We start from the raw sequence: 70,292 nt of genomic DNA on the forward strand, positions 1-70,292 counted from the left end.
AAGTCTGCTTCTCCCTCTCCCACTCCCCTTGCTTGTATTCCCTCTTTCGCTGTGTCTCTCTCTGTCAAATAAATAAATAAAATCTTTAAAAAAAAAAAAGTAGAACCCTTAAAAAAAAAAAAAAGAGTAGGTGCCTGGGTGGCTGGGTGCTCAGGTCTTGATTTCAGGGTCCTGGGATCAAGCCCCGCATTGGGCTCTCTGTTCAGCTGCAAGTCTGCTTCTCCCTCTGCCTCCGTGATGTCTCTCGCTCTCGCTCTCTCTCAAATAAATAAATAAAATCTTAAAAAAAAAAAAGAGTGGGACGCTTACATGACTGAGCCACCCAGACGCCCCTCAAGACTTATTTTAAAGCTAGAATAATCAAGACAGGATGTATTGGCATAAGAATAGAGAAAGAGAGCAATGGGATAGAAGAGGAGGGCCAGAAACAGACCTTCATGTATAGTCACTTGGCTTTCAACAAAACTGTCCATGCATTTTTTAAAAAGACTTTATTTATTTGAGAGACAGAGAGAGCTTGAGCACACTCATGCATGCAAGTTGGGGGAGGGGGAGGGACAAGCAGACTCCACGCTGAGCTAGGAGCCCAACACAGGGCTCTATCTCATGACCCTGAGATCATGACCTGAGACGAAATCCAGAGTCAGACATTCAACACTCAGCCCACCGAGCCACCCAGCTGCCTCTGTCCATGCATTTTAATAGGGAAACCTTACTTCCCTCAAAAATGAGTTTGAGATGGATCGTATGCCTAAACATACAACAAAACCTCTACATCTTTTTTCAAAATCTATGTCTTAAAGTATTTTGTTTTTAAGATTTATTTACTTATGTCTTAAAGTTTTAAAACATAGGTGAATATCTTCATGACCTTGGGGTTGGCAACGATTTCTTTTTTTTTTTTTTTTAAGATTTTATTTATTTATTTGAGAGGGAGAGAGTGAGAGAGAGCACATGAGAGGGGGGAGGGTCAGAGGGAGAAGCAGACTCCCTGCTGAGCAGGGAACCCGATGCGGGACTCCATCCAGGGACTCCAGGATCATGACCTGAGCCGAAGGCAGTCGCTTAACCAACTGAGCCACCCAGGTGCCCATTGGCAATGATTTCTTAGCCAGGACATAAAAAGCACTACCCATAAAAGACATAGGCACAAACCCATGGACCCGGCAATGGCTCCTAACCAGGGAGAAGAGCAAGCCCCACAAGCCCAGGAACTGGGGACCAGGGAGGCAGAGCAGGGACTCCCCAGTACAGTTTCTGAGCTCTAGGCCCAGAGAATTATTTGGAGATCAACACTGCAGTCCACAGATCCTAATTCTGAATTGTGCAACCTGTCCCCTGACAGTTATCTAACTTTGTTTTCAGCTCCCTTCACCCAGTTCTTCAATTCTGAAAGCCTTCTGGATCATTCACCAAAGCTGCCTTCCAGATGTCTTGTGGAGCCGGCATCAGGGCTGGGCAGCAGAGGGATTTCACACATTCTATGTGGCACATAGTGGGAGTCACAGGGAGGCCTCTACCAGCTCCAGCTCCATACAAGGAATACTTTTGAACTGTTAAAAATAACCAGTACAGAAATGCATGGCTTCTGGAAGGAGTAAGCTTCCCATTATCAGAGGTATACAAGCACTGTTCTGTAGAGGCATGAGCTCAAGAAATGGTGGCTTTTTATTATTTTTTTATTATTTATTATTTATTATTTTATTATTTTTATTATGATTAATTTAGGGTGTTTTTTTTAAAGTTTATTTTTAGTAATCTCTACACCTAATGTGGAGCCTGAACTCATGACCGCTAGATCAAGAGACACATCCTCTTCTGACTGAGCCACCCAGGTGCCCCTAATTTAGGGGTTTTAAGCCTTAGAGCAGTCAGAGGGGGAGGCCTAGATGAGAGAAGGAAGTGAACAGAAGCAAGCAACCATGATGGGCTCCAATAAAGTATTCTCTTTTTAAACTGAAATAAGAGGTGCCTGGCTGGCTCAGCTGGTAGAGCACATGTCTTTCAATCTCAGGGTTGTGAGTTCAGGCCCCACATTGGACATTGAGCCTACTTAATAAATAAATAAACAAACAAACTGAAATGAAAGTGGACAATTCTTTGAAGCCTTATTGGACAAGAAGGGGCAGGAGGGTTCCTCTTCAGCTGGGCATCAGATTTATCCCTCAAAAACCTGCCTGTGAGGTGTCCAAATTCAGGGTCCATGAATAGGTATTTGTAATATCTCCATTTTTGCTAAGAGGATTGGGGGCTCAGAGAGGTTAAGTAATTTGCCCAAGGTCACACTGCAACTGGGTGACCAAGGGAACATTGGTAAAACCAATTGTAAAACCCTTAAAGTACTTAAAAACTAAGGCCCATCTAGTTCAGTGGTTCTCAAACTTTGCCTGAAGAACTTGCTAAGCCTAAACTGCTGGGTGGGTCTTAGTAACTTGCATTTTAACAAAATAGCTCCAGAGATGCAGGGGCAGGTGTGACTTTGGTGGTGGTTAAGCCCCAGATTCCGGAGACTCACTAACTGGGTTTAATGTCCTACTTACTGGTTTTCTGCACGTTTCCATCTGTAAAATGGTGATATTAATACCATGGGTTGTTGTAAGAAATTCCGGAGTTGTGGGCGCCTGGGTGGCTCAGTTGGTTAAGCGACTGCCTTCGGCTCAGGTCATGATCCTGGAGTCCCGGGATCGAGTCCCGCATCGGGCTCCCTGCTCAGCAGGGAGCCTGCTTCTCCCTCTGACCCTCCCCCCTCTCGTGTGCTCTCTCTCTTTCTCTCTGTCTCAAATAAATAAATAAAATCTTTAAAAAAAAAAAAAGAAAGAAACCCCGGAGTTGAGTATAATATATTCAATATAATAAAAGCTCCCTCTGCTTGTGTGCACTCTCTCTAGATTAAAAAAAAAGAAAAGATTTTATTTATTTATTTGAGAGAGAGATCGGGAGCACGAGCAGGCAGGGTGGAAGGCAGAGGGAGAAGCAGACTCCCCACTGAACAGGGAGCCCAATGCGGGGCTCCATCCCAGGACTCTGGGATCATGACCTGAGCGGAAGGCAGACGCTTAACCCACTGAGCCCCCCAGATTCCCCAGGTAAGTACTACTTAAGTGTCAAATTTTTTCGCCCTATGTTACGGGACGCTTGCTACCCATCTCCAAAGGCATCTTTGTTCAGCCCTGGGCTGTGCTCACTAGCCCCAGTGATGGGGCGGGTTGCAGCAGCCCTTTCAGTTGGATCTCTATACACTCATGCACAGAATTGATTGAAAAATTCTATTTGGGTTTTTTGGATATAAACCCCCAAAGGCTGAGAGCACACCTCCCTGGCCACTAGAGGGAGCCATATATGGTGTTTGGAGGCCCTGCGGGGATGGGCAGCTGGGGTTCCAAACCTGATTCTCCAATGGTTAGTTTGGGATGGAGTTGGTGCATCTCAGGTCCCAGCTGTTTCTAGCAAGGGTGGGGAAAGGTTACTAACCACAGGCCCTTTCCAGGCTCTAGGGCCAAGGGCTGGAAGCAGGAATTGCCCAGATGCCTCCCCTCCAAGTCTGGATAATATTTTTATTTTTTCTGCTCTGTGCATATGGTAGGATTCAAAGCCCAGAGTATTAGAAGGAGAGGGGGGAGGGGCATGATGGAGGAGTTGGAGAAAGGAAACTTGGCTTCTTCCCAGCCCCAAAGCCCCCTGCTGAGCTGCCACTCCCAGATCCCATTGTTCCTTCTAAATCAGCAAATCTCTCCTTCCAGCTTCCAGCCTCTTCCCCTTTCAGACCTGGCCTCCCTCAGGCCCCATCAGCTTCCAAATGTTGTGTATACCCAATTCTGTCTGAGCAAGGATTCCTCAGACCCAAGCACTTTCATTATCTTATTCATTGAACATGCTTCTTTGGGGAGTTTCCGGTGTGTCTAACCCCGTGAGAGTCCATGGCGGTGTTGGAGAAGTGATTTAAAAGGGTAAGAATTTTGATCTCAGGGTGCTCATCGGCTGGGGTGGGGGGACATGGACAAACAGGTCAATACATAAATAAACTAGGTGATTTCAGATACTGTAGTAATCAGAACTACAAAAGAAATAAAATAGGGTGAGGTGATAGAACGTGAAATGGGGGACACTTTAGACAGAAAGGGAAGGTCTCTCTTTGGAGGTGTTTTTTGTTTTTTAAGATTTTTTTAAATTTATTTATTTGACAGAGAAAGACACAGCGAGAGAGGGATCACAAGCAGGGGGAGTGGGAGAGGGAGAAGCAGGCTCCCCGCGGAGCAGGGAGCCCGATGCGGGACTCGATCCCAGCACCCTGGGATCATGACCTGAGCTGAAGGCGGACGCTTGACAACTGAGCCACCCAGGCGCCCTGGAGGTGGTTTTTGAACACAGTTGGTTAAGTAGGAGCAGTGATAAGAAAAGGCCATCCAAGAAACAAGCCCAGTGAGGGGAGATTTCAAATTCCAATTTTCCTAGTGTTCATGAAAACTTCCAGAATGGCCTCGGAGGAATCTCTGAGACTTTGGGGAGGAAGGGGCCTTCAGGTTTATCCCATAATGTGGGGGAGTGGAGGGGCGCTCTCTAGTGGTGACGAGTTAAATTTCACAATCGCTGACCTGGAATGCCTCCTGCTTGTGATTTGACTGGGCTAATTATGAGCTTCCCTCATCCCTGTCTCTCCCACACTTATTCATTCAACAGATGCTTACTGAACGCTGCCTATGTGCCTATGTGCCACATAGAATAGCCTATGTGCTATTCTAGATACTGGTAGAGTTTTGAAACCGACAGTAAATGTCCCTGCCCCCCTGGAGCTCATATCCTAAGGGACAGTCTTAAGGCTAGGACTCTAACCCCACCTCACCTCTGCCCTTCACTATTCCCCAGCTAAATCGCCATCCTAATGCTCCAGCAGCCAGATATTGCTCTTCAGGGTCTCTGCACTTACTGTTCCCTTCCCCGGGAAGGCAGGTTCCTGGCTCTTTGCATCGCTGGTTCAGGCCTCATCTCAAATGTGACCAAGTCAGAAAAGTGTAAACTTACTTATTTATTACCTATTGTCCCCACTAAAATATAAGAGTCCATGAAGTTTACCACTTTCCCGGAATCCCTTAGCCTCGCACTTAATAGATGCTCAGTAAACACTTGCTGAATGGGTTTGAGCATTCATTCATTCAAAAAAATACTGGGTGCAAGCCGGACTATTACACAGCAGACGCTGATGAACCATTAAGTGAACAAATTGAGCAAAACAGACCAAAAAAAAAAAAAAAAAATCCCTGCCCAGAGCATTCTAAAATTAAAATTACAACCCCCACGGGGCGCCTGGGTGGCCCAGGAGATCAGGCATCTGACTCTTGGTTTTCATAGGGTGGTGAACTCAGGGTCGTGAGATCATGTCCCCTGTCAGGTTCCATGCTCAGCTCAGTTGAGTCCCCTTGGGACGCTCTCCCTCTGCCCCTCCCCCCCACGCTCGCGCTCTCTCAAATAAATAATCTTTACAAATTGCAACCCCTGCACTACTCACCCCCTTTACCCTGCTTTATTTTTTCTGCACATTTATCACCTAGACTATTATAATTTACTCCTGGTGTTTGTGTGTCTCCCCTCTCGAATGTAAGCTCCACGAAGGCAGGGGATTTTGTCCTGGGCATCCTGATCACCACGCCCCCCTCAGCGATCAGAACAGTGTTGGCATCAGGTAGTTGCTCGGAAAGCACAGACTGAACGAACTCTATCTCAGCCTGCTTTTTTCCCCCCACACCTTGAGCCACATAGCTCCAAGGGGGAATGGGCCTCAGGAGGCACCAAGAGGTGACCTCAGGCAGCCCAACTAAGGAGTCCGAGCTCCGGGCGAAGGGCCATCGGAGCAGCTGAGGAGATGGGAAGCGCGGGCAGCAACAGCGCCGCGAGGCCCCAAAGGCCTAGAGAGCTTTCAGGAAGAGGCGCGAGCGTTCACAGAGCGTCGCCAGAGACGGTGGGCGGTGCCGTCCGAGGATATGAGTCACATGACTCGCTCCTGCACCGCCCACCTCTTCGTGGGCGGGGTGTCAGGAATGGGCCGGGGGCGCATGCTAATCAACCCGAGGCGGCGGCCAATCGTAGCGCGCGCCGAGGCCGGGCCAGGGATCTTGGACGCTGGCTAGCGCGCAGGCTCGCATCGGGGCGGCCCCGGGCTTTTGCAAGCGGTGCGGCGGGCCTGCGAGCTGGTGCAGCAGCCGCTTCGTCGAGGTCCTTATCGTTGTCGGCGGCCGGCCGGGTCAGGCCCGGCCCGCGCGGGGGGCAGGCGGCGGCTGCCTCAGGCGGAGGCGGAGGTGCGGCGGAGGGTGGGGGCCGCTGCCTTCGCAGGAGCCCGGGCCGGCCCGCGCCTTTGCACGGTGCTCCATGCATCCGGAGCCCGCCCCGCCCCCGAACAGCAACAGCCCCGAGCTTCCCCTCAGCGGCGGCAGCACCACCAGCGGCAGCCGCCGGAGCCGCCGCCGCAGCGGGGACGGAGAGCCCCCGGGGTCGCCGCCGCCGCCAGCCGCCGTCGCCTACCCGGACTGGATCGGTCAGAGTTACTCCGAGGTGATGAGCCTCAACGAGCACTCGATGCAGGCGCTGTCCTGGCGCAAGCTCTACTTGAGCCGCGCCAAGCTCAAAGCCTCCAGCCGGACCTCTGCTCTGCTCTCCGGCTTCGCCATGGTGAGCTCGGCCGCCCTACCCTGCCCCCTCTCCTGTCCTGGACGCTCCCGCCCGCAGCCCCGACGGGGCCCACAGGGAGCAGGCCAGGCGGGCCGGGCGGGCTGGGGGTGCGGGGAAGATCTGGGAGAAAGGTGTCGTGGACGCTGAAGGGGGCCAGAGGTACTGGACCCGAGGAGAGGTGGGCGACAAGCGACACGTGGTGTGGGAGATTGGGTGTCAGACAAATGTCCAGGGTTGGGGGGCTCAGATGCCTTCAGATGGGCAACTTTGATGCAGCAAGTGGAGAGAAACAGCGGGATCTTTGAAGTAGATCTGTAAGAAGACAGTCCCACATATGTTCGGGGGCAAAGGAAGGACATAAAGGGTCTGATCTCCGTGGGAGCAGATGTCAGGAGGTGGGGAGGAGGAGTCGGACCCCTGAGCTGTTTTTCTTGTGACCCCACACTTGAGGCTAAAAGGTATTGGGCATGTCCTTTTATCACCTAGTAGAGGGGATTTCCTGACACTTTCTCCCACTGCATTTTCCGAGAGCCTCACCCTAGGGTTTTGACAACCACTCTCCGCCCTCAGTTTCTTCTCCAGAAACTTGCCACTGAGTCACGGGGTGTGGGGGAGGAGGGTGGGACATGTTCCCCTTGAATGGGCTTTCAACTGATGGGAGTGGGGGCAGACATCCTTTCCTCTTCCCATGCCAGGCTGGGCTGGAGTGAGAAACAGGCCTCTGAGGGGTGGGGTGCGTGAGGCTGCAGGTTGGTCAGAGAATTGCTCCTAAGGGTGCCTTCAGGCCTGGAGTCTTCCCCAGCAGGGCCTGCAGAACAATTCATGATGATCACTGTGTGACACCAGCCTGTGTGAGTGGGGTCTGCCCTCCTCTTCTCCCAAGGTCTCTAGCCCAGAGTGCTCAAGTCTCCAGTGAGTGAGCTAAGCCCTTGGCCTTGAGGGAGGGAGTGGCTGCACCCTCGTGTTTTCTTGGGAGTGTGTCTGGTACTCTCCCTGTGTTCTACAAACAAGTGGACCAACGCAGCCTGAACTTTTTAGAAGGCCTGAGCGAGCCCAGAGCACACTGGGCCTCAGTGAAAAAGCCAGGTGATGGGGGTTGGGGAAGAGCTCTCCTAGCTTGCCCCTTGCAGCCTATGTGACCTCAGATGCATTTCTCTCTGGATCTTGATTTCTGAATCAGTAAATGAAGGCTGCTGCTTAGAAGTATCTCTGACTTTAAGAATTAAATTCAGGAGCCCTTGAGGGGATGAGAGAATCTGTGTTTGTGTAAAGGAGTGGCACAGTAGTTTTTGGTTTAGGTCATATGGTGGAATTCTGTTCTGTCAGTCCCAAATCCTTAGAGACTAGTCTCTGCCTTTGCCTGAAGAATCTCTAAGACTAGCTGACCGTTTACCAATCACTCACCCTGTACTAAGCATTGTTTAGGTCCCCTAAACTTTCACACTAACTCCTCAAGCATCCTTTGAGGTGGTTTTGCCACAGGACCTTCCCAAGGCCATACAGCTAGTCTGCTAGAGTGGGATTTGAACCTGAGTCTGCTGGCAGCCAGAACTGCCTTGGGCACTTATGCCTTTTGTGGCGTATGGAGTTCTGATCAGTGTCCAGCCAGGGACATGTTCGGACCACGTCTCCTAGGAAGTAAGAGAGCAGGAGAGCTCAGCAAAATAAAATGTTACAGTTTGGGGGCAGGGAGTGACACCATTAGCTTTTCACAGCTGTGCTCTGGGTTGAAGATGGTGGCACACCTGTTCCCCTTTTTCTTGGGGTCATAAATTCATAGCTGCCCAGGCCCCTTCCCACTCCACGAGAAGTGAGGATCTGATGGGTGGCACTTCCCTGCCCTCTGGAGTCCTCTTTGTCCTCGAGAAGCCAGCCTCCTAATCAGATGGCACCTTCCTCTTCCTCCTGCTAAAAAACACTGCAGGAAGTCAGGAAGCGGGGCTAGGCAGTGGCATCGGGTGGGCCTTGGCTCACCCAGAGTGTATCTTGGGGACCTTTATTTTCCCTGGCCAGGGTGGAGAAGGCTTCCTGACTCCGCAGATGAACTCCCCAAAGTTCCTCTGGCAGGGAGGGGCTGAACCCCATCACAGCTTCCATTCTGGGGAGGCAGTTATAAGAGGGTAACTGCATTTGCTGTGAGTGTAAATCTGTGGGAGAAAGGGAGTTGGGGGGGACAGACAGATCCGAGAGGCAGGCAGGTCTGCCTGTGCCCCACCCCCCAGGACAGACACCCATCCTTGCGAGTGAGCCTCTGAGAGGAAGGGGTGCCACACGACCCAGCACCGTGGAAACAGAGTGAGCGAGTTTCCTGGACTACTCTCCCTTGGCCCGTGAGTCAGCACAACCAACTTCCTGCCCCCAGAGGGCTTCCTTCCTAGAGACCTGGAAAACCAGAGAGGCACTGATGTGACCTCTGATCTCTAAGGGTGGGAGAGTTGGCAAGGCTGCCAGGCTCACAGGTTCAGCAGGTGAGATTGAGGGAGGGTCTCCCAAGAGCCTGGACGGGATTGAGAGACTCGCTGCTCGGCGCAAAGGCCTGGCCGGGTGCCCTGATGTGCTGGCGAGATAGGCTGTGGGATCTCAGACGGGGAGCTCTCTGCTCTGGAGCCAGTTTTCTCATGTGGACAAAGGGGAGATATACCCACATTCCTGCTGTGCCATGGACTTGCGTGAGGATTCATTATGAGTCCCGATTGGGCCCACAAGAGGTGGAGGAATTTTCAGGATCTGATCATATACACCTTAGCTGGACCCTCTAGTCTGCAGACAAGAGTCCCACTCCTAGAAACAACAGGCCTTTGCTGGGCTCAGCATCCAGACTCCAAAAACCAGGGGCACTTGATGTAGCATATGGTTAGCATCCTGCAGGTGTTTCTTGAGCCACAGGTACCCTCGTGGGCTATGACTCGGGTCATCTATGCCTCAGTTTATCTCTGTGAGAGGCAGCCCCCTTGGCCCGACCCTGTGTTGTGCAGGACCGTGGTGAGCCCACTGGCAGTCTTGGTTTGCTGGGGAGGACAGGCTGTAACGTTAGCCTAAGCAGAAGATAATTGGGAAGGTCAGCCTGCTGCTGTAAACAAAATGCTTTCCACGACCTGGGATCAATTATTTTTGGATTATCTGCCTCCTCAAGTTCTCTGCCCGCCAGCACCCTTTTGTTCCCAGGTTCCAGAGCGGCTTCAGAAGTTGCTTGGAATTTCTGTGAAAATTAGTTGGAGGGAAGAGCTGAAATCATAAGACATTGAGCCTCTGGGATATGTTCAGAGTTCAGGGGGCATGGAGATGAGTGAGAAATTACTGTTTCTACTCACAGGGCTAATTACGAATAGTAATCATTGCTTTTGTTGATTGGGCTCTTGCCATAGGCCAGACATTGTGCTAAGTGTTTTGTTGTGTTTTTTTTTTTAAGATTTTATTTATTTATTTGACACAGAGAGAGAGACAGCTAGAGAGGGAACACAAGCAGGGGGAGTGGGGGAGGGAGAAGCAGGCTCCTGGCTGAGCAGGAAGCCAGATGCGGCACTCGATCCCAGGACCCTGGGATCATGACCTGAGCCGAAGACAGATGCTTAACGACTGAGCCACCCAGGCGCCCCTGTGCTAAGTGTTTTTACTTGTACCGTCTCTTGTGATCTTCACACAGCCTGGTGAGGGTAGGTGCTTGTCCCAGCTGAAAAACTTGCCCGAAGTTACTTGGCTGGTAAGCTGCAGAGCCCTTGACCCTGGTGTGGCCCCATTGCTGTGGAATTGGACTTATCAGAGTGGGAGGAGGACAGAGCTGGGAGGCTTCAGTATGACCAAGCAAAGAACGAGGACTGAAGCCAGACAACTTGAGTTCAAATTCCGGCTCTACCACTTAAAACCCCGAGATCCTAGGAAAGTTATTTAATGTCTCTGGGCCTTGGGGCTTCCTTACCTGTAAAATGGGGATAATAGTAGTACCTACCTCATAGGCTTGGTGTGAGGATTCATTGAGTTAGTATCTGCAAAGCCCTTAGAATGTACCTGGCCCAGGTTTTCAGGAATCTAGCTCACCCTTGTTCTCATGGGACTGCTTTAAAAGGTTAACTCATTTAGATTCCAGCTAAACCTTGAAGTGGTAGAGTTAGGGCTTGAGGAAGAGCCCTCTGATCAGAGGAAGGATTGGGAACAAAGTTATAAAGATGAGAAATTTAGGGTCTCAGGTAGAGGCAGCGGGGCTGGTGTAGCTGGAGTTGAGGGTGTCTAAGGAGTAGATGAGAAAGGTGACTCTGGTCAGGGAAGATGTTACTTACAGGGAGGGCCTTGACTGACTGTTTCAAAAGTCTGAATTCTTACGTAGGCAGTAAGGAGTTGTGCAAGGTTTTAAAGGGGAAGAGTTGTGTGATGAATTCTAGAATAATCTTGATGATGTTGATGTTGTTACTCTTTACTAACTTCCAGGCATGAGCCTGGACCCTTTTCTTTCATTCTTATTTAATCCTTAGTTCAACTCTTAAAGATATGTACTATAGATAGAAAAACTAGGGTTTGGGGCAACCTGGGTGGCTTAGTTGGTTAAGCATCTAACTTCAGCTCAGGTCATGATGGGGGACGGGGTGAGAGGGGTGCTCTGTGCTCAGTGAGGCGTCTGCTTCTCCCTCTCTCTCTGCCCCTCCTCCTGCTCGTGCTCTCTCTGTCTCTCTTTCAAATAAATAAATACAATCTAAAAACAAAAACAAAAGCTAAGGGGCGCCTGGGTGGTGCAGTCGGTTGAGCGTCTGTCTTCAGCTCGGGTCATGATCCCGGGGTCCTGGGATTGAGACCTGAGTAGGGCTCCCTGCTCATTGGAGTCTGCTTCTCCCTCTCCCTCTCCCTGCCACTCCCCCTGCTTGTGTTCTCTCTCTTCCTCTCTGTCAAATAAATAAGATCTTTAAAACAAAACAAAACAAAACAAAAAACCCGAAGCTAAAAAAACCTAAGTCTCATAGAAACATAGAGGTTAAGATACCCAGCTAGTAGAATTCAAGAACTGGTAGGTCTGACTTGGAACCATTTCTACTTAACCGCCCTCTGGCTTCTGTAGCTGGTTGATAGCTGGGCCTTTGAATCCTTCCAGATGTGGGGTTTTGCACTCCAGGCTGTTTATAAATGGGAATTTGTCAAATGTCGCAAGGGGAGGGAGCTCCCTGCCTAGCTGAGAAGACTTTTGTAAAACTTAACAAGTGCCTGTCATGAATTTCTGGATTTTTCAGCTGGGAACCCTGTTGAGTTCTGCTGGTTGTTGGGTTCAGGGCTGGCAAAGGAGAACTCTAGGGTTTCTCAAGGTGGCATGATGGAAATCAGTGTTTGGAGTTGGGGTGGGGTCTCTTGGAGAAGTAAAACTGAGAAGGTTGTAAACAAAAGCCACCAGGTTTCTCTGTAATGGGACTTGAAGGTAGCCTTTCATAAATTTTATTTTATTTTTTTATTTTTTTAAAGATTTTATTTATTTATTTGACAGAGAGAGAGACAGCGAGAGAGGGAACACAAGCAGGGGGAGTGGGAGAGGGAGAAGCAGGCTTCCTGCTGAGCAGGGACCCCGATGTGGGGCTCCATCCTAGGACCCTAGGGTCATGACCTGAGGCAAAGGCAGACGCTTAACCAACTGAGCCACCCAGGCATCCTTCAGTTCTGCCATTTTAGCTGGAAAACAGCCGCAGAGGATAGGGAAATGAATGGGTTTGGTTGCGTGTCAATAAAACTTTATTTACAAAAACTGCAGTCTAGAGGCCACGGTTTGCCAGCCCCTGGTCTAAGCAGCATCCAAATTTTTGAGCGCATACCCCTCAAAAAAAAATGTTAGTCGTAGGCTCAGTATCGGTATCCTTATGAATGAGATATGCCTTAATATGATACGTATATTACAAACACATAAAAATACAAAATTAAAAAGTTGAAAGGAGGAGCTAAATAGTAAATGAATGTCATCGGAAGTTCTAATGTGGTCTTCCGGATGGATCGCCGAGGATGGTCCACCAGAGATGTCAGAGACATGGGGCTGAAATACCTGAAGATCGGGTCTTCCCTTCATTTATTTCTTCCAGTAATGTTTTGACCCCTAGAGGGACAAGCCCCAGTGCTGAATGCTGGGCAAACAGAGGGAAATAAGAGTAGAGTGGGGGAAACAAGTCGTGTGATTCCGTCTTTAGGACGTGGTTGGTGAGTGCGGTAGTGGGGGAGCGGGGATGGAAGGACACTTATCACAGTCTGAAAATACTTATTTGCCTAAATGTTCAGGGCCTGCCATCCTCCCTGGGGCCGGGATTTGCCCTCCTACTTCCTGCGCTCTCTCCAGCGGAGCCTCAAGATCCTTCAAGCACATAGTAAGCTCTCAATACCTATTTCCCGCCAATGGGTGAGTGGTCCCGGCCTCACCTGGGAGGCCCCAGAGTGGGGATGACTTGGAAGGTAAAACCTGAGGACGTTGGAATTAGGAAGCCTATGCCTGTCCTCCCCAGAACCTGCAGGTTCAAACCGTTTGGCTTATGAGGTAAATTTGGTGACTTGCAACCAGCATTTTTTTTTTTTTAATGAAATAAGAACAGAACAAAAGAGCAGCGTGCATTGCTTGTTGTATGGATAGGCTCTATCAGCGTCCTTTAAGGAGAAGTATTGTTTGGGGAAAGTTTTGTTTCTTTTATAAATGTTTATCTGTTTGTAGAATATTTGGAGTACTGAACTGTAGTGGTCAAAAGAGTTTGTAAACCACTAGACTAGGCCTCGATCATCTCTTAATAGATGGTTTGCATTTGAGGTAGGGCCGGCAGGCTCAGACAGCTCCAGGTGACCCTGGGTGACTGCTTGGCGGCCCTAGTGTTCCAGGCCGCGGCCACCCACCCTCCTAGAAGAGTGAACAGTGAAGCCCAGGCTTGGAAAAAGGTCAGTTGGATCTCCCAACTGTGGACGCTGGGGTCGGGCCAGGCATGGGAGGGCTGCCTCCGAAGGGCCTGGACTTCCAGGCGCCAGGTGGCAGGGGTCTCCATGGAGCCCAGCAGGACTGAGGAGAGGTGGTTGGCATTCGGGCCTAGCAGGCAAATGCCTGGCAAGGCCATCCAGGCCTCACCCTGTGCAAAATCACGTGGTCCTCTTCTTGGCTCATGCTTAAAGATTGGCATCCCAGTGGCCCCTGTGCAGGGTCCATGGACCAGTGTGCGGTGAGGCTGGCAGTCTCTCATCCTTCCTGTCCCTTTAGGCCCCATGTGACCAGGTTCAAGCAGGCCCTTGGCTGGCTGGGAGCTGTTTATTTTGGGTTAACGGGCCCAGCACTCTGGCTATATTTACCTTGCGAAGCTGCTTGCAATCTGATCTCATCCGATCTCTCTGGGACTCAGCTGGGGCCCTGGGAGTTGCCTGCCAGATTCCGCAAGGCCCCCTTGACTTTACTCTCCCTATCTGTGGGGGGATTTCCCAAGAGGGAAGCATTCTGGAAAAAACAGTGGCTCGTATTCCCATGAATGGTTTTTATCAGGATCCAAGACACGTGCCATCTGTTCATTCTCCATGTTATACCTTTCTGCAGCCCCATGGTGCTGAACTTGGTCCCCGGTGTGACAGCAGTACATACAGCCAGCTGGTATGGTCAAAGTCCCAGGAATTGTCGGGGCTGGTGGTGAGGGTGATGGCGTTTCTTCCAGAGCTTGGCAGCCGGGCCTTTCCTCTTCTTTGGAGTGCCCAGCGTTTCCCCAGCTTAAGACCTTAGGGAGGGCTGGTGGGTTCTGGTGTCCCCAGGCTGAGTATGTGCCAGTACCTATGATTCCTGGTCCTGGATCCTGTGAGTGTGACACATGGTATGGAAAAGATGGTCTGTGTCCTGCCGAGGTAGCCGTCTGGCCCAGTGTGGTTTGGGGCACACTTGCTCCTTATGCCCCAGGTTTGGAGCTGGGGCAGACCAGGCCCAGAGTGGGGATCCGACATTGTCACCCACCCCAAAGGGCAGAACCTTGGCTCGTGGGGTCCATACTCTCCAGCCTGAGCTGACCGTATCCAGGGGTTATTCTTTCTTTTTTTAAATTTCATTTATTTAAGCAATTTCTACACCCAACGTGGGCCTCGAACTCATGACCCCGAGGTCAAGAGCTGCATTTTCTACCACCTGAGCCGGCCAGACGCCCCTGGGCTCTTTCTCTTCTGCTTCAAGCCCCCTGCTTTTCTTTTCAACTAAAATTGATTGAGCACCTCCTGTGGTCTGGCCCTGTGTTAAATGCTTACATGTCAAGACCTCATCCATCAGTCTCCTCAGCGACTGTCTTAGTCTGTCTGGGCTGCTGTAACAGACGGACAGACTGGGTGGCTTATAAACAGCAGACATTTTATTTCCTCACACTTCTGAAGGCTGAAAGTCCAAGATCAAGGTCTCCGCAGACTCAGAATCTGTTGAGGGACTGGCTTCCTGACTCACAGCTGCTGTCTACTGCTGTCTACTCAGTGTGCCCTCCCGTCGCAGGAGGGGCAAGGGGCTCTCGGGGCTCTCTTTTTTAAGGGCACCAATCCCGCTTGGAGGGCTCCATCCTCGTGTCCTAATCACCTCCCAGAGGCCCCACCTCCTAGGACCATCACGTTGGGGGTTAGGTTTTCAAGGTGTGAATTTAGAGGGAACGTAAACATTCGATCTGTAGCAGCATCCATGTGGGAAAAGCACTCCTATCATCTCCGGGCTTTAGAGCCAAGTGGACTTGAGTTCAGAGCTCCCACTTAGTAGCAGTTCTTACAACCTCCGGGACAGCTGACCTCACCTCTCTGAGACTGTTTCCTCATTTGTAAAAGAATAATAATGATGTTGCTCATAATCATTGACACTTTATTAAGCTTGCTATATGCCAGGTCCTGTTCTAAAGGCTTTATATTCTTTAGCTCATTGAATGCTTGTAACAACCACAAATAGGCCCTTATTTTATAGATGTGGTACAGAGAGGTTGAAATACCTGTCCAGGGTCACCTAGCAGCTTTGTTAAGTGGCGGAACCAATTCATTCTTCCCGGCTACGTAGAGGGGGAGACATCATCTGTTCTGTAACGGAACAGAGTAGTTACCTATGTATGTTCCCCCCAGTGCTCAGCTCAGGGCCTGATGTACCTAATGGGTGTGGACATTTCCAGTGAGTGAATAAATTTAGCCAGGGGACCTGGGGCAGCCAAGCAGCGGGCTCTCCTGCTTGTCCCTTCTTTGGTTTCAGGTTCCGGGGCAACAGGCCAAAACAGGAAGAGGAAGTGCTGGGGTGGTGGGGAGGTGGTAGCAGGAGGCACGCATTGCTGGAGGGTGCCCCCCTTTTCCAGCGTGGGCAGCAGGCCTGGTGACAGAGACCAGGGGGTCTTGGGATGTGTCCCTTAACTCATTGTGCCCTGGTGGCCTGCCCTCACCTGTGTGTACTAAGAAGTCTCAGGATTGGCATTAGGCCACCGGTGATCTTATTTATTTTTTGTTTTGTTTTTTAAGATTTTTTTTATTTATTTGACAGAGAGACAGCGAGAGAGGGAACACAAGCAGGGGGAGTGGGAGAGGGAGAAGCAGGCTTCCCGCTGAGCAGGGAGCCCGATGCAGGGCTCGATCCCAGGACCCTGGGATCATGACCTGAGCCGAAGGCAGACTTTTAACCGATTGAGCCACGCAGGCATCCCAACACCAGTGATCTTAAAAAAAGAGTTGAAATCCTGATGGCACTGCCCCAGGTTTATAGGGGTTTGAAAACTCCTGGGCTGAACTGTTCATATGGTCATCCATTGTGGCAAGGGTAGGGCAAGAGTCTGTGAATCTCGTTGAAATTGTCTGAAAAGTCCTGTGAATATATATATATATATATATATATACACACACACACACACACACACACCTGGATGTTCTAAGGAGGGTATCCATTATTTTCACCAGATTCTCAAAGGTGTCAGACCCCACATCAGCTCTACCCTGTGACCTTCATCTCGCCATGTGCCCTCCTTTTACAGATAAGAGGGGAGGGTTTCGACCAAGGTCAAACAAGGAAGCAAGGGTGGTTCTGGAGCCAGGACTCAGGCCCCCAGTTTGGCCTTGCTGTTCGGTCATTCCAAGTATACCTCTCCAGCAGGAGGGTAGAAACCCCAGAGGATTCCATGTAGAGGTAGTAGGTTTAGAGATGAGGTTTCTAAGCTGAAAAATAATAATAAAGCTCCCTTTTATTGAGTGTTGACTCTGTGCCAGGCGCTAAGTATTTTACATGGACCTAAGTATCTTACAAACAACTTAGTCCTCACAACAATCCTCTGATCATGTACCGTTATTCCCATTTTACAGATAAGGAAACCGAGGCCCAGAAAGTTGAAGGAGCTTGCCAGAGTCATATAGCCGAAGAAAGGGCAGAGGAGTCAAGGTTCAAAGCCAGGCAGCATGGCTCTAGAGCCCGTGCCCTCATCCACTGCCCCACACTGCCTTTCCAGGCCAAAGGCAGGGTACAGAGAGGTACAAGAAATGAAAGCAAACAGGACCAGGCATTCGGGCAGGAGAGCTAGTAGGGAAAGAAAGAGCCCAGCCCTTCCCCAGGAATAAGGAGGGGTCAGGGTAGGCTGGTATGGGGCGAGGGGATACATCTCAGCATTGGACACCCCTCCACCCCGAGCCTGGTACATACAGAACAAACACTTTATGAAGGGTCACTGTGCCTAATGGTATTGTCATTGGCGCTTGCTGGCCTAGTCCCTCCAGCCCCGGCAGGCAGACCCTGGCAGCGTGCCCACTACCCGCAGATCTGACGAGCTGGCTCCTTCACATGGGTGTGATTTGCAAGGGCCCAGGTGAGAAGCATCAGGTGGCAGGCGCGGAATGTGCCCCTGATGACCCTGGGTCCACACGTCTCCAGGAACTGGGAAGCAGCTAGTGCGTCAGCTGTGGGGCCCGGAGCGGGGGCTAGGGGGGCTGGGGGAGGAGATGGCCCCAGGCTTGCCAGCCACACTGCGGTAGCAGTGGGCTCTGTGTCTTCTGGGAAGGTTCTGCGTTCCTTGTTGGTTGGTGCACTGTGTTCTCAGAAAGGGCCTGGGCCTGACCTGGGAGGGCCTTCATCTCTCTACCCCACCCCTCTCCTTGTCCCTGGAGCAGGGCATGAAGGAGAAGCCTGTGTTTGGGAACAGATGTGGGGTCAGCAGAGAGAGTGGTTAGTGGTTGCTTGCTGCTTCTTTTTTTTTAACGAAACTGTATCATAGTGAAATATACATCAGACTTACCATCTTAACTGTTTGTGGTGGTTGGTTTTTAATACCTGGCTGGGTGTTAGGAGCAGTGGTGACTATTTGGGAGATGTTTACCGTGTACCAGGGACTCTCACTTAACCGTTGAAATAATCCTATGAACTACTGTGATATCTTGCTTTTACAAATAAAGAAGCTGAGGCTCAAGAGAGCTCAGTGATTTTCCCACGGACCTGTGGCGAGCAAGTAGCAGAACTGGGATTCAACTCCAGGCAGCCTGGGCTCCAAACCTGCTATCTTCACTAGTACTCTCTCAACCCTGAGTGAGTGAGTCCTGTTATCCCCACTATATAGATAAGGAAACAGAGGCTCAGAGAGGCCAGGTGACTTGCCCAACGTCCAGGAGCTTGATGGGGAGCCAGGATTTGAGTGCGGCTCTGTGGGCCGTGACGGTCCTGGCGCTCAGCCCACCTCTCCCCTACCCCCTAGGTGGCGATGGTGGAGGTACAGCTGGACGCCGACCATGACTACCCGCCGGGGCTGCTCATCGCCTTCAGCGCCTGCACCACGGTGCTGGTGGCCGTGCACCTGTTCGCGCTCATGATCAGCACCTGCATCCTGCCCAACATCGAGGCGGTGAGCAACGTGCACAACCTCAACTCGGTCAAGGAGTCGCCCCATGAGCGCATGCACCGCCACATCGAGCTAGCCTGGGCCTTCTCCACCGTCATTGGCACGTTGCTTTTCCTGGCCGAGGTCGTGCTGCTCTGCTGGGTCAAGTTCTTGCCCCTCAAGAAGCAGCCGGGGCAGCCCCGGCCCACCAGCAAGCCCACGGCCGGTGGCGCGGTGGCCAGCATCAACGGCAGCACAGGCGGCATCACCCCGGGCCAGGCTGCTGCCATCGCCTCCACTACCATCATGGTCCCCTTTGGCCTGGTCTTTATCGTCTTTGCCGTCCACTTCTACCGCTCACTGGTCAGCCATAAGACAGACCGACAGTTCCAGGAGCTCAATGAGCTGGCTGAGTTTGCCCGCCTGCAGGACCAGCTGGACCACAGAGGGGATCACCCCCTGACACCCGCCAGCCACTATGCGTAAGCCCTTCTGGGCTCGGGCACGTCAGATCTCTGGCCTTACGCCGCTCCCCACGACCTCGTCCTGCCCCAGCCTGAAGGACAGCGAGCTCAGAGGATTGGGCTTTTGTAAGGGGGCAGAGAGTGGAGGGAAGAGGCTTTTTTTTTTTTTTTTTTTTAAGAGAAACGACTGCACTTTGAAACTTTCCTCTGAGAGAATAAGCACTTCCTGTTCTTCCAGCTTCGGGTTCACCTCCTGGTAGGAGGCCACCAGTGGGAGCCAGAGTGGGGACAAACGCTCCCTTTGTCCCTCCTCCTCCCTGTGCCCCTGCCACTTGGATGCTTCTTGTCTTTTCTGTCTTGACCTCCCTCCCCGTTCGGTGTCATGTGTGTGTGTGTGTGTGTTTGTGTGCACGCGTGTGTGTGCATGCACGTGTATGTGCACGCACATAAATATACTCATAAGGGACACCTTGTGTGTGTATTTGTTGGGTCTGGACTGCCTGGTATTATTTCTCCTGGTGCCCCAATCAGGAGAGCCTCTAAGCAAAAAAAATTTTTAACGTTTGATTTTGAAAATTTTCAAACCTACAAAAAAGTTGCCCAAATAATAACTGAAATACATAGACAGTCAATTCGTGTCATTCACAGCAGTTGTGTTCTAGGAATTAGTGGATATTGAGCCATTGCTCCTGTGGGGTTAGGTTCCTATGAGCCCCTGGTCATGATATTCTGCCAGGCATTCAGTAGGTAACCTTGTTTTATGTGTTTCTGTCTGTTTTTGTTTTGTTTTAATTTTTAAGTAATCTCCGCACACAGCGTGGGGCTCAGACTCACAACCCCGAGATCAAGAGTTGTGTGCTCTACCAGCTGAGCCAGTCAGGCGCCCCTATGTGCGTTTCTGTTTAAAGACACCTTATTTAATACACATTGTTGATTCATGAGCAATGAACTCACTTACCGCTAACAGCACAATAACTTGTACCTAAATGAAGCTTTTCCAAGAGGCATTTTCTCCGTAAGGCACATCACTGCCTTCTTTTTAAAGATTTTATTTGTTTTAAAGTAATCTCTAGGGCGCCTGGGTGGCTCAGTTGGTTAAGCGACTGCCTTCGGCTCAGGTCATGATCCTGGAGTCCCGGGATTGAGTCCCGCGTCGGGCTCCCTGCTCAGCAGGGAGTCTGCTTCTCCCTCTGACCTTCCTCCCTCTCATGCTCTCTGTCTCTCATTCTCTCTCTCTCAAATAAATAAATAAAGTCTTTAAAAAAAAAAATAAAAAAAAAAATAATAAAGTAATCTCTACACCCAACGTGGGGCTTGAACTCATAAACCCCGAGACCAAGAGTCGCACGCTCCAACAACTGAGCCAGCCAGGTGCCCAACTGCCTTCTTTTTTAAATAGCAAAATCACTGGGGCGCCTGGCTGGCTCAGTTGGTGGAGCGTGTGACTCTTGATCTCAGAGTCATGTAGTTCAAGCCCCATGTTGGGCATGGAGCCTCCTTAAAATAAAAATTAAAAATAAATTTAAAAAATGGTAAAATCACCGACAAAAAGCACCAAATGTGAAAAATGTGACCCTAAATGGTGAAAGGACGCTTGTTTAGGAAGGCTGAGACAAGAAGGCAGAGTAGCGCCTGTTTGAACTCAGCAAGTAGGAGACGGGCAAATACTGAAGCTGTGAATGAGGAGGATGAGCTGTGTGTTTCTCTCCCGAGCCCACATGCTTTAGTTGCAGATACTGTCCTTCATGCCTAAATACTTCCTCCTAAAACCAAGGACGTTCTTCTCCCTAACCTTAATTCACTGATCGGATTCCGGAGATTTGACATTGATGCAGTACTATTTAATAGGACGTTCGTGTTCAGTTCTCCACTTGTCCTGATCATGTCCTTTCTAGCCATGATTTTTCCCTTTAGGCTCATGTGTTGCATTCACTTGTCACATCTCTTTGGTTGCTTTAAATTTGGAGCAGCCTTTTCTTGTCCTTTCTAACATTGACATTTTTGGAGTCCAGGCCTTTGGTTCTGTAGAATGCTACCTCAGTCTGGTTTCCCCCATACTTTCCCGCAGTTACAATCAGGATGTGTGTCTTGGCAGGAATATTTATCTCTGTTTTGCAGATGGCAGAAATTGTTGCCCAGAGAGATTAAGTAATTGGCCAGAATTCGAACCTGGAGAGTCTGGCTCAGAGCCCAGCTCTCACAAAAATCTTACATGCTGATTTTGTCTTTGCTTAAGAAATTGGAAGATCCAGCAGCAGCACTGGTCCCACTTTCTCACAGAGCAACAGTGAGAAGGAGAGGAGTTACAACCACCCCCTTCCCCGGGAGATGTGTTTGCCACAGTCCCCACCACTCCCTCTTGTCTCACACCAGGCCAGCTTTGTTTATGTTACTTGCCTGGCCCCCCATGGTCCCAGAAACCCAATACAGAACGTGGTTTTATAAAAACAAAGTCCTCTGACTGAAGTGAAAGTTGGTTGGGGGAAAGTGTGGCCTTAAGTTCTTGTCCTGTGCAAACTTGGACATGCTAATAGCTTTGTGGGCTGAGTGGGGCAGAGGACCTTCCTTTTTTTTCCTATTGTAGCTTCTTGCCTCTATCTTGCATCACATGCACCAGAACCCACCCTCCCCAGTCCCTGGACAGCCCCCTAACTAGGACTGAATAGTGGGGAGTAGGGGCCCCTGTGTGAAACTCTCCATTGCTCCCCAGAGGAAACCTAGCCATCTTCCATGCGTTCCCCTCCCCCACCCCCTCCCTGCTTCTGCAGAGACCTGAGAGCTGGCTGCAATAATACCCGGCCCGCGACTCTAGTCTTAGGTGTTCCTCAACTTGCCCCAAGTCAAGAATCACCAGATTGGCTTGTAAAATGTAGATTTCCAAGCCTTTCCCCTGGAAAGTTGGTCTGGGTAGATACAGAATCTGTATTTTTTGCGGGGGGAAGGGGCAGAGGGAGAGGGAGAGAGAATCTTAAGCAGGCTCCATGTCCAGCACAGAGCCCGACATGAGGCTCAATCTCACGACCCTGAGATCATGACCTGAGCCAAAATCAAGAGTTGGACACTCACCTGACTGAGCCACCCAGGCGCCCCTAGAATCTGTGTTTTTAACACCTCGGGTGCTCAAACCCAGGCAGCTCATGGAAATGCCAGTAGTTAAAGGACAGTCTCTCTTTCATTTCAGTTTTCTTTGTATTTCAGACACAAACACATTCAGAGGTTCCAAATACAACAGTGAAAAGTCGCCCGCCCTCCCCTGTTCCCAGGTTCCCGGTTCTCACCAGTGACATCCATTGTTGCAAGTGTGTTGTGTCCCCATCTAGAGAGATTTCATGCATAAACAAGAACACACCCTACTTTTCCGGGGGCAGGGGGAAAGAAAAAAAGGTAGCCTTCTGTGCTCTCTAAGAGCAGATAGATCTAAGTTTAAGTACAGTTACTTTGTAGCTTTGTGACTTGTGCGCCTCCGTGAAGCTGCTTCCTCTAAAATGGCAATCATAATAGTAGGCACCCTCAGAAGTTGTTGTAGGGTCATGTGGTGGAGTGGGCGGGGGAGACAGGTGAAGCTGTCAGCACAGGGCCTATCTCCGAGTGAACGTTCTGTGTCCCCCGAGTGCGCCGGGCTCAGTTTCCTGGTGCGAGAGGTCTAGACAGAACCATACCTTTGGGTTAGGCCACGCCCTGCTTAGGATTTCGAAGGCAGACAGGAAATAGTGTTTATGGAGCCTTTACTGTGCGCCAGGCACTTGCTGAGGCCTTAGTGAACATCATGGAATTGCAGGGTTACACTTCGGTCATTGGGCTGAAAAGTTCTATTGTTGAGTGTTCACATTATAGTGTGTTTAGCAGGATCCTCAATCGCTACCCACTAGTTGCCAGTAATATTTTTCCCTGCCAGTGTGACAACCAGAAATGTCTCTGGGCATCGCCAAATGTCCCCAGGGAGGGTGGGGAGACAAAATCACTCTTGGATTAGGAACATGCCTTATGTCATCCTCATGTTAACCAAATAACCTGAGTGGCAAGGACCATGACTGCCCCGTATTTGAGGGGAGGAAACCTAGAGAACAGAGAGGTTGGGTGCCCTACCTGAGAACACACAGCTCCTAAATCACTGCTGCGATTCACACCCAGGCAGTCTGACTGCTGAGCTCGTGTTCTTACCCATTATGTAAGAATCCCTTTTATCTTGAAGAATGTTGTCTAGAATAATGCAAACCTCTTCCCAGATCTCTGCTTCACAACCTCAATACATGTTATTTGTTATTATTCCATCTGTTAGCAAATCCTGAAAAACACCCCTGTGAGATCTCCTAAGTGCCATTTTACAGGCGGGGCAGCTGAGGTCACTTGCTTAGGGTCACAAAACCAGCAATTCAGGGATTCTGGCCCCAGATGCACATTAGAATCATCGGGGGAACTTTCTGAAGGCCCAGGCCTCACCCCAGACAGATGAGAGTCTGGGCGTGAGGCCTAGGTGTCCGTAGCTTTTAAAGCTCCCACAGGATCCCAAGGTTGAGCACTCCTGTGTTAGGTTGAGAAGCCAGGGCGGCGCTCAGCCCCCAATCTCAGTGGCCAGTGTGACCAGACGCAGGCTCTTCTTTCTCCCCCAGGGTAAATCCATGCAGCCTGCAGGGACGTCTTCCCTCTTCACCTGAAGTCCCTCCCAGAGCTGCACCCCCTCCATCCCAATCACACACCACGAGCCCAGGGCCGATGGCACCAGGTTCTCCTTTATACTCTTGCTCTCAGGAATGATGACCAAGAATGAAGCCTGTAACAAGAGGGTCCCCAAAGTCAGCTGGGGAGAGAATAATCCAGTGCTGGGAAGAGTGAGGTGCCCTCAGAGGGTGCCAAGGGTGTGCCCCGAGTCACCACTCAACTCCTGCAGAAGCCTCACCGGTTTGAGCAGTTGGGTGACGGGCTTGAATTTCTCCGGAAGCTCTGGAGTGCTCTCTGCGAGGGCAAGGGGCTGGTGGGAGCCGGCGACTCGAGCCGGCTCAAGATGCCATACCAGTGCCCTCTCCTCAAACCCCCTGATACCCACACCAGGAGGGGCTGGGACGGATGTGCAGGTGCAGGCCTGGGGCAAACCACCTTACTCAAGGGTGTTCAGGAGCAAACTGGTCTTCAAGGAAATGAGTTTTGAAGGGAAGGAACCAAGAAGAACCAGCTGGATTGGAGGAAGCAAGAAACCCACCTTCTGCTCCTGGTTCCTTGGCCAAAGGAGACCCCAAGAGCTGCCTTAACCACATCGGAGGCTGGAGAGCATGCCTGCCCCTCACCTGGCATCAATCTTCCTCTGTCTTCTTGAACATGGCCAAGGCTTCCTCTAGCACGCCATCAGGGTCTAGAATTTTGATCTGGAGGGAAGCAGTAAGGGGTTGGACTGAGGAGCATGGAAGGCCCAGGCTGCCAGCCTTTGGGGTGCTGCCTACTTTGGAGGTGCTGTCTGCCTTGTGGGCTGCTGCCAGTCTCCACGGGGATGCCTGGCTGAAAACAAAACCTTGTCTGTTCCCCGGCCGGGCTGGGCTGGGCCTGGCCAGGCTGGATGTGGCTGCGGGGGGGCCGTGTTCTGTCTCTGGGTGTGGCCACAGGGCCCTGCTGGGTGCTGCCCACCTTAGGAATGGGGAACTGGGTGGGCTCAGGGGCCTCATCGCGTCCAAAGTCAATCATTGTGCCACACTTGGCCACGTTGTCCACCCAGAAGCCTTCAAACAGCTGACCGTGGTCCAGGTGGAAAAAACGGCCGGACCCATTCTTCATGCCTCTCTGCCAGTAGCCCTCGTAGCAGTTCCCATTCTCTGGGGAAAAGGACAGGGTCACGTGGGTGCTGGGCACACCTAACCAGACCAGACTACCAGGCTGGCCCCTCCGCACGCCCAGGTTGGATACTGTGCCCACGGGGAAGCCAAAAGGAAACCCAGCTGACAAGAGTGCCCCAGGCTGGGCTGCTCGCGGTCTGGGAGGACTGACCTATACACATCAGAGCCCCGGGTGGGGTGGGGGCTGGGGTGGGGGTGTCAGTGACTTCCGGAATCAGACCTGGTCCCCCTCTCGCCTCCACTACTTACCTGAACTTGGATGAACAACATTTCCTATTTGTAAAAAAATCATAGCTAATGATATGAATAGGCAATGTTTTTACAGCACTCACTCTGTGCCTGGTTCTTTGTTATTTCTGACCTCACTCGCTCCTCCCAAAAACAGTTCTATGAAGGATAACCGACTCCATTTTTTACAGATGGAGCTTGAAAAGCTCAGGGAGTCTGACTGACTTGCTCAAGGTCACAGAGCTAGGATGTGGCAGAGACAAGATTGGAAGCCAAGGTCTGTTCATCCCAGGAGCCCATGCTCTTAATCATGAATTCACTCTCCTGCTCGGCTGCTGCTGCTGGTGGCATAAAAGGAATACTAATAAAGCTAACGCTTCTCAGCTCAGACCCTTACAGCCATGTGATCTTGGGCAAGTCACTTAACTGTTTTGTCTCATTTCCTCATTTGTAAAATGGGGATAACAGAAGCACCTACCTCATAGAATTGTTGTGGAGGTTAAATAAGTCGATACACGGAAAGGACTTAGAAGAGTACTGGATAAACTCTAGATGAGAGGTCAGCAAACTTTTTCTGTAAAGGGTCAGACAGTATTTTCGGCTTTGTGGGGCACAGGGTCTCTGTCACAACTCTGCCATTGTGGCGTGAAAGCAGCCATGGACAATATGTAAATGAATGAGCAAGTCTGGTGTGCCAATAAAACTTTACTTACAAAAACGTGTGTTGAGCTGGATTTGGATTTGGTCTAAGGATCGTAGTCTGATGATACCTGCTGCATACAAGTATAAGCTAATAATATTTTGAGCACTTACTATTATGTGTCAGGCACCATGCTCAGCACTTTGCAAACCTCATTTAACTTTCTCAGTAACCCTAGTTAAGTTGTATTTTTTTTTAAGATTTTTATTTATTTATTCATGAGAGACAGAGAGAGAGAGAGAGAGAGAGGCAGAGGGAGAAGCAGGCTCCCAAGGAGCAGGAAGCCCGATGCAGGACTCGATCCCAGGACCCTGAGATCATGACCTGAGCCGAAGGCAGACGCTTAACCATCTGAGCCACCCAGGCACCCTAGTTAAGTTGTATTTTTATCCTTAATTTACAGATGAGAAAACCAAAGCACAGAGAGTTGAAGCAAATTGCCTGAAGGTCACGTAGCTAGTAAGAGCTTGATCCAGGATTTGAACCCAGGCAGGCTGGCTTGAGTCAGGCCACTAGAAATGATACACTTGGAGCCCTCACACTATGTGCGGCCACAGTAGGTGCTCACTAAGTGCAGGCTGTTACTAGTAGATGCTCACTGAAAGCAAGCACAGAGCTGGGTGCATGGGGGATTGAGAATGACAGACGGAAATGGCTGGTTTAAACCCTCCTCAGCTGACCTAATGCCTCAGTTTGGCCAAATCTCATTGGAAATTGGAGTCTTGAGTTTTCAGGAGACCGAGCTCAGGTTTGTGTCTTCACCAAGAGCACCTACTATGTGCCAGGCACTGGGAAAACAACGGGGAACAAAATAGATGTGCAGTCTAGGTCACAGTCTGGAGAGACAATGACACTAGCTTTATAGATAGCCTACTATGTGCCAGACCCTGTTCATAGTAGTACCACTTTGTAGGTACTACTATTATTCCCGGTAACCGAGGCACGGAGAGGAGGAAACTTGCCCAAGATTATATGCTAAAAAGGAAGGGAAACAGATGCTGAGGATACTGAGGAGAACGTGCATTAGTGGAATGAACAGGGAAGGCCTCTCTGAGAAGGAGACAGTGCAGAGATCTGAAGGATCTTCTTTCTTTCTTTCTTTTTTTTATAAAGATTTTATTTATTTATTTGACAGAGAGACAGACAGAAGAGCACAAGCAGAGGGAGTGGGAGAAGCAGGCTCTGCACTGAGCAGGGAACCCGATGCGGGACTCGATCCCAGGACCCTGAGATCATGACCTGAGCCGAAGGCAGATGCTTAACCATCTGAGCCACCCAGGCGCCCTGAAGGATCTTCTTTCTATTGCAGGAAGAGAAAACAGCAGTGCAAAAGGTGAGGGAGGAACTGAGGCAAAAAGTGTGGGAGGAACTGAAAGAAAATGAGTAAGGCTGAAACCGAGGGTTTCCCAAGGGACATGGGTGGCAGGCACTACTCCAGGACTGCAGACCCTGCAGACCACAGTAAGGGCTCTGAACTCAGAGGGTAGGAGGGAGCTATGGAAAGGTTGAAAGCAGGTTAGTGATAGGGTCCTATGTGTAAAAAGCTCAGGCTGGTTGCTATGTAGAGAATGGATTAAGTCCTGACGCTAAGGCGGTTTACTCACAACTCTGCTCTGCCTAGGAATGTTCTTCCCTAGCTCAGTGCGTATCAGACTCCTCTTCCTTCAGGTCTTCTGTTCAAATGTCACCTCTTCAGGGAGACATTCTCTGACCCTAAGTCTGTCTAAACAGCCCCTGTCCCCAACTCCTTTGTCATTCTCCAACACACCTTCCTATTTTAAAGGGATAGTCCTTAGGACTTTTTAAAAAAAAGATTTTATTTATTTATTTGTCAAAGATAGAGCACAGGCAGGGGGAATGGCAGGCAGTGGGAGAGGGAGAAGCAGCCTCCCCGCTGAGCAGGGAGCCCGCCGTGGGGCTCCATCCCAGGACCCTGGGATCACGACCTGAACCGAAGGCAGACGCCCAACCAACCGAGCCACCCAGGCGCCCCTGTCCTTAGCACTTTTGACCTCACAATGAACAAGCTATGTTGACCTTGAGCGAGTGACTTAACCTCTCTGTGCCTCAGTTCATTTTTACATAAAGGGATGGTCAGAATACCATCTTAGAGAACTGTAGTGAGGATTAAATGAGCTCAGTGCTGTGTAAGTGTAGGCTAGAATTATTATGACCATAAGAAAATGTCTTAATTGTTGATGTGTCTAGTTAGGCTCCCCCTTTAGTATAGAAACCCCAGGCGAGCGGGTATCTGGTCCTGCCATTCACCTTAACCGGAGCAGAGCTGGAGTGGGGCTGGGCGGGGAGTGGGCGTGGCCACGCAGGACCAACCGGGGCTGCCCCGAGGGCGTGGCCAGCAGGCCATTGGGGCGGGGCTGGCTGGGGCGGGGCGGGGCACTTACTCTGACGCAGCATGCCCTCCCCATGCGGCTTGTCGTTCAACCACTGGCCCTCGTAGATGTCGCCGTTGCTGTAGTACATGCGGCCCCATCCGCTGCGCAGGTTGCCACACCACTCACCCTCGTAATACTCCTTGGGTCCGAAAAACTGAATCCCATAGCCCTGAAAGCACGAAGGTGTCCGTGTTCACGGCGCCCTCAACCACTAGGAAAGCCACTCCTATCTTCCTTGACACCCAAGCCACACACTTGGACTCCTTCCTTGCTTCCTCCCTCAGCCCTACATCCCAAACTGATGGTCGTGCATTGGAAAAGCTCCCCAGGCTGTCCGTCCCCCTCCACCCCTCTGCTACCACCTTCGTGCAGCCCACCACCATTTCTCCCCTCCTCACTGGTCCTCCTCCTCCACTCTCCCATTCTCCCCTCCGCATGCATCTTCCGTGAAGCAGCTAGAAGGATCTTTACATCGCTCATCTGATCACGTTTGCCCCTTCTCCTCAGCTCTGATTTGACCCTCTTAAAAGTCGCAGATGCCTCTGAGAATCAGATCAAAGTTATGGATTTCTCCCCAGAAAAATGAACACCACCCTCAGTGTCCAACCACAGAGAATCATGGACTCTCCGCAGATCACACCTTAAGGAAGTTGGGTTAAGCAGCCCAAGTTTACTCTTCAAATTCCTGATTCCCCACGTAACTTTCAAGGCCCCCATCTACCCCTCCCCTCACTCCCACCCCCGTGGGCACACACACCTTGCTGTTTGACATATTCTTTGCTACTTCTCACTACTTTGCTACTTCCCCTTCTCCTTTTTTCCCCTCCCTGGTTAACTCTTTGTGCCTTTTGGTATTACCTCCTACAGGAAGTCTGCCCTGAATTCTCAATATTCCTGTGGGCTCCCTGGGGAAACCTCTATCCTAACACCATATTGTATGCGAATTGTTTATTTTGGGAAATCTCTCTCCCCACTGGCCAATAAACAGTTTGAGCACAGAGATCACGAAATCCTGAGCTCTACCACTCGCCAGCAGTGTGTGACCTTAAGCAAGGCACCTCACCTCTGCGGGCTTGTTTCCTTATCAATAAAATGAGAATGATGATGACGATGACTTCGTGAGTTGGTTGAAGCACCGTATGCCACATTCTGGAGATACCGGGAGGGTTCAGGCATTTCTCGGTTGAGGACATGCCTCTGGCTGGCTTCTACCTCCAGGACCTTCCTGTCTTGTCCTGTGGCCAAGGGTGTGGCCTCTGCTTTCTTGTTCCCTCTTTTCCTACCCCTTTCTTGTGCCGGTCCAACAGCAGGGGGATTCTCAGAAAGGAATGCCCAGGGAGAAGAAAGCCAGGAAATGAGTGGGGCAGACAGGGAGGAGAGTTGGCCCCCCCACAGCCTGGCTGGTTTCTTGTGCCACAGGGCTTCTTGGGCTCCTCCCTGGGCCTTCTCCTCTTGCTTCCTGTTTCCTGGGTTTTGTTCTGAGAAGCCTGGATGATTTCCCACCCCTTCCTTCTCCCACGAACACAGTACTCTTGTCCTCGTTCCCTCAACCCTCCTCCTTTTTCTCCCAGGACTCTCTGACTGCTCCCCCTACACACACACACACACACACACAGAGCCCACTTTCAGCCTGGCCCACACCCCATCATGAGTGCAAACAGGTGCACGGCATGATGGGAACCACTCACCGATTTTTTATCGTCTTTCCACCAGCCAGAGTATACTTTCCTGGGCTTTCCCATCTCTTGGTCAGGAAAGCTGAGGGTGCCATAGCCATCTCGCTTCCCAAACTTCCAGTCTCCCTCATAGATGGCTCCTTTCTTCTTCCAGATCTGTGTTCCTTTTCCTGATGACACACAGGTGGGCCGACACTGCAGACATGGCAGCCATGGGGCTGGAGGGGCAGGTGCTGGGTCTGCCTTGGCCTCAGGGGCCCCTAGAAGACTTGGTGACCTTCTCAAGGGCTGAGCCAGGGTCTGTGCCTCCTCTCTAGACCCCCATCACCAGTGAAAACCCCAAGAAAGTTCCATTTCTACAAATAGCAATTCTCCAGCCCTTTGCCCTGAAGCCAGATTGACACAGCAACCCCCAAGTAGAAATCTGCCCCTTCTTCTTTTCTTAATAATAATGAGCTTCATCTCTTAATAATACTCAAAGGTTACACCAGATGGCTAGAGTTTCTAGAAAATGTTCTGCATATTTCTTCAGTTCTCAGAAACATACATGAAGACCTATATCCTACCACTCCAGCCTCATCTGTGTCTTCCACTCCCAACTTCCAGATTGCCCTCCAACCACTATGGCCTCCACGGAACCCACCAGATATGCTTCTGCCTCAGGGTCTTTGTACCTGTTTGTCCTTTGGCCTGGAATGCTCTTCTCCAAATATTCAGTCACTCCCTACCTCCTCCAAGTCTCTGTTCAAATTTATTTTCTCAATGAGGCCTGCCCTGACCATCCCATATAAAATCACAAGCCTATCCTACCCCCTTACCCTGCTCTGTTTCTTTCCATATCGCTTATCAACTCCTAACATACCAGACAATTCATTTATTTATCATTTATTGTCTATTGTCTAGCTCTCCATGAGAAAGTGCACTCCATGAGGACACAAACTTTGGTCTATTTTGTTCACTGCTCTATTCCCACACTGAAGAACAGTGCCTGGCACGTTGCAGCTGACCAATACATGTTGAACAATGACATTTGTTGAACAAAGGGATGAATAAAATATTTGTGGAGTACGTATATGGGCTAATTCATGTCTTGGTCCTTAGTAGCTCAGGAACAAATCCAACATTGTCCCTGTGAGCTTTTTAATCTAGGGTGAGTAACTTAACTCCCTGGGCCTCAGGCTCCTCATCTGTAAAACGGGGATGAGAATATCTCATGGGGTTGTACTGATCACTAAATTCATTAACATAAGGAAAACACTTAGAACAGTGCCTGCAAATACAAAAGATGTTACCAATTATTTGTGCACGTGAGGTAGAGCTCTCACCCGGTTTTTCTACCTGTCCTTCTTTTAGTTTTATTTCTTTGGGGGAACCAGCCCCTCCTGAGCTCTCAATCCTGAAGGTTTGCATGGATCTGGCTCCTCCCTCTGGCAACTCTAACCAACCAGCTCGGGCCACTGTGATTGGTTCAGTGAAGGGCATGTGATCCAAGTGAGATGGGACTGTTTGCTTCTGGGATAAAGGCAAATTTATCCCTTCTTATAAAGTTTTGTGTGGTTGGACCCCTGGTGTGCCCATTCTCCCTCCTCACTCTCTCTGTTCTGGGCACACTGGCTTCCAGTCTGTTCCTTGAGCAAGACTTAATTACCACCCCCACAAATCCTTCCATTCTGATTCCACTATCGAGAAGACATGCCCTTGTGCCGAGCTAATCCTTATCCTTGTGTGCTCAGCTCAAACATCACCTCTCTCTGTTTTCATGGCCACTTTCATGTCTCCTCTCTGGTCCCCTTCATATCCTGATGCCACCACTTTTATTTTTATTTTTACTTTTTTGAAGTAAAATAGCCTTGTTTTATTATGTGCAGACTATATTTAAACAAACCACCCACTCTGAAAACAGCAGGTTCTGGCTTTTCCCAGGGCCCTCAGAAACCTCTGGGAGACCATTCTTTCCCAGAGAGGGGTGTGTGTGTGTGTGTAGGGGTGTGTGTGTGTGTGTGTGTGTGTGTGTGTGTGTGAGATCTAGCCACATGCTCCTCCTTGCCTAAAACATTAAACCCTGTCTCCAGCTTCTCTGGTCCAGGAGGAGGCCTAAGCCACTCACTCAGTCTCCATCTTATTCCTCTGCAAGGCATCGAGGAAGGCTTGCCACTCTGTTGGGTAAAAACGCTTATAGACGTTGGTCTTACTCCAAATCTGTTTCGGGGTATCTTGACAGTAATCCTTCTCATCCCGGGCTGAAACAGGGCCCCTGGTTCTCCGCCATGTAGTGTACATGGTCCACGAAATCTTGAGACAGCATGTTTGCTTTGTTTCCTGGGAAGCTGGCCTCCGCCTCCAGGCCATTTAGCATGTACAGGCTAATGCCACCACTTTTAGCCATGTGACCCTCAGTAAGTCATTTCCTCCCTCTGAGCCCGTTTCCTCCTCTGTAAAGTGGGATATTACTTATTGTGCAGGTCCTCTGTGAGACTGGAGCTCCCTGAGGGTTGGCAGCATGCCAGATGCCCAGTAGAGGGCCTGATGTGGACTAGGAGCGCCATAGTGGTTAGCGGAGTGAACGAATGAGCAGTCGGGGGAACCACTGGCCACCCAATCCTTGGCCTGCATGATGATGACTCTCTTGACTGCTTCCAGTCCGCTTATACCACAGCAACCCCCGTTGGCTTGGTCAAAGGTGTGTCTTAAAGAGAGGGGAGGCTGGGTCTGGATTTCCTGACAGGTCCATTTTCTATAGCCTCAGCCCAAACAGCTCTATGTCTCCAGGGTCCTAGGGGAGGCAGGACTCACACCGAAGGAGGGCTCAGAGGACCATGTCAACCCATAAGTTCATATCACAGGTGGGGCAGCTGAGATCCAGAGAATGGGAGATGGCTTACCCAAAGTCACACACTAGGAGGGGTCAACTTTGGAGTGCTTCTGGATTAGGAAAGTTCTGAGTAGTGGTGATCCCTGCCATGCTCAGCCCTCAAACACTCACAGACCCTTCTGCACAGACCCTGGGCTACACACTTGGTGGATGTCATCTCTTATCCTTACCAATAGGCATTTTCCCATTTTACAGAATGGGACACTGAGGCTCAGAGTGGGGTAATTAGTCACTCAAGGTCATATGTTGGTGGAGCTGAGATTCTGACCCAGGATTCTGGACTCCAAAGTACTTAACTCAGGAAGGCAGGAGAAAAAAGTGGTTAAGAGGCTTAGAATCTGGAATTGTAAGACCTAAGAAGCCATACCATCTTTTTTTTAATCAAAACTTGTTTTTCTCGGGGTGCTTGGCTGGCTCAGAAGAGCACGTGACTCTTGATCCCAGGGTCATGAGTTCGAACTCCATGTTGGGTGTAGAAATTACTTAAATAAATACAACTTTTTTTTAAGATTTCATTTTTAAAGGGCGCCTGGATGGCGGAGTCAGTTAAGTGTCCAACTCTTGATTTTGGCTCAGGTCATGATTTCAGGGCCGTGAGACCCAGCCCCACATCAGCCTCCATCCATGCTTAGTGTGAAGTCCACTTGAGATTCTCTCTCCCTCTCCCTCTGCCCCTCCCGCTCATGCTCTCCCTCTCTCTCTCTCTGAAATAAATAAATCTTTAAAAAAAAGATTTTATTTTTAAGTAATCTACACCCAACATGGGGCTCAAACTTACAACCCCAAGATCAATAGTCATATGCTCAACTGACTGAGCCAGCCAGGTGCCCCTAAGTAAATAAAACTAAAAACAAAAACAAAAACAAAAACCACTCGTTTTTCTTCAGGGCTTAGTTTGTGTCACAAGGAACCCCCATGTCATTTGCCAGTTAAACGTGCAGTTAAAGTGGGACGCCTGGATGGCTCAGTCGGTTAAGTGTCTGCCTTCGGCTCAGGTCATGATCCTAGAGTCCAGGAGTCTGCTTCCCTCTCTCCCTCTGCCCTTCCCTCCTGCTTGTGCTCTCTCTCTCTCTCTTGCTGTCTCTCAGATAAATAAATAAAATCTTTAAAAAGTTGCAGTTAAAGTTAAAGCCCCAGCTAGTTGTGTGTGTGTGTGTGTGTGTGTGTGTGTGTCCTCCCTAACCCACTGCTGGTCAGACTCCCACGTCAGAGCCATTTGAATCCCCATTGTGAGCTGGGTTGGGGGGGGCACCTGATCCTCCTGCTAGCCAGCCCCATGTTTAGCTCAGGTCTCAGAGGGTGGGACTGCGCTGGAGTCCCTAGAACCCTGGCTGTGGTTATGGTTGGTATCTCAAGACCACTTTGTCCCCTGCTGGCCCCTGAGGGCTTCGCTCAGCTGACGTCAGGGCTGAGTTTGGTTCCAGAGCCTCAGCGAGTGGAGACCCCTAGCTGGCCCAGGTCAGTGGCATTCACCCCTTGAGGGAGCCTTGGGGACACATCCTATGTCCCCAGTGAGCTCTGCCAGCGACTTCCTTGGCCCCAGTCAGGTCCCAGTCACCCACCATGGTCCCGACTCCACACTAGCCCCCGGGGCCCCTGAGGTCCCCCACTCACCGTGCTTCATGTTGTCCTTCCACTCGCCCACATAGCAGTCACCACTGATAGCGTACACCTGGTGCCTCAGGCCGTTCTTCTGGGCTTTCCGGTCCCACCCCTTCCACAGGGGCTCCGACTTTTGCAAGCACTTGGAGATGGGCATGTTGGCTGCTTCTGTGGGGCTAGGGGGTGCTGGCAGAGGGTTAGGAACATCAGGGGCTCAGTGTGCCCCTAGTAGTGCTAGGATCCTGGGGCTTCCTGGGGGGCGCTTGTCTGAGCCCAAATGACATGAGTCATGTATGTTCTGAGTCCCCGGGCAGATGAGCAAGCAGCCCTTTGAGGGTGACCCTTCTGTGCTGGACTGACCCTTGCCTGTCAGCTCCTTTGCATCTCTAGGGCCCCGCTGAGGGGGGTCTGATGACACAATTGCTTGGGAACCCAGGGAAACCAGTAGAGGAGGGGGATTTGTGATGGCATCAGAAAGAAGCTTCCCCCCACCAGTGGTTGGCAGTCACATATTTAATAACCAGTATGACCAATCAGAGTGGCTGCTGGCCCTAAGGCTAGAGCTTGGCCTGGAGGCCCCAGTGGTGAGCACTGGGATCCACTGCAGGAGGTGTGCATGTGTGTGTTGGGGGGAGCCAGGCCACTGTGGGCTGGGAGATAGCCACAGCCTACGGGGACCCTTTCCCTGGACCCAGTACCCAACACTGTAGCCCCTTTGGTCCTGCCTTATCTGTTAGAGGGTGCTGGAAACATCCAGGGCCTGGCTTTAGAAGCCGTCAGGGGAGGGGCGCCTGGGTGGCTCAGTCGTTAAGCATCTGCCTTCGGCTCAGGTCATGATCCCAGGGTCCTGGGATCGAGCCCCGCATTGGGCTCCCTGCTCAGCCAGGAGCCTGCTTCTCCCTCTCCCTCTGCCGCTCCCCCTGCTGTGCTCTCTCGCTCTCTCTCTCTGCCAAATAAATAAATAAAATCTTAAAAAAAAAAAAAAAGAGGACACCTGGGTGGCTCAGTCAGTGAGGCGTCTGCCTTCGGCTCAGGTCATGATCCCAGGGTCCTGGGAAGGATGCCCCCCATCAGGCTCCCTGCTCAGCGGGGAGCCTGCTTCTCCCTCTCCCTCTGCCGCTCCCCCTGCTGTGCTCTCTCGCTCTCTCTCTCTGCCAAATAAATAAATAAAATCTTAAAAAAAAAAAAAAGAGGGCACCTGGGTGGTTCAGTCAGTGAGGCGTCTGCCTTTGGCTCAGGTCATGATCCCAGGGTCCAGGGGTCTAGTCCCTGCTCAGCGGGGAGCCTGCTTCTCCCTCTGCCTCTGCCCTCCACTTGTTCTTTCCCTCTCTCTCAAATGAATAAATAAAATCTTTAAATTTTTTTAAAAAAAATTAGAAGTAAAGAAGCTGTTGGGGGAACCCACCAACTAAAGATACTACCTCTAGGTGACCGACTGTGTGGGTTTGCCTAGGACTGAGGGGTTTCCTAGGAACTTGGACTTCAGTGCTGAAACGGACAGTCCCAGGAACACTAGGATGGCTGGACACTCTGCCCAGATATTCTACTTGTCTGCCTTATTACCTGGTTAGGTTTTTCCATCAGACCAGGGCTCTCCTCCCCGCCGTGCCTGATGGGGTTGCAGAGAAACTTTGGGTGGTCTAGGGTCTCTCCTTGGTCTGGGAGCCCCCCACCTGTGCTCCTTATGTCCCCAAGATCTCCAGTGCGGACATTCATGTCTATCTGTCTGTCCCCATGGGGCTCCTGCAAGGTGATAAAGATGGTCTCCTCCAAATCATGGGGATCTGTGTCCCCTCAGCAAGTACCATCTATCCTGCTCCATGTGTTTGGGGGATACACACACACACACACACCAAGTGCTGCTAGCAGCAGGGGCTGGAGTGAAATATTTAACCGTTAGCATGAGAGGTGCTGACCAATTAGAATGACCTCTGGGCTGAGCAGGTATCAGATCATGGTGTCCCAGGCATTCACCCACACAAGGCCAGCCTCACGGGTGTGCAACCTGTGCAGTCGAACAGGGCCCACCCTTAGAAGGGCCCGTGCGTGGCTTTACTCCCTTTGCTGTCACTGTTTTTAAATTCTTAATACTTTAGGAGTGAGGGCCCCCTTTTTCATTTTGACTGGACCTGCATATGAAGGAGTTCCTGCTGTTGGGCTATAGCAGGGTCTCCAGGAGTCTGACCAGGCTGATCATCCACACTGGCTGACACATATTTTGACAATCATGCCTAGGAACAGGGTAAGTCACTCCTGGCAAAGAAAACAGCAAGGGCAAAAGCTAGGAGGAAGGAAACAGTTTCAGATCCTAAATTTAACGTTTTTCTTTTTTTCCTCCCATTTCCTAGTACCACCTGTAAAACAATGAATCTTTGTATGTAAATTAATTCACTTAAAAAAGTCAATAATATTTATCCAAGAAAGAAACTACATATCATTACTATAAATGGAAAAACCAGGGGCACCTGGGTGGCTCAATCATTAAGCGTCTGCCTTCGGCTCAGGTCATGATCCCAGGGTCCTGGGATCGAGCCCCGCATCGGGCTCCCTGCTCAGCGGGAAGCCTGCTTCTCCCTCTCCCACTCCCCCTGCTTGTGTTCCTGCTCTCACTATCTCTCTCTCTGTCAAATAAATAAATAAAATCTTTAAAAAAAAAAAAAGGTAAACCAGTATCAGATACCATAAGGGGAAGGCACTGTAAAAATAAAAATACTATAAAGAAACCACCTTAAGTCTTAGCTAGATACTGTGGCTTGCAGTTGAGATGAGCAAATGTTCAGAAAGGTGTTAATGCCCTGTTAGCCCCGAAATGACACTTTCTCTTTGGTGTACTCAGAAGTGTAAGGGAACCTAGAACCTAATAACTTTTTTACGATGTCATTGGGTGTTACTTAATGCCTCATCAGTGTAATATGAAATCGTCCTCTGTCCCACTCTTTCTTGGGAGCAAGGGTTCTGCTCAAGAGCAGGTTGCGGTCTTAATACGTGAGCTACCGATAGGAAAAGAAAGCCTTGGGAGGCGAGACAGGGACTCTGCCCGGTTGTTTTGAGTCTAAATAATAAATTAACCACAATGGAAGGCGGAGGGGCGGGGCCCAGACGGCTGGGGGGCCATCCCGAGCCCCCACCCCACCCACCTGCGCCAGCTCACCTGCGGGGCGGCGCCTGGATCCGCAGCCGCGTGGACCGGAGCGATGGGGTGGCAGCCTCCCTCCTCAGTAACCGAGTGCCCCGCTTGCTCGGGCGTCCCCGGCCCGGCTGGGGTCGCTATGGCAACGCGGGGCCCAGCAAAGCCGCCGGCAGAGCCCGCCCCTTCCTGCGGAGACCGTGAGTTTGCGGCGCGGCGGGAAGGGTGCACAATCGGGGCGTGGGGAAGGACGTCTTAGGGCCTGTGCAGGTCGAGTGCCGCCTGGGACATCGGCCTGGTGGCCAAAAGGCTGGTGGGCGAGCCCGAAGACGCGATATCCGCGGAGCGTGGGCCCCGGTGTGCCCCGGGCGGCTACTGCCCTCCCCGTCTGGGGGTCCCCAGGGCAAATACAGCACCCCAAGCAGACAGGAAAGGGTTAAAGGCTTTCCTGCCGTGTTTCGAAGACAAAGCGGCAAAATGTGAAGGGAAAACCAACGTCACTCCGATTCTTAGTCTTGTGGGGTGGGGGGGGTCTACTAGACACCTTTAAGAATCTGAGAGAAGCTGTGCAGACCCTCCACCCCTTGAAGATGCTTGTATTTTAGACACACAAGTCAGCCCATGTCACTCCTCACGCCTCTCCTGGGTTCACATCCTTACAGTGGCCCCCCTGTCACTCAGAGTAAAAGCTACAGTCCCCGCAAGGGCCTTCAGAGTTCCCCGTCATCTGCCCACCTCCCTCCCCTTTCCTCTATGACCCTGTCCCCTACTTCTGGCACCCAGTCTCACTCTGCTCCAGCCACACACTTGCTTCCTTGCTCTTCCTGGAAAATGCTGGGCATGTTCCTGCCTCGGGGTTTTTGTCTCTTCTGTTCCTTCTGCCAGGACATCTCTTCCTACAGATGGCAGTCTAGATCATTCCTTCCTCTTCTTCAAGGTTTTATTCAGAAATCATCATCTCAGTAAGGAGTTTCTGGACCATCTTTTTTTAAAAGTAATCTCTATGCCCTAAAACAAACAAACAAACAAAAACTCTATGCCCAATTTGGGGCCTGAATTCGACACCGGTATCAAGAGTCACATGCTCTACCAACTGAGCCAGTCTGGTGCCCCTGGACCACCCTATTTAAAACCGGAATCTTGGGGCGCCTGGGTGGCTCAGTCGTTAAGCGTCTGCCTTCGGCTCAGGTCGTGATCTCCAGGTCCTGGGATCGAGCCCCACATTGGGCTCTCTGCTCAGCGGAGGAGCCCGCTTCTCCTCTCCCTCTGCCTGCCGCTCTGCCTACTTGTGCTCTCTAGCAAATAAAGATATAAAATCTTTAAAAATAAATAAATAAAACTGGAATCTCCATATATACTTCACAACCCATTTTCCTGCTTCCTGTTTTCCCAGCCTCATTCCTGTTTCATGTGGTGTAACATTGCCATATGTGTGTGTGTGTATACACATATTTATTGTCTTTTTGAAGGCAAAGGTTTTTTTCTTCCAACTTTTAAGTGACAAATTTCAAACACACTGAAAAGCATAATAATAGTACAATGAACACCTGTTACAATCTCTGCGTATAGTGGACAATTATTGGCGTGTTGCCATATTTGAAGTCGGAGAAGTTTTTGTGTTTTTTCACTGCTGTCTCCCTAGGACCTAGGTGAAAGGCCCAGCACCTAGTAGTTGCTCAACAAGTATTTGTCAAATGAATGATTGGATGATGTGCTTTTAGAGACTCTTGCTCCAGGAGCCTTCAGGTTAGGGATTCCTGCTAGAGACAAAGCAGAATCTCTAGGGCTGTTTTTGGAAATAGTATCCTGCCCAGGACTACGAAGCTTGCCCGGCTATTTGCCAGGCTGTATGCCCAAGGGCCTGGGTCCTCCTGGAGGGACACATTTTTCTGATTTGCACCAAGGCACAGTAGGGGCTAGAGGCAAACTTCTTGGGGTGGAAGCTTCCTCCTGCTGTATAGAAGCACTTCTATCTTGCCCCAAACTATGCTCTCTCTCTCTCTTTTTTTTTTTTTAAAATATTTTATTTATTTGACAGAGACACAGCAAGAGAGGGAACACAAGCAGGGGGAGTGGGAGAGGGAGAAGCAGGCTTCTTGCTGAGCAGGACCCGATGCGGGGCTTGATCCCAGGACCCTGAGATCATGACCCGAGCCGAAGGCAGACACTTAATGACTGAGCCACCCAGGCGCCCCTATGCTCTCTTTCTGTGGGCTCCTTATCACCCCCAATACCTAGCAGAGTCCTGGTACATAGGGTGCACTTAGGATGTATATACTGAATAGAAGAATGGTACCTGTGCTGGTCATTGGCTGTCCTCAGATTCCATTCTTCCCTTTTTCCCTGCTCTGCTCTGTTTAGCAGAGGGCTGCATCCTGCCAGCTTCATTTTTCTTAGGTCTCTGGTCAGTTCACTTCTGGCTGCCTTCAGCCAATGGGAGACGCTTGCAGGAGACTGAGAGGTGGGCAGGAGGGAGGGAGAAGTTGGGGTAGTTATTCCTATTTCTTTCTGCCTCGGATGGTGTCTCTGGGGCAGAGAGCGCATATGGCTATCTCTCCTGACACACAGGTCTGGCCCCTGGGCTCTGTCACCACCTCCTCCCTTTGTCCTGTCAGTACCACTTATGGTAGTGGCTTTCCTCCACTGCTCATATTGGGACTGTCTTCTTTTCCCCTAGCGCTCTTTCAGTGTGAACCACACCTTTTTTTTAAAGATTGATTGATTGATTGATTGATTGATTGATTTGAGAGAGAGTGAGCCCACGCAGGGGGAGCAGCAGGAAGAGGGAGAGGGAGAAGCAGGCTCCCTGCCGAGCAAGGAGCCTGATGCGATGCGGGGCTCGATCCCAGGACCCTGGGATCATGACCTGAGCCGAAGGCAGACGCTTAACTGACTGAGCCAGGCGCCCCTTGTATGTGTGTTATTTTTTGTTTATTGTGGTAATACATATGTAACATAAAAGTTGCCATTTAACCATTTCTAAGTGTACAGTTCAGGGGCATTAGTACATTCAAAATATTGCTCACCTGCCACCTATCCACCAACCATTTATCCGTTTCTAGAACTTTTTCATCATCCCAAACTAAAATTCTATACCCATTACATAATAACCCTGCATTCCCTCTTCTCCAGCCCCTCGTAACCTCTATTCTACTGTCTGTCTCTATGAATTTGCCTGTTCTGGGTACCCCATGTAAGCGGATTCATAAAGTATTTGTTGAAGTGGTTTTTGCTTTAGACGTCCCCGTGGGATCAGGCTGCACTTACTTGGCTTCTTCCCAACCCTCCTTTCCCCATCTATTAACCAGTTTCTCCAGGGAGCACTTCCTTAACAAATCATATAAATATTGTTATATCTTTTTTTTTCTTTTTTACAAAACTGGAGCCAACTTGTGACCACAGAAAAAACACCCCTAACCCAAAGAATGGCAGAATTTTTTCCATGTTGAGACACATTTGAGAACACCATTTTAACATCTGAGTAGTATTTTGTTCACCAAGCTCCCATAGATGGGCATTAAATATATTTCCAGTGTTCTCCATTATAAATGTTGATCTGATTAATGTTCTTCCACATAAATGTGAGTGCACATTGCTGCTTATTTCCTTAGGACAGATTTCTAGAGGCAGAATTATGGGTCAAAATATATGAGCACTTGAGTTCTTTTTTTTTTCTTTTAATATTTTATTTATTTATTTGACAGAGAGAGAGCACGCATGCACAAGCAGGGGGAGTGGCAGAGGGAGAGGGAGAAGCAGTCTCCCCACTAAGCAGGGAGACCAATGTGGGGCTCCATCCCAGGACCCTGAGATCATGACCTGATCTGAAGGCAGATGCTTAACTGACTGAGCCACCCAGGCACTCAGCACTTTAAGTTCTTAATATATAACACCAAATTCCCCTCCAAAATGATTGTATTAATTCCATCCACAGAATAACAGTATCTGTTTTTTCTCCCACTTTTGCCTTTGCTCACATTGACTGTTACTGTGTTGTTGTTGTTGTTGTTTTAAGATTTATTTATTTATTTGAGAGAGAGAGCATCAGCAGAGGAGCAGAGGGAGAGGGATAGAGAATCCCAAGAGGACTCCAAGCTGAGTGGGGAGCCTGATGCGGGGCTCGATCTCATGACACCAAGATCATGACCTGAGCCAAAACCAGAGTCAGATGCCTAACTGACTTTGCCACCCAGGTGCTTCCGAGTATTACTGTTTTTAAATCTCTTTAGCAATCTCAGAAGAAAATCTTGTTTTGATGGGCTTTTCTTTGGTTACCAGTGGGCTCTCCTTCATTGCTTTGTTCTTCATTCCAATTGGAATGGGACTTTTTGTTTGTTTTTGTTTTTTTGTTTTTGGAATTGGACTTCTGCTCTGATTTCCACACTCATTGCATCATTTATAATTAATTTGTTGGGTGTATGTCTCTCTCTCAGCAGAGGGTAATTGATGGACACAGAACTTGCCCTGTGTAAATTCTTTCTCATCCAAGTTTCTTTTGGTTGCAACTAGAGATGCCATCTCGTACTACCTGATAAAGGAAATTTATTAAGGATACAAGAGTGTTGGAAAGCTGTCAACAGCAAAGCCATCCTCTTCCTCTCTCTTGGTGCCTCCATGTCTCTGTGTGTCTCCTTCATTCAGCTTTCTCCTGCTCGTGGTGGAAAATAGCTGCCCTGTATATCACCTCAGTTATATAGCCACTCACAGAAATTAATTGGCTCTTTCTGAATTCCAATCCCAAATTCATGAGTGGCCCAGCTAGGGTCTGGAGTCCGCCCCTGGCCAGCCATGCTACTGATGGCTGTCGTTCTCTCCAATATTCTCCTCTCCTTCTCAGATGCCTGGCCAGCAGTCCCAGCAGGCTCTATCCTAGTACAAACTGTCCCTTGGCTTGTGGCTTTATCCAGAACCACCCTGCCACCTGCTGAGTGGCGCATCATGGTCTAGAATTTCCTCTCTCCCTAGGTCAGGCTAAGACACAGCCTGAGCCCCAGTCCCACCACTGCAAGGAGCCCTTTCACAGCCCCTAATCAGATCCTGGCTCAGGGAAGCTAGAACCGTCCCCTGGAGAAGAATGTGGAGCAGGTTAAGGTTCATCTGCCTCTGCAGGCCAGCTGGATGGGCAGGTTACAAATCTGAGATTGTTCTCCCTATGGGGTCAGGATCTGGTAGCATTATTTTCAAACTCCTGAGTAGGAGCTATGGACTGGCCACTCCCCAATACTGAAGTGCCAAGAGCATCAAGCTTGAGAGCTCCTGTTCCAAATACCCTTCTGATAATTACTTGTCAGACTAGAATTTAGCTGGGCTCTTCTCAAGGATCTTTTGTAAAGCATGGGGTGAAGAGAGCTCTCCTGAGTGGTCTGAGGTTTCCAGACCACATACGTATGGTCTCTTCCATACAGCCACAGATAAACATCCCCTTGGGGAAGCATGGTCCTATTTACACCTTCCTGGGCACAAAGCTTTGGCTGAAAGCCTGGAGGCTCTGCCCTCTCAAAAAATCCTTGCAGATTTCACCCAACAGTTGCTGAATTGCCAACTCTGGGGGGGCATTCACACTGCAGTCCACTCCTGAGAGCACCATCTAAATAAAATGAGAATGGGGTCTTCTGGGGTTGAGTAACCTGGGTCTCAATCTCCCAGAAGTGGCAGGAAGGACCCACCTGTCAGGACCGGCAAAAGTCGCCAGTGCACATAATCAACAAAAGTTTGAGACAACTCAAATGTCCATCAAAAGATGAATGGATAAGCAAAATGTCATCTGTCCATATAATGGAATATTATTCAGCCATAAAAAGGAAACACTGAGACAAGCTGCAGCCTGGGTGAACCTTGAAAACATTGTGCTAAGTGAAAGAAGCCAGATACAATATCCAGAATAAGCAAATCTACAGAGACAGAAAGTAGATGAATTGTTACTTGGGAGGGAAGACGAGGGGTTAGGAGGGTGATAGTTAAGGGAAAGGGGCTTTCTTTCGGGGGGCGGGTGAAAATATTCTAAAATATTCTAAAATTGACTGTGATGATGGCTGCACAACACTGTGAACATACTAAAAACCACGGAATCGTACACTTTAAATGGTGAATTGTATGATACCTGAGTTCTCTCTAATAAAATGCTTTTTAAAAAAGTCTCCGATGCGGGATGAGCGCCCTCTAGGGGCTCTCACACATCCAGAGTGGGTCACTGGCCACCTTCCATTGTTTCTCATTTTTCATTCGGCCAAATTAAAAATCAGAGAGAGAAATGCCTAAAGAGGGTAATACAAAGTGCAGCAAACGTTGTTTAACTTTTTATTGAAGTGTAAAATACATATAGAAAAGTGGAAATATCATCAATGTATAGCTTGATAGATTTTTGCAGACCAAACACACCCTTCTTGTCAAGACTGGAAGTCTCTGGGACTGTCTCTCTCAGGAACAATGCCAAAAGTCCAATTTGAGTCCCTTCGTATTTTTTTTTAAAGACTTTATTTATTTATTTGACACAGAGAGAGATATATAGAGAGAGCACAAGCAGGGAGAGCGGCAGGCAGAAGGAGAAGGAGAAGCAGGCTCCCGGATGAGCAATGAGCCCGATGCAGGGCTTGATCCCAGGACCCTGAGATCATGATCCGAGCCGAAGGCAGCTGCTTAACTGACTGAGCTACCCAGGCGCCCCCGTTCATATTTTAAAAAAATATTTTATTTATTTATTTGTCAGAGAGAGAGAGAACAAGCAGGGGGAGCAGCAGAGGGAGAAGCAGGCTCCCCACTGAGCAAGGAGCCTGATCCGGGATCCATCCCAGGACCCTTGGATCATGACTCGAGCTGAAGGCAGACGCTTAACCAACTTAGCCACCCAGGCGTCCCCCCTTTATTTTTTTTAAAAAGAGATTTATTTAGGGGCTCCTGGGTGGCTCAGATGGTTAAGCGTCTGCCTTCAGCTCAGGTCATGATCTCCGGATCCTGGGATCAAGCCCCACATTGGGTTCCCTGCTCAGCTGGGAGTCTGCCTCTCCCTCTCCCTCTGATCCTCCTCCCTGCTTGTGCTCTCTGTCTCAAAGAAATAAATAAAATCTTAAAAAAAGAGATTGATTGATTGATTGATTTTTATTTATTTATTTTTAAGTAATTGCTACACCCAGCATGGGGCTTGAACTTTACCAGCTGAGCCAGCCAGGCACCCTGAGTCCCTTCACATAAATGAGGCCACTTCCGATTCTGTAGGGCTCCTCTTTTCCCTTGCTTTCTCTCCTTCTTTCCTAATCTCTGGGGTTACTCTATCAAGGAGGTGGCTATTTTTATGGAAATTTAAGTTGAATAAAAATAAAAATTCCTGGGGCGCCTGGGTGGCCCAGTCATTAAGTATCTGCCTTTCGGCTCAGGTCATGATCCCAGGGTCCTGGGATCGAGCCCCGCATCAGGCTCCCTGCTCCGCAGGAAGCCTGCTTCTCCCTCTCCCACTCCCCCTGCTTGTGTTCCCTCTCTGGCTGTCTTTCTCTCTGTCAAATAAATAAAACCTTAAAAAACATAAAATAAAATAAAAATTCCTCAGTCACACCAGTCATATTCCAAGTGTTTAGTATTTAGACACATGTGGCAACTGGTTACTATATGGGACATTGCAGATACAGAACATTTCCTTTATCATAGAAAGTTCTACAGGACAGTGCTGCTTTGGGGATGAGCTCTTATCTTTTGTCACTATCCCGTCCTTGGAAAATTTTATTTCTCTCTCTCTGTCAAATCCTTTTTTTTTCTTTCTTTCTTTTTTTTTAATTGATCAGCAAAATTCTCTGTCAGAACCTAACATAATGTCTACAAGGATAAGCTGGTAGAAATTACACGGTTTGAAAATAGTTGTTTGGCAAACAAACACAGCTAATAAATCATCCCAAAGAAAAATGCACAGCCTCACTAGCAATTAAAGAAATGAAAGTTAAAATAACCCTGCCATACCATTACATACTGTCTAGACTAGGAAAAATGTGTAAAAATGATGGTCTGTGATATTGGCAGCACTGTGGGGAAAGAGGCACCATTACATACTGCTAGCCATCCAGGCAATTAGGTAAATCCTCTTGAAAAACCATCTGGAACTATGTTACAGAAAGTATAAAACTATTTTCTGACTGAATTAATTCCACTTAATGACTACTATTTATTTACTTAACATATAGCTGGTGTGAGGCATAGTACTTGGTACTTTACATTCTTTTTAAATTTTTTTTATTACTTTTAAATTTTTATTCATTTATTTGACAGAGAGAGAGAACACAAGCAGGGGGAATGGCAGTGGGAGAGGGTGAAGCAGACTCTCCACTGAGCAAGGACCCTGAGATCATGACCTGAGCCAAAGGCATATGCTTAACCCACTGAACCACCCAGGCGCCCCCATACTTTTTTTTTTTTTTTAAGTACTTTTCATAACAATCCTATGAGATAGGTCGGAATCCTTATTCTCATTTTATTTATTTATTTATTTTAAAGATTTTATTTATTTATTTTGAGAGAGAGAGAATGAGAGAGAACACATGAGAGGGAATAGGATCAGAGGGCGAAGCAGACTCCCTGCCGAACAGGGAGCCCGATGCGGGACTCGATCCAGGGACTCCAGGATCATGACCTGAGCCAAAGGCAGTCGCCTAACCAACTGAGCCACCCAGGCACCCTCCTCATTTTAAAAAGTCAGCAACCTCAGGTTCACAGAAATTAGATAACCTATCCAGAGTAAAAGACCAAGGAAGTGGCCGAGCGAGGATTCAGTTTCAGACCCCTTAACCTAGGAAGACCCGCCCAGAACTTCACACTGACTGTCATTTCAGAGAATTGCCTCCAAGGGAACAGTACACTTGGGGCAAGGGAAGAAATTTATGAAAAATATAAATACTAACGTAATTTCTACAAAAGGAAAAGCTGGAAAATGTACACAGGAGACAATATAAATTGGGCCCCGCACATACGAGGCCCTCCATAAATGCTTAACTTTTAAAAAATCAGGGCGCCTGGGTGGCTCAGTTGGTTAAGCGGCTGCCTTCGGCTCAGGTCATGATCCTGGAGTCCCTGGATCGAGTCCCGCATCGGGCTCCCTGCTCGGCGGGGAGTCTGCTTTTCCCTCTGACCCTCCCCCCTCTCATGTGCTCTCTCTCATTCTCTCTCTCTCAAATAAATAAATAAAATCTTTAAAAAAAAATAAAAAATAAAAAATAAAATAAAAAATCAATTGGGTTGGGCACCTGGGTGGCTCAGTTGGTTAAGCGACTGCCTTCGGCTCAGGTCATGATCCTGGAGTCCCTGGATCGAGTCCCGCATCGGGCTCCCTGCTCGGCAGGGAGTCTGTTTCGTCCTCTGACCCTATCCCCTCTCATGTGTTCTCTCTCTCTCATTCTCTCTCTCTCAAATAAATAAATAAAATCTTTAAAAAAAAAAAAAAATCAATTGGGTGGAAAAAGGCTCTGGCCCTTTAAACGTCAGAGGCGGGTTAAGACGGAGAGGAGGCCGCAGACGAAGCTGACGTGAAAAGCTTCAGGCCTCATTTAAATGAGCATGCGTAAAAGCTTGCCCTCGTTCCCTCGCCACGTTCCTGTACTCAAGTGCGCGTGCGCTGCCTGAACCTGGAGAGGGCAGTCGGCTCCGCCCGCCTATTTAGGTGGGCGGAGACAGTCGCGCGAGTTCGGCGGGCCTACATTCTCCCGCGCTATTAACCAGCCCGCCCCTTTTTGCACATGCGCGTACATCAGCACTAGAACGAGGGGTTGTAGAGTGGCGTCTGCAGTTGCGCCTGCGCTGTGGATGCCCCTGCCGGAAGTGGGCGGGTCGTATTCCGAAGCCTAAAGGGCGGAGGGAGAAAACGCGGCAAATGCTAACTGATTGGAAAACAGAGTTGGGGCGCTGTCCCAGATTCGTGAACCTAGAAATGTAAAGACCAGAATGTGATCACAGAGAACTTACTTGTCCATCTAAAAAAGGTTTTACAAGATTGTTCTGTTTACATGTATGTTAAATGCAGGTTTTAGGGAAAGGGAGGATTTCCCCTAAGTTTCCTTTTTTTCCCTATGAATTTTACCTTCTAGAAAGAAGGCTTCAGGACTCAGGGAGATCTGAATGCCTTCTATGTGCCCAGTTTGAAAACAAGTATTATGACAAAAAATTCAAGAGGAACATGTTCTTGCCCACAGAAACGTTCGTCCTAGGAGACAGGAAACCGTCTGGAAGTCACGTTCAGTAAGAGGCGGAAAAGAGGTCTGCATCGAGGTAAGTGATTTTGTGTCTTTAAAATTGTAAATGCTGGGGCGCCTGGGTGGCTCAGTCGGTTAAGCGGCTGCCTTCGGCTCAGGTCATGATCCCTGCTCAGCGGGAAGCCTGCTTCTCCCGCTCCGTCTGCCTGCCTGTCGCTCCCCCTGCTTATGCTCTCTCTCTCACTATCTCTGTCCCTGTGTCAAATAAAAATAAATAAAAAATCTTTTAAAAATAATTGTAAATGCTTTGGAAGTCCCTTGTGTCAGTTCATCAACTTTATTCCATAGGCATTTGTGGAAAGCACGTTGTGTTTTATACGTGTGCATCTTACTGGATACTGGAGATTCAAAGATGAATATAATTCAGCCCCTGCCCTTGAAAAGTTCACACCGTGGGGTTCAGGGGTAGGACTAGCCTGGGCAAGGGCTTGGACTAGGAATGATAGTGTAAAGTGGCTCTGGAGACTGTCTTGACTGAAAAGGGGAGGGTAACCTCAGAGAACGTAGGAGATGGTGTTCTATGAACATAGTCGGTTAGCCTGGGAGAGAGGAGGTTAGATGCCAAGCTGAGGATGTTTGGAACCAAATCTGGTGGTCAGGAACCTGTGTGTTTTCTTGAACTTGCTTTGATACAGGGCACGAGGCAGAAGGTGACTTTTTGACCACAGTGACCTGGTTAAGCAGGGAGCAGCTGGAAAACTGTCTAAGGAAGTGTAAGCTGGTGAGCAGAGAAACTTCCATGCCAAGTTACAAATCCTAATCAAGGATCCAAACAACTGAAAGGAAAAGTGATTCTTGGGTATTCTGAGGAAATTACTCAGACATTACGTGGGGCTAGGGAGAAAAAAATTTCCCTTTTGTGTTTGTTTTAAATATTTATTTATTTATTTGAGCGAGACTGCGGGCACATGGCTCCTGCAGCCAGAGGGAGGGAATCCTAAAGCAGACTCACCACTGAGCAAGCATCTGAGGGGGGGCTCCATCCCAGGATCCCGAGATCATGACCTGAGCCGAAATCAAGTGTCGGGTGCTCAACCAACCGAACCGCCCAGGATCCCCAAGATTTTCCCTTTTGGATAGCCACCATCTTCCTAAACTATTTTCTCCTTGAGAGATTGGATCTTAGAAGGGTCTTAACCCAAGAATGCACCTGCTGTAGAAAGAATGAATTGCTTCATAGGTGACTTGCAAGGAACACAGAAAAGTACTGAAAAACTGAACAAGGACACCTTAAATGGACTCACAGTACACCCATTAGTACCATTTTCCCCATAGAGGAGTCACACAGGCCTCATGCTAAAGAAGGGCCTTGTGCTTGGCTTAATGCTCTGCTGTCACCATTTTGAAATTCTTAATTTTTTTTCAAGGAATCCCACATTGTCATTTTGCACTGGGCTGCACAAATTATGTACTTGGTCCTGCCTCCCTCCTCCAACTTTTCTCTTTTTCTCTCTTTTGTAGTCCTTTCTCTTCTCTTCCCCTCTGCTATATTTCCCTCTTCCTATTTTCCTTCCTTGGCTTTTTCCCACTCCTTTAAGGCTGAGTATAAGGATGCTGTGGCCTTGGGGCGCTTGGGTGTCTCAGTCGGTTAAGCGTCTGCCTTTGGCTCAGGTTATGATCCCAGGGTCCTGGGATCTAGCCCCGCATCTGGCTCCCTGCTCAGCGGGGAATCTCCCTCTCCATCTGCCTCCCCCCACCTCCGGGCTCGTACTCTTTCTTGCTTTCTCTCTCTCTCTCAAATAAAATCTTAATTCAAAAAAAAGGATGCTGTGGCCTTGTAAGCCTCAAAACATGTTCCTGTCATGGGTTGAATTGTGTTTCCCCCAAAGACATCGAAATCCTGATCTCCAGTTCCTGTGAATGTGATTTTATTTGGAAAGAGGGTCTGTGCAGATGATCAAGTTAAGATGAGGTCATTAGGGTAGGTCCTAATACGATATGGCTGGTATCCTTATGCAAAGAGAAAATATGGACAGAGACACACACAAGCAGAATGCCAAGTAAGATTGGAGAGATGCTGCCACAAGCCAAGGAATACAAAAGATGGCAGGAACACCACCAGAAGCTAGAAGAGGAACATGGAACAGATCTGAGCTTCCAGAAGGAACCACCCCTACAGACACCTTGATTTCAGATTTCTAGCCTCCAGAACTGTGAGACAATACATTTCTGATGTTAACGCCTCCCAGTTTCTGGTACTTTGTTACAGCAGCCCTAGGAAATGAATACAATTCCCCATAGGTCCTTAATAAATACTTGATGAATAAATGGATGGTTGAATAAAGTATAATTGTATTGTCTTTGCCTCTTTAAAAAGATGACAAAAGATCTATGAAGATAATAACTGTCCTTTTTTTTCTTTTTTTTTTTAAGTAGCCTCCACACCTAGCGTGGGGCTTGAACTCAGGACCCTGAGATCAAGAGTCACATGCTCTACTAACTGAGCCAGCCAGGCCCCCCAACTGTCAGTCCTTTCAACCCTAGTGAATTGTTGAAAAGCTGGCCCCTTCCCCAACCTACTTCATTTTCTCCTATGATATAATCACTGTATTTGATACTGACTTTGTCCTGTGTCTTCACACATGTCCTGGGCCATGATAATATGGGCAGGTAGAGTGGGTGGGTGGCTATGGTGGACATTCTTGGTTGCTACTGAAATTCAATGCCCTTTTCTCCTTGATGTGAGATCTCCAAATGTATGAGCTTCCCTTTTGTCCAGGGAAAGTGACCCCCACCTCCCAGAACCAGAGGGAAAATTGTCATTGGGCAAGTCTTTTCTGTAAAGATAATAAATATTTTTTGACTTTGAAGGCCAAATGTTTTCTCATATATATACAACAATACATAGCTACACTTATATGGATGAATGAAATTGAAATTGTGTTGCAAATAATACGGACCTCATTCATTACTCAAAATGTTAGGCTCTGCCTTAGTTCCTTCAGGCTGCTGGAACAAAATACCACAGGCTGGTATTATAAACAATAGAATTTTATTTCTCACAGTCTGGAGGCTGAAAGTCCAAAATAAGGGTGTCAGCATGGTCAGCTGGGTTGTAGACTTCTTACTGTATTCTCACATGGTGGGGTCTCTTTTATAAGGACACTAATCCCACTTATGAAGGCCCCACTCTCATGGTCTAATCACCTCCCAAAGGCCCCATTTCCTAATACCATCACATTGGGCATTGGGGTTCCAACATGTGAATTTGGGGTATAGGGCATTTAGGCCATAGCAGGCCATAAGTATAAATATTAATAAGAAAATTTCATGATGTTGGGTGCCATTCCAAAGAAGAGTTCTGTATCATAAATCCGTTCCCTATCCCGGATTGTCTCATTTAGCTTTTGTAGTAAAACAAACAGCAACCTGTTCTGAGTGGCATACAGCAATAAGCATTTCTGTAGCTTATTTATTTTCAGGTGGCTGATCTAGGTTGGCCTTGGTTAAGGCAGCCAGGTGTCTCTCTTCCTCCCCATTTCAAATAGCCCAATAGCGGCTTTCCTGAAAATGCACTTAGATTTTTTGTAAGCCATCAGCCAAATGAAATACACTTTTCAAAAGTACTTCAAAAAGGCAGAAGGTTCGAACTCTTTTAGGGAGTGTGAACCGCTTTGGAAGACACTTTGGTATGATCTGGTGCAGTTAAAGGTAAGAATGGCCATGAACTAGCCGTGTGCCGAAGCCATTGTAGCATTGTTGTACACATCCCGAGCAGGAAGTGACCTGACTGTTTATCAGTGATAGAAGGGTAAACCACTTGTGTGCTATTCACGCACTAGAACATCCTAACAGCGAAAACAAATTAGAGTCATATGCAGCGTAGAGCCTTTTTTTTTTTTTTTAAGATTTTATTTAGGGGCGCCTGGGTGGCTCAGTCGTTAAGCGTCTGCCTTCGGCTCAGGTCATGATCTCAGGGTCCTGGGATCGAGCCCCGCATCGGGCTCCCTGCTCAGTGGGAAGCCTGCTTCTCCCTCTCCGACTGCCCCTGCTTGTGTTCTCTCTCTCGCTGTGTCTCTCTGTCAAATAAATAAATAAAATCTTTAAAAAAATAAAATAAAATAAAAATAAAAAAGATTTTATTTATTCATTTGAGACACAGAGATACAGAGACAGAGAGAGAGCATGAGGAGGGGGAGAAGCAGAGGGAGAGGGAGAAGCAGGCTCCCTGCTGAGCCAGGAGTCCGATGCGGGGCTCGATCCCAGGACCCTGGGATCATGACCTGAGCCGAAGGCAGACGCTTAATCATCTGAGCCACCCACGCGCCCCTATTTCTTTTTTTTTAACTGAAATATAACTGACATACAAAATCCTATTCAGGTGTACCTCGTAGTGATTCAATATTTTTATACATTACAAAATGATCCCCATGATAAGTGTAGCTACCAGTCGTCACCCTACAAAGTTATTACAATATCATTATTTTTTTAATGATTTTTTTATTTTTAAAAAAATTTTAAATTTTTGTTTATGTATTAAAAATTTTTTTTTAAAAGATCTTATTTATTTGACAGAGAGCACAAGCAGGGGGAGTGGCAGGCACAGGGATAGGGAGAAGCAGACTCCCTGCTGAGCAAGGAGCCTGATGCTGGGCTCGATCCCAGGACCCCAGGATCATGACCTGAGCTGAAGGCAGGCACTTAACTGACTGAACCATCCAGGTGCCCCAAAGTTATTACAATATTATTAACTATATTCCCTATGCTGTACATTATATTCCTATGACTTATTTATTTATTTGAGGGAAAGGGAGAGAGAATCTTAAGCAGGCTCCACACACGGCACAGAGCCCAGCATGGGGCTCATTCTCAAGACCATGAGATCATGACCTGAGCTGAAATCAGGAGTTGGATGCTTAACCGACTGAGCCACCCAGGTGCCCCCAGTGACTTACTTGTTTTATAGCTGGAAGGCAGTGTTCTATTTCTTGACCTGGGTTGTTGTTACATGGGAGGTGTTCATCTCATAATTCTTTTTTTTTTTAATTAAAAAAATTTTATTGAAGCATAATTGACATAGTGTTTTATTAGTTTCAGGTGTACAACATTGATTCAATACCTCTATACTTCTATATTGCCTTCCCTTAGATGATCTTCCAGTGTCTTTTGTGTGGTGCAATATTTAATATGACATACCTTACATATGAATAAGAGCCCTATCTAGCTTTGCTCATTATTGTAATCCCAGTGCCTAGCATGGTGCTTGGCTCATAGTAGGCACCCAAAAATATATATTACTTATAACAACTTTTAAGATGTGAGTCACCTACCATAAAATTCACTCTTTGAGGTGCACAATTCAGTGTACAGTTCAGTGTGCTAGTAAAACAAACAGCAACCTGTTCTGAGTGGCATACAGCAATAAGCATTTCTGTAGCTTATTTATTTTCAGGTGGCTGATCTAGGTTGCAGCCATCAGCACTATCTAATTCCAGAATATTTTTATCATCCCCAAAAGAAACCTCATACCCTTAGCAGTCACTGTCTCTCCCCCTTCCCCCATCCCCATTCTCTGACAACCACTAATCTACTTTCTGTCTCTATGGATTTGCTTATTCTGGACATTTCATATACATGGTAGCACACAGTTATATGGTCTTTTGTGACTGACTCCTTTCACATAGCATAATGACTTCAAGGGTCTTCCATGTGGTAGCATGTGTGAGTACTTTGTTCTGTTTTGGTTTGTTTTTAATTTTTTTTATTAAGTGATATCTATGCTCAGCATGGGGCTTGAACTGTCCACCAAGAGTCAGGAGTCGCACGCTTCACTGACTAAGGCAGCCAGTCATTGCACACACCATTCTGTTTTATAGCAGAATAATGTTGCATGATATGGTATATCACATTTTGTTCATTCATCAGTTGACAGACGTTTGGGCTATTTATGCTTTTTGGCTATTTGGAATAATGCTACCATGAATATCTGTGTACAAGTTTTTGTGTAGGCATATGTTTTCTCTCAGTGGTACACCTAGGAGTGGAATTACTGGGTCAGATGATTAGTCCATGGGTGACTTTTTTTTTTAAGATTTTATTATTTTTTTAAAGTACTCTCTACACCCAACATAGGGCTTGAACTCACAACCCTGAGATTAAGAGTCATACACTCTGCCAACTGAGCAGCCAGATGCTCCCTCCATGTGTAACTTCTTGAGGAACTGCCAAATGTTTTCCTAAGTGGCTGCACCATTTTGCATTCCCACAAGTAACATTATGAGGCTTTTAATTTCTCTATGTCTTTGCCATCATTTGGTATTGTCTTTTTAAAAATACATATTTTTAAAGATTTTATTCATCTCTTAGAGAGAGAGAGAGAGCACAAGCAGGGACAGAGGGAGAGGGAGAAGCAGACTCCCTGCCAAGCCAGGAGCCCCATGTGGGACTCCATCCCAGGACCCTGAGATCATGACCTGAGCCGAAGGCAGTCGCTTAACCGACTGAGCCACCCAGGCGCCCCTAAAATAAGTTTTTAAAAATTAAAAAAATTTGAGTAATCTTCACACCCAAAGTGGGGCTCAAATTCACAACCCTGAGATTAAAAGTCACCTGCTCTACTGAATGAGCCAGCCAGGTGACCCTGGTATTGTATTGTCTGTCTTTTTTTTTTTTTAAAGATTTATTTATTTTAGTGAGAGAGAGAGAGAGTGGGGAGGGGCAGAGAGAGAGAGACTCTCCAGCAGACTTCCCACTGAGCGCAGAGCCCCACACGTGGGGCTCGATCTCACAACCCTGAGATCATGACCTGAGCCGAAACCAAGAGTTGGATGCTTAACCAACTGCGTAACCCAGGCACCCCAATTGTCTGTCTTTTTAACTTTAGCCATTCTAGTGGGTGTGAAATGGTATCTCATGATTTGATTTTTATTCTCCAATGATTATAACAATGTTGAACTCAGTAGATATGTGTCAAATGCAGGAATAATCACATAAGTTTTCAGATTAAATAGCTACACCAAAATTTTTACACCATTTTTTAAAAAAGTGTTTATTCGTTTACTTGAGAGAAAGAGAATGGAGGGGGGGAGGGGCAGAGGGAGAAGCAGACTCCCCGGGCCCCCAGATCATGACCTGAGCTGAAGGCAGACGCTCAACCAACTGAGCCACCCAGGTGCCCCAAGTTTTACACTATTTTTAAAAATTAATACTTCAGTTGTTTTCTGGTTCTAGAAGTAGTACAAGCTGAAATGACTATCCCAAAATCAAGGTAGTGGTTACCTTTGTGGGGAGGGAGGGAGAAAGTTATGATTAGGGAAGAAGGACATGGGATTATCTAGAGTGATGGCAACCTTATTCTTGATGTGGGTCTTAGTTGTACAGATTCTCTTTATAATTTATTTAAACTACATAAAAATTTTACTTTTCTGTGTATATATATATGTCACAATAAAAAGGTTATTGTTGGAAATTTGGAAATTGTTTTGTTTTATTAAAGATGAAGAGCATTGAAATATTTCTACCACCCATACTCTGTGAATGGTAGTTTTTTAGGTGGGAGAAAAAAGAATATTTGTTAATAAATCTGTTGAACAAGCCTTTTTGCCTTTTGTTGGAAGAAACAGAAATTTCTGAGAAGTCGCCAGCAGGTGGTGCAATGAAACAAGACTTAATCTTGTAGCCTAAAAAGCAAACCAAAACAAAAACCTAAAAAGCAGCCAACACTCCGCCTAGTCATTGGAAAATGTTTTTGTGAATTTCCTATTATCTACAATCTTTCTCCAATATCTTCCATCATACAAAGGAATCTGGTACATACGGCTTCACTGGGGAACTGTTAGACTTCATTCTTCAAATGCATCGAACAAAGAAAAACATAGATGCTCGATGTTTTCTCCCTTTTGTTTCACAGAGGACCTTCAAAATAGTAGGAATGGCTGGGACTCATCATATAGGGCTTTTGTGTCTGCAACAAATGAGGACAGCAAGGGTGTCTACAGATACATTCCTTTTGTATTCTGAGATGGCATTCAGCTTTTGAGGTGAATTAGGAAGTGTTCAGTTTCTAAACCTTTATCAAGCACTTCCTCCGCGCATCTCTGGCCATTGGAGGTTGGGGATATTTTCACTAGAAAATTAATAATAGAGGGCGCCTGGGTGGCTCAGTTGGTTGAGCGACTGCCTTCGGCTCAGGTCATGATCCTGGAGTCCCAGGATCGAGTCCCACATCGGGCTCCCTGCTCAGCAGGGAGTCTGCTTCTCCCTCTGACCCTCCCCCCTCTCATGTGCTCTCTCTCTCATTCTGTCTCTCAAATAAATAAATAAAATCTTAAAAAAAAAAAAAAAAAGAAAATTAATAATAGAAAGGATAAAATTTTTTTTTTTAAATCTACACCCAGATGGGTTGAAAAATCAGTGCTTTGTACTGTACTTGCAGCTTTTCCTTAAGTCTGAGATTGTTAAATAAGTTAAAAATTTTTATATGTATGTAAATCAAATCACAGAAAGGAAGAAAATATTTGCAATTGTGTATATGAAAGGGACTTGTATCCAGAATATATAAAGAACCCTTACAACTCAACAATAAAAAAGGGAAATAGCCCCATTTAAAAATGAGCAAAGGATTAGAATAGACATTTCTCCAAAAGAAGATATATAAATGGTCAATAAACACATGAAAAGACACTCAACATTTTTAGCGATTAAGAAAACACAAAATTAAAACCACAATGAGATACACTCCATACAAAACTGTAAGGATGGCTAAAATGAAAAACACAGACAATAACCAGTGTTGACATGGATGTGGAGAAATTGGAGCCTTCATGCATTGCTAGTGAGGGTGTAAAATGGGCAGCTACTTTGGAAAACAGTTTGGCAGTGCCTCAAAATGTTAAACACAGGGGCACTTGGATGGCTCGGTTGGTTTAAGTGTCTGACTTTGGCTCAGGTCATGATCTCAAGGTCCTGGGATTGAGCCTCGTGTCAGGCTCTGTGCTCAGCAGGGAGTCTGCTTGTCCCTTTCCCTCTCCCCCCGCCCCATCCCCCCCCCCCGACTCATTCTCTCTCTCTCTTTCTCAAATGGATAAATGAAATCTTAAAAAAAAAAAAAAGATAAACACAGAGATTACTCAGCAATCCCGCTCCTAGGTGTAATACCACGAGAAAAGAAAACACATGTCCACACAAAACCTTGTACACAAATGTCATAGCAGCATTGTTCACAATAGCCAAAAAGTGAAAACAACCTGAATTGCCATCAACCAATGAATGGATAAGCAAAATGTGTACTTCCTGTTTGAGTCTGAAGTCCTGAGAACCAGAGCACTAATGGTGAAAGTTCTAGCCCAAGTCCAAAGGTCTGAGAAACCAGGAGAGGTAAAAAAAAAAAAACCCAGGAGAGTTGATGCTTTAATCCCTGTCCGACGGCAGTAGAAGACTGATGTCCCAGCTAAAGTGGTGAGGCAAAGAGAGAGAAAGAGAGAGAGGGAGAATTCTCTCCACCTTTTTGTTGTATTCAGACCTTCAACTGATTAGATGAGTCCCCCCAACATTGGGGAAGACAATCTGTTTTACTCAGTCTACCGATTCAAATAATCTCTTCCAGAAACTCCATCACAGACACACCAAGAATAACATTTAACCAGACATCTGGGCATTGTGTGGCCTAGTCAAGTTGACATATGAAATTAATCATCACAGTATCTCAATAAAGCTATTATTAAAACAATATATAGGGGCGCCTGGCTGGCTCAGTCGGTAAGGCATGCAACTCTTGATCTCAGGGTTGTGAGTTCGAGTCCCATGTTGGGCATAGAGTTTACTTAAAACAACAACAATATATATTACCCTTCAAAGCTGTCAAGGTCATGATAACCAAGGAAACACTGAGATAGGAGACTATTAAAGACAGGAAGCCTGGGGCGCCTGGGTGGCTCAGTGGTTAAGCATCTGCCTTCGGCTCAGGTCATGATCCCAGGGTCCTGGGATCGAGCCCCACATCGGGCTCCCTGCTCAGCCAGGAGCCTGCTTCTCCCTCTCTCACTCCCCCTGCTTGTGTTCCCTCTCTTGCTGTGTCTCTCTCTGTCAAATAAATAAAATCTTAAAAAAAAAAAAAAAAAGACAGGAAGCCTAAGTGCCATGTCAGGTTGAATTCTGGAACAGAAAAAGGACATCAATGGAAAAACTGGAAAAATCTGAATAAAGTCTGGAGGTTTGTTTATAGTAATATGCCTGTGTTAATTTCTTGTGGTTTTTTTTTTTTTTAAGATTTAATTTATTTATTTTTGCAACAGAGAGAGCACACACGAGTGGGAGGGGAGTGGCAGAGGGAGAAGGAGACTCCCCACTGAGCAGGGAGCCCGATGCAGAACCCTGGGATCATGACCTGAGCCGAAAGCAGATGCTTAACTGACTGAGCCACCCAGGCGCCAAATTTCTTGGTTTTGATAAAGGTGTCATGGTTACGTAAATTGTCAGCATGAGGGAAAACTGAGTGAAGAGTATGTGGGAACTCTCTGTACTCTTCTTTGCAGCTTTGTAAATCTAAAAGTATCCCAAAATAAAATGTTTATTTTTTTTGAAAACCCAAATATATCATCAGTGCTTTCCGGTACTTACATAGTGTTGGGCACTTTATCTACATCAATGCATTAATCCTCACGACAGTACTACGAGAGCAATCCCTGTTTATAGAGAAGGCGAATTATGGACTCAAGGTCATGCATCTGACGAGTGGGAGGGCTGGGGTTTGAACTCGGGTTTGGCTGGGCCAAAGAAATCACATGCCCTTCCAGCCAGGACTTCAGCCCCAGTTAGGTGCAGTAATGCAAATAACTGAACAAGGATAGAAAGGGCATTTTGATACCTGAAGAGTAAACACTAAATAAATGAAATTTCTTTTCTTTTTTTTTTTTTAAAGATTTTATTTATTTATTTGACAGAGAGAGACAGGAAGAGAGGGAACACAAGCAGGGGGAGTGGGAGAGGGAGAAGCAGGCCTCCCACAGAGCAGGGAGCCCGATGCGGGGCTCGATCCCAGGACCCTGGGACCATGACCTGAGCCGAAGGCAGACGCTTAACGACTGAGCCACCCAGGCGCCCCAATGAAATTTCATAATAATGCTTGCTGTTTACATTATAAACCTGTGAACTGGGGCGCCTGGCTGGCTCAGTCGGAAGAGCACGCATGACTCTTGATCTCAGGGTTGTGAGTTCGAGCCCCAGGGTGGGCATAGAGATTACTTAAATAAATAAAACTTAAAAAAAAAAAAAGCCATGAACAGAAAGATAGGGGCTTACAATTTCTATCAAACACCTGAAAAACATTTAAGAAAAAAAAATTCCATCAATTTACATGATGGACTATTTCTGTTATACTAAATTCACCCTATCTTTTTCAGGGTGCAGGAATGACCATGTGCCTTTAACCAGTATATACACAATATTTTGGGCTCTACTTTTTTACTTAACACAATTTAATATACCTGTTTATAGGCATCCATTTAGTTCCCATACTGATTATTTTAACAGCCATATAGTATTATATGAAATAGACTACAGCTTGATCATTTTAACAGCCATATAGTATTATATGAAACAGACTACAGCTTACTTCACCGTTTCCCTGTTGTGGGGCATTTGGGATGTTTCCAGCGATCTAAAAAGTGCTGCTATATTGGGGTGCCCGGGTGGCTCAGTTGGTTAAGCGGCTGCCTTCAGCTCAGGTCATGATCCCAGGGTCCTGGGATCGAGCCCTTCGTCGGGCTCCCTGCTCAGCAGGGAGCCTGCTTCTCCCTCTCCTTCTTCCTGCCTCTCTGCCTACTTGTGCTCTCTCTCTCTGTCAAATAAATAAATAAAATCTTTATAAAAAGTGCTGCTATAAACATCTTTCCCCAAATTGCTTGTTAAAATCTTTGGGGACTATTTTGAGCAAGGGCATTTGTGGGAAGCAGATGAAGGAAAAGTCCCTGGAATTTTCAGTTCTCCTTGGACAGATGCTCTTTTTTTAGAATTAGCTCTTGGCATCCTGTAATGCTCAAGTAGCTGGATGGTCTTGGATATGTTACTTCACCTCTCTGCAACTTGGACTCTTGCTATTTAAAATGTGGTCCTCGGACCAATGATATTGGCTGGGAGCTTGTAGAGTTACAGGATCGCTGGCCCTTCCTAGCACCTAGTGAATCAGAATCTGCATTTAATGAGATCTTCAGAAGGTAGTTCTTGATCCCATTAAAAGGTGGAGAAACTATGCCTTAAAATATTCACCTGTCAAACAGGGAGAATAGAGATCCTTCCTCAAGGCTGTTGAAGACTAAATGCATTAATACATGTACATGAAGTATATACAAGAGCACCAGGCACATAGTGAGCGTTATGTGTTTGCTACTTTTATGATTCTTCCCACCTGGTTGTACAAAGTCTCAGACTGACAGATTCCTAAGTAGAGTGCCTTAAAGAGAACAAATAGGAGAGATTTCCGCCTGGTGGTGTGGGCAGGGGGTGAGGAGGATAACACACTTTCTCACCCCTCGTGATCAAAGTCCTTAAGCAGAGCCAGATCCAGTCCCAGGGAGCTGACAAGTGAGTCTGAAAGCACTTTGGGCAGGAACCAGGACAGGGTGGCAGCCAGGTAAGATCTGATACTTCTGGCTATGCCGATTGGGGTGGCCAGCCCCTGCCATCTACAAAAGGGCTCGTGAATAATGCATACAGAGTCCTGACCCCACGGAGAGAACAGTCCCTTAGATTTGCAGCCTGACAGCTGGCCAGCCTGCAGATAAGGTGCACCTGCCCAGATCTCCCTGGGGGACAGGCCCAGCCTCTCCCGCCCACAGGTAGCTTGGGGCAGATGGACCTGCTTGGACTGAGTAGCTGCCAGCAGAGGTGGAGGGGCATCTTCCCAAATCCTCTGCTTGGTGACACTTTTCTCATCCTTCAAGGCCCTGTGTTTCCTTTTTGATTCCACTAACCCCAATTAAGTAAACCTGTTTCTGTTTTTTCACCATATGAGTGGTCCATATGGTTTTGTAATTTTCATGACATATTATAGTGGGAGTCTCAAACTCAGGTGGCCCCAAGGACTACAGTTTACATAAATACATGAAGTAGTCTGGGGCAAGACAGTTGAGCATGGTGAGGACTGTGGCAAGTGGCAAGCCCATTGTGAAGGGGATATTTTTACTCTGTTCCAGTCCATTGCTATGCAGGAATGTGAGCCCAGTGTGATGAGATCTTCCCATTTTTCAAAAGAAAGTAAAAGTTCGGATTTTAGGTGCACCTGGCTGGCTCAGTTGGTAGAGCCTGCAACTCTTGATCATAGGGTTGTAGGTTCAAGCCCCAAGCTGGGTGTAGTGATTACTTTAAAAAAAAATTAAAGTTTGGATTTTAATGTAAAATTGTCCTTTTCATAATTAAAAAATTTACATAAATGTTTATAGTGGCTTTATTCATAATCAATCCAAACTGGAAACAATGCAAATGTCCCTCAGCCGGTGAATGGATAAAGAATGGAGAAGTAAATCGAGCATACAATGAAATATACTCAGCAGAAGAAAAAAAGAAACAAACTGTTGATGCACACGGACCCCAAATGCATTATGCTGCCTTCTGCTTCTGGCCAAGATACAGTAACATGGACCAGATTTACCTTCTTTTTATATAGATTTTTTTTGAAGATTTTTATTTATTTATTTGACAGAGAGAGAGAGAGAGAGACAGCGAGAGAGGGAACACAAGTAGGGGGAGTGGGACAGGGAGAAGCAGGCTTCCTGCAGAGCAGGGAGCCCGATGCGGGGCTCGATCCCAGGACCCTGGGATCATGACCTGAGCCAAAGGCAGACGCTTAACGACTGAGCCACCCAGGCGCCCCCAGATTTACCTTCTTATCTGAAACAACCACAAAATGGGGAAAATATACATGAAATTATGTTTTTTATTCAAGACACTGGACATCAGTCAACAGAGGACAGGGTCACTGAGAAACAGGAAACAAATTGTAGGAGTTATTCTACCATTGTCCCACTTATTGTCCTGAGAGAGTTTCCAGGCGATGGTGCAGGGAGGGGGATCCCAGGTGAAGCCTGGCAGACCCCCAGAGTTGAGAAGATAGAGCTGAGAGTCCAGGGGGGCCAAGGAGGTTAGAATTGTAGAGAGGGAACAGCTGCGCACAGAGAATCCAGAGGCCCACTGAACCCCCTCCAGCAGTCAGCTGAGCGCTGGTCAACATGTATGCAAGGACAACCACCTGAGGCCAAGGAAAGAACCACCTAAAATGATTAGAAGTAAGAGTGTACAGCACTCACACTGGCCCAGGAATAGTGCCTCGTCCCACCAGCCAGACTGAAAACTTCATGATGTATTGGTCTTGCCTCACGTAGTGGGGAAAAATCAGCTCTAGACTGAGCACTGTTTTAGTCCCAGATAAATGTTAAAAGCAAGATTTGAAAGGATAAAATTGTTTCCAAATAACTGCGTCTAATGTAAAGCTCAAAAATATTTTTAGGGAAACTGAAATACAAAAGGAGGGGGAGGGAGAAGGTGGGGAGAAAGAGAAAAAAAAAGGGGTGGAGGAAGGGAACCAATCAACAAGGTAAAATTCACAATGCCTGACATTCCATCAGCAATAACCAGGCATGCAAACAAGCCTTGTTTCACTTTTGTTGAGAGGTATTGTTATGAGTTGAACTGTGCCTCCCAAAGATACGCTGAAGTTCCAACCTCCAGGGATGAAAATCATAATTCAAAGTCGGTCTTTAATTAGCTGGGAATCTTGAATAAGTCACACTTTTCTTCAGGCATCAGTTAAGAATTCTGAATATTTCTCTGTGTGCTTATGTGTATATTTCCCATTTTAGAGTGGTTTGTGAACCCCAAAAGTTGAGAACCTCTGCAGTAGATGATCTTTCATGTTTATTCCTTCAACAAATATTAAGGGCCTACTATGTGCCAAGCTCTGGGGATGCGATGATGACCAAGACAGAGAAAAGATCCCTGAGTTTATCTCATGCAGATTATATACCCATGGAGGGATTCATACAACCAACATGGAGACAGACACTTTCACACAACGGTAACTTATATGAAGGAAATAAGACAGGTGACATATAAGTGACTGGGAGGAGGCATGAAGCTCTGGGTATTCAGGAAAGGTCTTTTTTCCAGAGGTGTTTTTACTGTTTGAATTGTGTCCCCCAGAAAGATATGTTGAAGTTCTAATACCCATTACCTCAGAAGGTTGTCCTTATTTGGAAACAGGGTCTTTGCAGATATAATTAGTTCAACTTAGGTGAGGTCATGCTGGAGTGAGTGGACCCTTAAATCCAGTAAGATTGGTGTCTCTATAAGAGGAGAGGACACGGAGACAAGCACACAGGGAAGAAGGCCATGTAACAACAGAGGCAGAGACTGGAGGGATGAAGCTGCAAGCCAAGGAATGCTAAGGATTGAGGGCCACCACAAGCTAGGAAGAAGCAAGGAAAGATTTTATCCAGTCTTGGAGCGTGTCTTCGCTGACACCTTGTTTTTATACTTCAAAGCCTCCAGAACTGTGACAGAATACATTTCTATTGTTTAAGCCACTCAGTTTGTGGTATTTAAACAGCGCAGTTTGTGGTATTTAGACAGCGCAATTTGTGGTTAAGGCAGACCCAGGATCTTTCTTTTCTTTCTTTCTCTCCTTTCCTTTTCTTTCTTTTTTCCTTTCCTTTTCTTTCTTTCCTTTCTTTTTTTTTTGTAAGTAGGCTCCATGTCCAATGTGAAGCTTGAACTCAGGACTCTGAGATCAAGAGTTGCATGCTCTACCCACTGAGCCAGCCAGGTGCCCCAGCAGCCCCAGGAAATTAATACAGGTGTCATTGGAACTAAGGCTTGAATGATGACAAAGGCAACCATATGAAGATTTAGAAGGAATGTACCCTCAAGGGTAGGAAAAGAAAAAACCGTGTCGGGAGTACTGATCCGGGGGAGTGAGATAGGAGATGTGACTGGGAAGCTAGGCAGGGATAGATCTTGTAGGTCCATGCAGGGAGAGGGAGGCAGTGGTGTCATATGAGCGACAGACAGCTGTCAAGAGAGTCACGCAGAATCTTAGGGGGCAGGAGTCTAGGATGTATTCTTTGCAGTAAGTCATGACCTGGTAAGACGACGGGTCCCTCTCTGCGCTTCCCCCGCCCTGCCTGGCGACCTTGCTGGATGATCAATGTCAGTTCTAGCATTCCAGGCCGTTGGCTTTGGCTCTGGTTAGGCAATGCCAAGGGGTGGTGAGCTTTCACCTCCCCCAAATCTTCCTTCCTCCCGACTCCAGACATCCCAAATAAAACACAATCTAAGTAAAATCAGCTCTGCAAATGCAGCTTGTGGACAAGTTCCCCAGCCTCAGCTAAGAGCGATCGGAAGCGCAGAAGCATTCTCAAGGGGGCAGCAACAGACCCTGCCAACACCCGCAAAACTAGCCGGCGCGCGGGCGCGCGGGGGCGGAGCTAGGGGAGGTGCGTGCGCATGCGCGGGGGCCTGCCTCCCGGCGAGGGGGTGGGGCGGGCGCTGGGGCGGGGGCTGTGACGTCAGGTGCGCGCGTGGCTCCGGCTGCGCAGGAACAGCTGGTGCCTCCGAAGGCGGCCGGCGGGCGGACGGGCTGGGGAGCTGGTGGCCGCCCGCGCCGCGCTGCGGGAGCTGCCACCGCCGCCGCCTCGCACCGCCGCACCATGTCCGGCCAGCTGGAGCGTTGCGAGCGCGAGTGGCACGAGCTGGAGGGAGAATTTCAGGAATTGCAGGTAGGGCCGGGCCACCTGGTCGCGCAACTCTGCTACCTGCGGTGCAGTGCCTTCCCCTTCCTGCTAACCCAGCCGGGGCGGTGGGGACCATCAGGGTCCAGGCGGCTGCCTCTGGCTGGGCACTGGGGGGCTGGTGGTCCTCGTGGGCCAGCACCCTCCTGTCTCCCAGCACTTCAGTTCTTCATCCACTTGGGGCGCCCGGTCGAAGCTCCCCATTACCCCGCCTTCGCACCGGCTCTTTGCTCCGCGCACCTCCTTCTCTGCAGAAAGTTGGTCTGTGGCCTCTGAGGGGAAGTTCCAGGTGTGTCATGTGGGGGAGGCCTGAGGGGACAGATATGTGCTGGGACTGACAGTACAGCCCAGCCCCCACCTTCGCAGGGGTCTCGCCTAACCGCACCCCCGTCCACCTGCTTTTAGCAGCCCAACTTCTCTGTTCTGGTGGGGCAGCCCTCTTTTCTGCAACTACATTTTGAGAGATGTGCTTGGGAGCCGTTCACCTTGAACCCCTAGGGTTTGCTCAGGGATTAGGGACCCCTGTTCTGCGTCTTTGGGGCTCTGGTGTCTGTGCTCTCCTCTGTGCTGCTGCTGCAGGCTGAGTTTGGCGTTGTGGATGGCATCTGTCAGTTTTGACAGCTGGGTTGCCTCCCTCCGTGATAGAGGCTGCTCCCAGCCCTCACCCATCTGGCCCAGGACCTTATGCCGGGTAGGGTGAGGGCAGATGTAAGAGAGGTCCCTTGAGAAAATTGCCCCTGTGGGGTCCTGGCAGGAGGAACTGTTACTGAAAGGAGGTTCAGACAGGTCTCAGCTACCAATTCAGGTGACTAGAGACACCTCATATGAAACCTTGGGGTTGGTCAAGAGGGACTCCTGGACCAGTTTGGGAGATGGGGCTTTTTCCTCTCCAGCAACTAGATTGTGTTTGTTTTCTCTGAAGTTGGGCTCTGTTTGCCTGAAATCACATTGCACAGCTCCACCCCACTTCTTCCTATCCTTGGCTGGAGCAATGACATTTTCCCTGTCCATGTACTTCTCGTCTCAGTTGGTGGGCCTCTTACAGTGTCCAGAGGAGGGGAGAGGAGATTGTTTGTGATGGGTCTTCTGGACCTGAGGCAGTAGGCCCTGATGTTTAAAGAGAGGGGTGCAGCAGAGACGGAGCAGGAAGGTGGGGGCGAGGGGTCTATTCTAGGAATGAGCAGAGAAAAAGAATCCAGAACCAGTATGCCTTTCTTGGCCTGTGCAGCATGTGTGGGTTGGTGCCCTTTCCTTCAGGTCCAGGGCTTGGGGCCGATCCAATTCCCAGGGGATCCTTCTGGCTCCAGTCCCATCGAGAAGAATCAGCTGCCTCTTAACACTTTGTCTTACTGGGCTGTCAGGTCATGTTCAGCTGTGGAGTCAGGAAGGGGTGTTAGGATCGGGAGTGGGAGAAGAGTTTTGTTGTTTTTTTTTAAAGATTCTGTTTATTTATTTGTCAGAGAGCACAAGCAGTGGGAGTGGCAGGCAGAGGGAGAGGGAGAAGCAGGCTCCCTGCTCAGCAGGGAGCCTGACGCGGGGCTCGATCCCAGGACCCTGGGATCATGACCTGAGCCGAAGGCAGTCGCTTAACCCACTGAGCCACCCAGGAGCCCGGGAGAAGAGTTTTCTTGTGTGGAGATTTTGTTCCTGAATTCCTCTCCCTTGCCCTGACTTACATTAGGAGGAGGAGTTGTCTTAACGCTTCAGAGCCATGCAATTAATGCAATCAACAGCAATTAGATAGCTAGTCTTGGCAAGCAGAGCTTGCAAAGGAGACGTTTGATTTGTTGTTGTGTTCTTACTTGGTGTCTTTGGGGTTCCGGTGTGTGAGGGACAGAGAGGAATTGGGAATTCTGGATTTTGTCCCCTGGTGCACAGCAAGGGCTGGAGAACAGCTGACTGGGGGGAAACCGTGGTGTCCCCTACTCAGTTCTTCAGCAATGGGGGAACTGGAATGGACTGGGCCTTTGGGGAGCAGGGACCCTGCTGGCCTCAGGCTTTGGTGGACAACTCCTGGGTCAGAGGCCAGTGATAGATGGAAGGCCACAGAGTTCCCCGTGAGTCAAGGTCATAGACATTGTCTATATCTTCATAGGTGAGGAAACTGAAGCTTGAGAATCTAATTCACTCAACTGGGGTCACACAGCTCTTGAGTGGTAAAGCTGCTACTAGAACTTAGTACTCTAAATGCTTAGTTTGGATGTCTGTCATTGTGCTGGGAGGCCTGTCTCTCTCTTCTCACTTCCATATCCCCCATAATAAATATGAGAGCTTTGAACTCCTGAGATGAAAGTTTCTGGGATTTGTGTATAATAAGTAGGGTGTACATTGTCATTGGGTATGTGTTGGACAGACTTTCAGATGTGAGACATTTATTGGAGAGCAGGGAGGTCACAACAGGTAGGCAGGTGGACAGATTGGAACTAGAAAGGATTAATTTTTTTACCAGAAAATTCCTGTCTATCTTAATTTTCCTACATCTGCCTCTGAATCTGGGATTTGTAGGTTTCATGTTTGTATCGTTCTGATTCTGTCTTTCTTGGGGTCATAGCTAATATCTCTGTGTTTCACCTCTCCTTCCCTTTTTCAAATGAAGGGAGGAAAGAGAAAACCTAATTGTCAGACCCCAGAGGATTGGAAAGGTCTTTGGAATCCCCGCCCTGCAAAAGTCATAATCTCTGGGACTTTCTAGAGGAAAGGATCTGTTTTATTTTGACTGTGATTTGTATCTGCCAGGGCCTCACTAGACTCAGGGACAAGGTCAAGTGGCTATGGGGACTTCGCTTTTGGCTGGCTGGGTGAATTGAGCATCAGTCTGAGACCAGCACATGTTTGGCCCTGTGGCCTGTGGTGTGACCACAGAAGGTCACTTACAGACACTGTGGCAGGTGATTTAATAAGCGTTTCCTGACTTGCATCACTGGAAACCTGACCCCACCCCTTCCCATCCAGAAAGGAGGTGGCCCGAAGAGGCCTTTCCCTAAACCTAACCTCACAGAAATGCAGGGTCCTGATAGGCCACTGTAAAGATTTTGGCCTTTCCTACCAATGAAACAGGCACCCCTCTGGCTGCTGTGTATAGAACAGACACAAGAGGGATAGGGTAGTAACAAGAAGGTCAGTATTATTTTATTAAAACCCTACGAAATAGATCCTGTTGTCCCATTTTACAGAGGGAAAATCATATACCCAAAGTCATATGTCTTGTAAGTACTGGAGTCAGGATTCAAACCCAGGCTGTTGAATGTCAGGCTCTATACTCTTAACCACTACCTAAGGCAGGTCTGTGCCCTGGGTACTCTTTTCGTTTCTCTTCCATCTTGCATTGCTTTACGGGTCTCTTTCTTTAGAAGTGCGTTATGTGGAAAGAACCCTGGACAGGAAGTCACAGTTCCTGGTTCAGGCCTGAGGCCCGCACCTGTCTAGTATCTGACCGTTAGCAAGCCACCTCTCTGAGCTTGAGTTTCTTTATCTAAAAAACAAAGGCTGACAGTAATAAGGGTAAGAGCTAACTGTATCATACATGGATGATTCCATTTAATCTAAATGACCAACCCTGCTTTATACTGAGGCTAAGAGATGTTAAGTAACTTGGAAGTCATGGAATTTTGGAATTTGAACCCAGGTCTGCTGTGTACATCAGATATTTTTTGGGTTCCTAACACTGTGGGCTCCCAAAGTATCTTGAGACCCTTGGCTCTGGAAAGAAACTTTTGAACTTGTGGGGTCTCATTTCATTTGTACAGTGCTTTATATATGCAATAAATATATATAATATAAATATATATGCAATAAAGCACTGTACTATAGATATATATAAATGCATATATATAATACATTAGTCAGGATTCTTAGTTGCAAGTGGCAGAAACCCCATTCAACTGGCTTTAAGCCAAAAAAAGGAATTTATTAGCTCATATATTGGGAAATCCAGTGACAAATGGCTTCAGGCCAGGCTAGATCCAGGGGCTCCAATGATGTGTCTTCTGTGTGTGTCTCTCTCTCTGTTTCTTCTTCTTCTTCTTTTTCCCCCCTAAGATTTTATTTATGTATGTATTTTAGAGACGTGTGTGCGTGCGCAAGTTTGGGGGAGGAGCAGAGGGAGAGGGACAAGCAGACTGTGCGCTGAGAGCAGAGCCCGAGGTGGGGCTCAGTGCCATGACCCGGAGATCATGACCCTAGCCCAAACCAAGAATTGGACGCATAACCGATTAGCCACCCAGGCACCCCCTCTCTGTTTCTTCTATATCAGCCTTATTCTCAGGCAGTCTCTCCCATGTTGGGGCAACCCCAGGCTGACATCTACCAGCTTAGCAAATCTGGCCAAAACAGAGCATCTTTTCCCTGGTAATTTCAGCAGGAGTCCCAGGGCCAACTCTCATTGTCCCCACGTGGGTCACATGATTATCCCTTACTTAACCAGTAACTGTGGCACGGATTGGCTGGGCCTTGGTTACATGTCTCCGCTGGAGCCCAGGACTGGAGTGAGGGCCACTCAAACCATATGAAATAAAAATGAGGGAGGGATAGTCCTATAAAGGAAAATGAAAATACTGGTAGTAAAAAAAGAGAGAGGGATGCTGGACAGGCATCTTTTGGGGAGTAATAGAAACAGTCTATGGGGTACCCCCAAAGAGCTGCATCAAGCTCCTAGCGACACTATGGGATAATTTCAATTTTCAAGGGAAACACAATGACATCTGTCATACACCTCTTAAACTGCTAACTTGGGGTATTTCGTACTTGCACATTAGATCACACTACATTCTTTTTGATGATGTCATATCTTTGTAAAGTTAGGTTTTTAATGACCTATGATTAAAATCAAGTACTGTGTGAAAATCCATGTGGAAAAAGAAATGAGGTTGACAGTGTCCCATCTGATTCCAAGGTTTGAGAATTTGTGCAGAGCCCAATAGGCACACACATTCCATTAGTAAATAATTTTGGTTATTTCGGAATGAAATAAAAACGTTTTTGTCAATTTCTGCGTATTCTTTTTTCCCCCAAAAAAAGGCTACTGAGTTGTTAGGACATAAATACTTTTCAATTATTTGGCCTGAGGACTGTGGAAAGTGTACTGAGACATGAAAGGCACGGTGAACCAGCAAAGTTTGTGAACCTTTGTTTTATGTCCTGATTGTGGTGGTGTTTACACAATTGTATATATTTGCCAGAATTCCTTGAGTTGTACACCTGAAAATTGATGAATTGATATGTAAATTATACCTCAATAAAACTGATTTTAAAAAAATAAACCAGTATATGGCCTGTTACATATACCTCATCTCCTAACCTCTTCACAGCTGAGGAAACTGAGATACAAACAGCTTATATGACTTTGCTAAGAAGTGACAGACTCTGGGTATGAAGAGTTTAGGTTATCCTGCCTCCCAAATGTCTGACACCCATGTCTAATACCCGCACTTACTGCTCCTGTAACAGACATCACGAATCAATCCTGGCATGTGACTCAGAATTCTTTCTTTCTTTTTTTTTTTTTAAAGATTTTATTTATTTATTTGAGAGAGAGAGAATGAGAGACAGAGAGCAGGAGAGGGAGGAAGGTCAGAGGGAGAAGCAGACTCCCTGCTGAGCAGGGAGCCCGATGCGGGACTCGATCCCGGGACTCCAGGATCATGACCTGAGCCGAAGGCAGTCGCTTAACCAACTGAGCCACCCAGGCGCCCTCAGAATTCTTTCCAATGTAGAATTGATGCTGTTTCGGTGAAGTCAACTTGCCATCCTTAGTGATGTTTTCATGGTGATGAGTCTTAGTGAAGTATACTCAGCATCCAGAAATCTTTATTTGAACTCGATTCCTTGGAAAGAGAATTATATAAATGTAATCTCTCAGAAACTTCCAATAGAGAGAAGCGCTGCTATCAGACACCCCATTTTGGTGCATCCTACTGGGTTGCCCACCAACTTGCAATGCTTCTGGGCCGGACCCCTGTCTGAAAAGGCCATGAGATTCCATTGCTGGCAATCCTTGCAGTACACGTGGACTCAGGTCCTGGATCTTGTGATTTAGCCAAGTCGTGC

The 70,292-nt window shown here is 48.0% G+C and overlaps 3 protein-coding genes across 5 annotated transcripts in view; 2 read left to right on the forward strand and 1 right to left on the reverse strand.

Annotated features, from left to right (window-relative positions):
• The first annotated feature begins 6,163 nt into the window (after positions 1-6,163).
• ORAI1 (ORAI calcium release-activated calcium modulator 1) lies at positions 6,164-19,248 on the forward strand. Of its 2 annotated transcripts, XM_044921005.1 has the most exons (3): positions 6,164-6,660; positions 18,300-18,625; positions 18,677-19,248. In XM_044921005.1, the coding sequence occupies exons 1-3, from the start codon at positions 6,361-6,363 to the stop codon at positions 18,906-18,908; spliced, it is 858 nt and encodes a 285-aa protein (XP_044776940.1). In that variant the 5' UTR covers positions 6,164-6,360; the 3' UTR covers positions 18,909-19,248. The 2 variants fall into 2 exon arrangements, with proteins under 2 accessions (XP_044776940.1, XP_021554215.1); XM_021698540.2 differs by having other exon boundaries at positions 18,300-19,248.
• Positions 19,249-24,152: 4,904 nt separating this feature from the next.
• On the reverse strand, positions 24,153-34,437 carry MORN3 (MORN repeat containing 3). The gene is made up of 5 exons (XM_021698541.2): positions 34,192-34,437; positions 29,718-29,875; positions 28,039-28,198; positions 24,503-24,687; positions 24,153-24,246 (listed from the first exon to the last, which is right to left on the reverse strand). Exons 1-5 carry the CDS (start codon positions 34,334-34,336, stop codon positions 24,175-24,177), a joined length of 720 nt encoding a protein of 239 aa, XP_021554216.1. The 5' UTR covers positions 34,337-34,437; the 3' UTR covers positions 24,153-24,174.
• Positions 34,438-64,058: 29,621 nt separating this feature from the next.
• TMEM120B (transmembrane protein 120B) overlaps positions 64,059-70,292 on the forward strand; it is a 41,128-nt gene continuing 34,894 nt past the window's right edge. For both annotated transcript variants that reach the window (XM_021698614.1, XM_021698615.1), the window contains exon 1: positions 64,059-64,235. In XM_021698614.1, the coding sequence (XP_021554289.1) occupies positions 64,167-64,235 (69 nt within the window). In that variant the 5' untranslated portion in view covers positions 64,059-64,166. The remainder of the gene's footprint in view (positions 64,236-70,292) is intronic.

This window comes from Neomonachus schauinslandi, chromosome 14, assembly GCF_002201575.2.
Source record: "Neomonachus schauinslandi chromosome 14, ASM220157v2, whole genome shotgun sequence".
Lineage (NCBI taxonomy): Eukaryota > Metazoa > Chordata > Mammalia > Carnivora > Phocidae > Neomonachus > Neomonachus schauinslandi.

Coding starts and splice junctions, on each gene's coding strand:
- ORAI1 (XM_021698540.2), top strand. CDS start 6,361: ATGCATCCGGAGCCCGCCCCGCCCCCGAACAGCAACAGCCCCGAGCTT. Junction 6,661..18,299: donor TGCTCTCCGGCTTCGCCATG/GTGAGCTCGGCC, acceptor CCTACCCCCTAG/GTGGCGATGGTGGAGGTACA.
- MORN3 (XM_021698541.2), bottom strand. CDS start 34,336: ATGCCCATCTCCAAGTGCTTGCAAAAGTCGGAGCCCCTGTGGAAGGGG. Junction 28,199..29,717: donor GGAAAGACGATAAAAAATCG/GTGAGTGGTTCC, acceptor TCGTGCTTTCAG/GGCTATGGGATTCAGTTTTT. Junction 24,688..28,038: donor GGAGGGCATGCTGCGTCAGA/GTAAGTGCCCCG, acceptor CCTTTTCCCCAG/AGAATGGGAACTGCTACGAG.